Source organism: Pecten maximus, chromosome 2 (genome assembly GCF_902652985.1).
Source record: "Pecten maximus chromosome 2, xPecMax1.1, whole genome shotgun sequence".
In the NCBI taxonomy this organism is placed as follows: domain Eukaryota; kingdom Metazoa; phylum Mollusca; class Bivalvia; order Pectinida; family Pectinidae; genus Pecten; species Pecten maximus.
In genome coordinates, this window is record NC_047016.1 from 32,159,007 (window position 1) to 32,231,095 (window position 72,089).

The 72,089-nt window shown below is 36.7% G+C and overlaps 2 protein-coding genes across 3 annotated transcripts in view; both read left to right on the forward strand.

Moving 5' to 3' along the window:
- The first annotated feature begins 3,082 nt into the window (after positions 1–3,082).
- LOC117321801 (ATP-binding cassette sub-family F member 1-like) lies at positions 3,083–49,611 on the forward strand. The gene is made up of 19 exons (XM_033876377.1): positions 3,083–3,366; positions 3,867–3,950; positions 4,449–4,569; positions 4,778–4,851; positions 6,436–6,552; positions 7,042–7,142; positions 7,414–7,499; positions 9,275–9,414; positions 10,161–10,393; positions 11,030–11,154; positions 13,742–13,854; positions 43,750–43,924; positions 44,735–44,809; positions 45,917–45,987; positions 46,517–46,549; positions 46,895–46,966; positions 47,768–47,929; positions 48,616–48,688; positions 49,274–49,611. The coding sequence occupies exons 1-19, from the start codon at positions 3,211–3,213 to the stop codon at positions 49,450–49,452; spliced, it is 2,190 nt and encodes a 729-aa protein (XP_033732268.1). The 5' UTR covers positions 3,083–3,210; the 3' UTR covers positions 49,453–49,611.
- An 11,846-nt stretch (positions 49,612–61,457) lies between these two features.
- The window catches only part of LOC117321802, a 15,746-nt gene continuing 5,114 nt past the window's right edge, over positions 61,458–72,089 (forward strand). The window contains exons 1-6 of one of the 2 annotated variants that reach the window (XR_004531409.1): positions 61,458–61,574; positions 63,250–63,591; positions 64,503–64,844; positions 65,661–65,732; positions 67,670–67,954; positions 69,736–69,866. Coding sequence is in view for 1 of the 2 variants with exons in the window: in XM_033876378.1 (XP_033732269.1) it covers positions 61,490–61,574; positions 63,250–63,591; positions 64,503–64,844; positions 65,661–65,732; positions 67,670–67,954; positions 69,736–69,866 (1,257 nt within the window). In the remaining variant the exon portion in view is untranslated. The remainder of the gene's footprint in view (positions 61,575–63,249; positions 63,592–64,502; positions 64,845–65,660; positions 65,733–67,669; positions 67,955–69,735; positions 69,867–72,089) is intronic. The other variant, XM_033876378.1, reaches the window with a different exon arrangement.

Consider the following 72,089-nt stretch of genomic DNA (forward strand, 5'->3'; position numbering starts at 1 on the left):
GACATAATAGGGTCAGCTGCTATACACAAAGCTTCATTAAATTTTTCCACTGCCTTACCTATACAGTCCACTTCATCATCAACATGTTCAATTAGATCATTCATTTGAAGCAATAACGACTGACATTCATCTTTACCTAGATTGTGTATGTACATATTAGACATCTCAGGTTTCCACCTGTAATATTTAGTGTTCGAATCATTTGATGGAGTATAATTTACTGGTGTAGCCTTTGTAAATAGCGAAAAAGAGATAGACATATGGTCGCTGTACACATTTGGCAGACCAACTTCAAAATTTGAAAACAATGGAAATATCCGTGGTGACGTCAGAACATAATCAATTAAACTTTTACCACGTTCGTTCATACAGGTATAATTACCAATACCGGCATCCATACCTATCCTACCATTTACAATCCGCAACCCTGACATTTTGCAGAAATCAAGTAATTTATGACCATTTTCATGTACTCGAGCTAAATCTATAGAACTGCGAGGAATAATTTTATCCTCAAAATACTCAGAGTCAACCGGTAAATAACTACTGCTGTCTCCTTCAATGTAGTCTGCATAATCACATGTTTCTTGCATTCATATTACCAACAATTATAAAATCACAAGTATCTGGAGTTGAATTATCAATATCTAAAATCAAATTGCTTAAACGCTCAATTGTATCTGCGTTAACAAACGTCCTTCTACTAGAACCAGAGACCTATATACTAAATATATAGCTAAGTACATTGTATATAGGTCTCTGCTAGAACTAATCGGACGACCATGTCTCAGTAAACAACCCCGTTTTCACGCCGCACCGACCCGCGACTTGTCCGATAGGTGGCACTGATTTATAGAAATCCACATGCCGGTAAGATCTTGGACCGATCATTTGTAAGTCTGTATCAAGCAATAATACTATTTATACAATACGATGTCTATGGCTTGGGTATAATCCATTAATCAGTCTCGACAATTACGATCGACCCACTTTCATTTATTAACTATATACCGTCTATATTTCACCTATCGTATTTCGGAACTCCTCGTGCATGTGACCAATTCTACTGGTATATAGGCCTAAAGAGGGCGCTGATTTATGGATAATTCATTTATGGATATTTAAAATGGATTTATGGATATCCATAATTCAGCTTGAATAATGGATATCCATAATTCATTTTTTGATATTCATAAATCTCTTGCTAATATCCATTTTCATGAATTATGGATATCCATAAATACGTATATTTATTGCTATTAGAAATAATTATGGATATTTAGAATTATTTATGGATATCAATAATTCCTTTATGGATATCCATAAATAGTGACTTTTTCCACTTTGGCTTGCCATATGTAGCTAGCAAATGGAACTGTAAAATCCTTATCATGTAGCTGACAAATGGAACTGTAAAATGATCCTTAACCGCCCATTGAGTATGTACATGTCTCTGGTGTATCATTAACTGCCCCCTGAGTATTTGATACCACAGGGGATTGCAACACATTCGTATTCGACATAATCTGTTATTGGGTCGCATTGTACAGTCGGTTAGAGCGTCGACACTACCCGAGGCTACCCGAGTTGATTTGTGTTTCTTGGGAAGCTGAGAAAACGTGCTGTCGTGGTTGTGTTCTTGGGCAAGACACTCTACCCTATAATTGTTCTGGATTCTAACAAGAGTAAAGACCATTGTATATACATTTATAAAAAGCCAACTTAAGTTGTTTTTTTATTTACCTGTATGATAATAAGACCAGTTTCTCTATTGTTCTGTGTATCACTATAGATATATACATGTACCTGTACCTGTACATCATTATAGAAAGTTAATTATGCGTATTACGTTGACTTTGATTCTAATCTGTACTGTAAGTCAGTGAAATGACACAGTAGATTGATGGAATTTAAAATGTAGTGGGGGATATTTGTAATAATTGTACATTTTGTGTTCTATATGTTAACGTATTAGGCATTGTGTCGAGTCCACCGGGTGATACCGGAAGTTACGAATCCGACGAATGAATTCAATGAATTTTGAAGTAGAGACTTTAATAACGTCAACACTTATTTCCTTTAATTTTCAGGATAATGCCAACACGTAAAAAGATCACGCGCCCAAAGAAAGGGTTAAATCCAATTTCGTTAACTCCAAAACTTAAACGTTTTATTACGCCTACAAAAAATACGCATAAACCTCAACGGTGATCAAATGTAAAACACCAGAATCTTCCGATAACTGGGTAAATCTAGAATTATCTGGAAATAAATGAAATCATGTGTCATATTGATTACTAATATTTGATATCTGAATAAAAATCAAATGAAAGCCTGTGTACTGATATTCCACGTCGGATTCAGATATTGGAGAGAGATTTTCCCCGTCGGAATTTTGGGTGCCATTATAATTTGCCAATTAAGGTACTTTATAGCTGTAATCCAAACAAATTGTTGATTACTAATAGTTTATTGTAGTCAATGTTTAATGCCAAAACTCTGTCCATCGTGTTAAAATGCCATGTATCACTATAAAACATACCCCAGCCATGTCCTTACGCCCTTCGGGTAGATACTCCCCGTCGGATTGTATATACTCCCCGTCGGATTCGTAACTTCCGGTATCACCCGGTGGAGTCCCTGTGTACATGTAATTAGTGTACTGTGTTTGATTGGTCGGTCGTTTGTGCATTGTCACCTTCGTGTAAACGTTGGGCCCAGATTATATGTTATTGTGTAGTTCACTTGTTATTGGAATGTAAATGAATATCAACTGTTTAATTGAGTCGAGTCTCCTTCACCAACACTGACAAGCAAATCCAACGAACCTGGGTTGACGGACGTTACAAGGTAGTGAGCCGGGTGCGGTTTGTACACTACAAACTGGGCCCGTCTCGCTCCTGTTACATCAATCGCCATGAATATTTCATAAAAAGTTATAAGTTATGATTTATTCGTGTGTAAACATATTTTGTATTATCAGTTAATTTATAAACTGTGGTTTATATATATTTTCTTGCATGCAGTCTGATAGCGAAAATGACGTACTTGCAGCTTTAAGGTAATTTAGTCGTACCGGAAGTTGCGTAAGTTATATTCCCCACATGCTTCCGGTTTCACGTCAATTGCGAAAGATCAGCAGCAAACTAGAGTGAGTGACAACATACGTACTACATAATCCATTGAACTGTCTGTAACTTAAGTGACACAATGCCTAAGAAGGGTAAAGCTAAGACGAAACAACAGGAAGAGTGGAACGACGACGACGATGATCAAACTTTAGAAGAGAGAATGGCGGGTTTAGGAACGGAAGAGAATGGCGCTGAAGTTCCAGATAAAAGCAAAAAGAAGAAAAATAAAGAAAAGGTGATACCTCCTATGTGTAGTACATAATGTGAATCACCTTGCTATTTATTAGTTTTGAATAATAAAATGATTTAAATAAAATGTAGGCGAAACCGATCATTGTTACTTAAAATGCAGAACAGCAGCCTCTCTCCCCCCCCCCCCCCCCCCCCCCCCGACCCCCGACGTTAGTTTAAAAAGACGATCTTATATTTTCATACTGAGTACTGAACGTGTAAATATATTTTGATCGAGATCAGTGGTATGTTTGGTTATAATTACTGCTTTAAATATGATTTTCATAAATACGTATTTATGTACATTTTTCATCATTTGCATCGCCTGGTTGAATTGTATGGTATTGCTCTGTGACCTATTAACAGATCATTTATTACCAGTAGTAAAATGACAAACAAAAATGTCTGTTTAGGGTTTTGTGACATGTTTGTTTAGGGTCCGGACCCTGCCATGGTTTTACCCCAAACCAAATATATTAAAACTTTTAATTTGTTTAAATTTAGGGAAAATCTGCCAAACTCAAAAAGTTGGCTGAATTTTTTGCTGCAGAAGATGAGGGAGATGAAGAGACTACAACAGAAAAAGAGGTTAGTTCTAACTTTCTAAATACAGTTGTTCTAAATAAGCTACTGGTGTAAAATATCTGAAGTCGAAACTTTGATTTTAAGAACCATATATAGCAATACATGTACAATACATTTAAGTAATTTTGGGATGCTATTAATTATTTGTTTGACTTAAATTCAAAGATAAAAAGAGGGAGGTAGTACAGTTAAGTATGCAACTTTGGTATTGTATGAAAATATACATCTGTGACAGCCTATTCTTGTTATCAATTAATCATAATTATGATTTATCAGATGTTGTACCTTAAAACATATTACAAAAGATGTTAGCTACAATGTATTACATAGGATACATCCTACAATAAATAATACATCCAACTAACTAGTTTAGTACATAAACAATATACACAAAGTAACACAGTTAATTGAATGTTTAAATATTAATCATTCTTTATTTTTTAGCTGTTTTTAATTTGTTAATTTGGTCGAATTGGTAATCATTCTGCCTTCATTGTTTAGCCTACAGATACAAAACAAGAAACACAAAAACCTCCTACAGTAGATCGAGTGTCACCAGACGATATGTACAATGAGGATGGAGAGGAGGCTGATGGAGACATGAATGGTGATGAGCAGAAAGGTAAATACGTCAAAGTTTTAGGTTTGGGTTATAAATTATCAAACAAAAAATCAAAATATCCAGAGTTTGTGGTATTTATCTAACATACCATGCATTTAATTGTTATAATGCTATTATAGTAGTTTCCTTCATGGAATAAGTTCTTATAGTATCCAGCAGTTGTATGTGCATGCATGATCTGCCTTAACTATTTGCCATGATATTACAGATGATAAAGAAGAAGAAGAAGAGGAAGCTAAACCTAAACTTAGTAAAAAAGAACTCAAGAAATTGAAGAAAAAGGTATGTAGAAAATTAATTTAATATATATATATATATATAGGGTTTGAAATGAGTTTGCAAGCCTTACAGCAAAGATGAAAACTGAAAAAGATGAAAACAAATTTCAGATACTTTTTATCACATTACTCAGAAAACCTACGTTTTGACAGGTTTTTATCAAACAGAGATGGTCATTTTGTTGCGCCATTCACAATTAATGATATCATGTCATTGTCCATGTTATAAGATAAGATAATATAAGTTTTATTACCAGTGCAGGACCTTTTGATGCTCTATACCGGACTCCAAAATATGATTATTACAATAAATAGAATCAATAAAATGTGACATTTACAATTCCTATATAATTTCACACTTATAGTTATATAAAAGTTCCTGCTTTTCCCAATGATTATCTAGTCTGTTTTTGAAAGCATTTACTGTTCGTGCTAAGACAACATGTTCTGGGAGATTGTTCCATATTCTAACATTGCGCAGACCAAAAAAGTTTTCCTTATATCTAGCTGAGAAATGACATCACAATAGAAATTGGTAGAATGGGTAAAAACATCCTCAACTCTCATTGTCAGTCGTAGAAAGATGTCAACAGGAAAATGTTTGGTCATACAAGAATCTAACATTGAAAAGGTTAAGGAGCTTAATATCCTACCTATATCACTTATAGTACAATCTGTTCCAGGAGCTCTCATTTCCTTGATATTGAAGTGAAACATCTTGCTTGAAATCAGAATACAAAATGTAATAAATTGCTCATCCTCCTGATCGAATGAAAATGTTCCCGAGGTTTTCTTAGTAATGTTTCGGGACAGTATTGATAAGGACTTCTCTTGCTAGATAGTTGGTTATAGATTCTTGTAAGGAATACATATATTTGGCATTGCAGAATATATTAAAGAAATGTTGGCTACAGAAATGTTATCAATGTCCTTTCATCTTATGAAAGCTTGAACCATTAATTTAAACAAATGGATCCCCCTCCGATTCTGGGACACTTGGATATGAGATAAAAATAGCTCAGTTTTCTAGAAGTATAGACTAAAAATGCACATGGAAATGAAGAGAAAAAGTACTGGAAAATGAATTCTGGTATGAACAATCTGTATGAACCATGATATTACACTAGTGACATACATGCGTGTATATTACACAGCAAATTCACTGGATAACAGGATGATCATGTGATAATTACAATACATATACAGTGTATGTAGATTATTACTGGCTTGTTATTGAACCAAACTGCCTGTGTATGGCTATATGACCCCTGTCCCTTCTAACCTCATGTGGCAAGAGGTCAAAATCTATTCTCTGAATAGGGAAGTGGTATATATTTCAGATCCTATCTCTGTGATAACATATCTATCTGTTCGATTGGTATTTATAGCTGTTATGAATGACATGCCTTTACAGGCATCTCATGCTTCCCTGTGTACCACTTATTAAACTCAAAGCTATATCAAGTCAGTTTAATAGCTGTATATTTCCTACTTTTCATTGTTATATTATGTGAATATTGAATAATATATGACTTTTACGTAAAAGAACTTACTGTAAAGGTGTAATTGTCTGGTGTTTGGGTTGTAGATGGAGTACCAGAAACAGTTGGAAAGTTTGGGTCCGGACAGTATAGAACAGTTTTCTGTGTCTCAAGCAGAGAGGTCCTCCAAAGCATCACAGCTCGACAACCAACTTGACATCAAGGTATGGTGAAACCTGGGAGACAATAGATTTCCTCTCCCTGTGTCTTGTACATATATGTAAGTCCCCTACTGATGGTGAATCAAGGGGACAATAGGTTTCTTCTCTTATTGATCAAACTTCACACACAAATAAGAGCCATAGTATCTGGGACAAGCATGAGTTTCAGGGTTTTTGGGTCAAGGCCAAGAGTCACTGTTACTATTTTACGGGGGGTAGGTAGTGGACATGTATGGCTTTAACAATACCCGGTATGCTTGTTTTAATGAAAATTGTAACACATATATATGTACGTACTGAACAGTTCACCGAGAATTGTTCACCAGGCATTGTTTGGTGTGTAACTTGGTTACTTAAACTTTACATTTCTTGATTACTACCTCATAATGATATAATAAATAAATGCTTATTTATTCAGTTTCAAAGTAAAGCAGAATTTTCTGTGTTTCCGTGGCAATATATTATGGTGCTATTTTCTCACCCACGTTTTAGGTGGAGAATTTCTCAATATCAGCTGCTGGAAAGGATCTCTTTGTGAATGCCAGTCTACACATTACAGCCGGACGCAGATATGGACTTGTTGGACCTAATGGGTAAACTGAACAATACACTTATAGCTACTGGGCTGGTGATAACTTTATAACAAAGTCTATTTGTTGATATATAATGGAATGATATTGTTTGTCTGGAAAACTGGTTTCTATTTGTGTACTGTTATTACATGTATCTGGTGTGTAATGGAATTGCTGTTGTTAAACTGGCACAAATATTCAGGCCTCAATCAGATGTTCTGTCCATTGCAGACATTTATTGTCCATAAATCTTTTTATTTTTAAGTTCAAGGTGTAATTCTTTTGTTCACAGACACGGAAAGACAACCTTACTGAGACACATACAGAAAAGAGCACTATATATCCCATCCAACATAGATGTTTTGTATTGTGAACAGGGTGAGTTCTGTTGGTGAAATGTTAAGACATTTTCAACATGGCAAACAATTCAGTGTTCATAGGATACCTTATGTGAAACCAACAAAATAAACTAATGAGACTGTCATAAAGGTTATTGTAAACTCTCCTTGTCTCGCATTACTTCAGGGTCCTACTGTATCTCCTCGTCCCCAACCCCGCTGCAGCTCCTCATCCTCTTCCCACTGTACCTCTGCATCCCTCATCCCAGTGCATCTCCTTGTCCCCATCCGACTGCAGTTTTAAGTCACACTTCAGCTCCCTGCCCCTTGTACCACTTCAGCTCCTCATCCCTCATCCCAGTGCATCTACTTGTCCCCATCCGACTGCAGTTTTAAGTAACACTTCAGCTCCCTGCCCCTTGTACCACTTCATCTCCTTGTCCCCATCCGACTGTAGCTCCCTTTCCCCTGTCCCACTACAGCTCCCTTTCCTTTGTCCCACTTTAGCTCCTTGTCCCTCATGCTGCTGCTCATGTTCCCTTGTCCCTCTGCAGCTCCTATCTTCCATTCCCATCCATCCCTTATCTCACTGCAGCTCCGTCCTTTATCTCACTGCAGCTCCATCCTTTATCTCACTGCAGCTCCGTCCTTTATCTCACTGCTGCTCCGTCCTTTATCTCACTGCAGCTCCATCCTTTATCTCACTGCAGCTCCGTCCTTTATCTCACTGCAGCTCCGTCCTTTATCTCACTGCAGCTCCATCCTTTATCTCACTGCAGCTCCGTCCTTTATCTCACTGCAGCTCCGTCCTTTATCTCACTGCAGCTCCGTCCTTTATCTCACTGCAGCTCCGTCCTTTATCTCACTGCAGCTCCGTCCTTTATCTCACTGCAGCTCCGTCCTTTATCTCACTGCAGCTCCGTCCTTTATCTCACTGCAGCTCCATCCTTTATCTCACTGCAGCTCCATCCTTTATCTCACTGCAGCTCCGTCCTTTATCTCACTGCAGCTCCATCCTTTATCTCACTGCAGCTCCGTCCTTTATCTCACTGCAGCTCCATCCTTTATCTCACTGCAGCTCCGTCCTTTATCTCGCTGCAGCTCCATCCTTTATCTCACTGCAGCTCCGTCCTTTATCTCACTGCAGCTCCGTCCTTTATCTCACTTCAGCTCCGTCCTTTATCTCACTGCTGCTATCGATCCGTCCTTTATCTCACTGCTGCTCCTGACCCTTGTTCCTCTGCAAATCCCTATCATCTGTCCCACATCAGCTTTTCATCCCATGCATACAAATTATTTTCACTAGATTATAGCAGGTTAGAAATGATTATATAATTGTTTGGTAAAATTATAGTGTACCTGGTCATTTTAAGGTCCAAAGCTGATTACTTCCCCAACACTGTTTTATCTAGACAGTGCTTTAATCAAGAACTTGTTCCATAATGAGGTTAAACATCGATGGGATATGTTCTGTTTAAGCAATGTGCAGAACTGACCTTCTTCATATTCATGGGCCCCAAATGGGGTTACTGTACAGTTTATTAAGTTGGGTTTGTATATTCATTTTTTACAGATATATATGTATTGTACTGTTATATTAGTTCATTGAGGTTGTTAAAAGTTTATTTAACCACAAATGTTTTAATGTAAAATTGTCTCTCTATCAGTATTCACTTGATAAATTTTGATTTCATAAACTAAAAGACCTAATATAAGATTTTACAAGATACAATGATGCAAAAAGAAACTGTTTCATATTTATAATTTTATTGGTAGTACAGGGATTCTCAAAGGGTATAATCTGTTTTATTATAGAGGTTGTGGCTGATGAAACACCCGCCATTGATGCTGTATTAAAGGCCGATGTTAAGAGAACAGAACTATTAGCTGAGGAGAAAGTATTGTTTGCTGAACAGGAGAAAGGCAATACGAAAAACTCTGAACGTTTAAAAGAGGTTTGTAGGCCAAAGATGAATGATGAGGACATGTCGGAAATAATATATAGTGTTTTGGGAACTCGCTTGTAACATTTATCCATGTCGCAGCACGATCAGGAATCCCCTTAAAAGTGGACAAGATTTCTGGTGGACACAAATAGTTCTAACTAATATTTAGACACAAGTCACACTTAAAATGGTGACCATCGTGACCAGTGTTAACCCTGAAGACATCCCACTCCTGATTATTTGCAGATAATGCCAGTAGAGCACCGTTTTTTTTATTCAAATATTTTCATTTTTACCAGAAGTTTAAACAAAGTAGATGTTTTTTGTTTGCTTTTTTTTTTACTGAAAGATTTGCTAGATATACAGGCAAACCTAAATCTCAAAAAGAGTATTAGAGGTATTTGTAGCATATGTATTTACTGTCGCAACTGAATAAACAGGGTCTTCGAGTTCGAAGTAATGAAGATGGACTGTATATATTTATATCCCTTTATATCTGTGAATTGATTGTAGTTAGTTATCAATTTTATTTGCAGTGTTGATCTTTCATCTTCATAAAATTCATACATACATATATATATATATATGTATGTATGAGACAAGATACTTAAGAACTAGCATTGCTATTAGATTGAATTATATTTGTTAGAATTGTGTTTTTAGGGACTTTTTTTAAAGGTGTGGTGTAATCAGGAGGTCCTTTTGTCTGAACTTTTTCTGAACGATTGTTAAGCTAATATTGGTGGCTTTGCTAGGTTTACGAGGAGCTTATAGCTATCGGAGCTGATGCTGCAGAACCCAAGGCGAGGAGGATTCTGGCTGGTCTGGGATTTACCTTTGAGATGATGAACCGCCCCACAGTAGCCCTTTCTGGAGGCTGGAGAATGAGAGTCTCACTTGCTCGTGCCCTCTTTCTGGAACCAACGCTCCTTATGTTGGATGAACCTACCAATCATCTAGACCTCAATGCCGTTATCTGGCTTGATAAGTAGGTGTATTCTGCTTGATCATGTTTAACTGGTTTGTGTATTCACAAAGGCATTATATAACACATATTGAAATACACTGCCTGACCTGTAGACATATTTATTTTATTAAAACTAATACTATTCAAACCTTTAAATCAATTGGATTGAACAACAGACTAAGGTCTACCTCAGATTTCTCGATTGTTATGACAAAACGATCATTATATAAAATAAACATTACATTCTTTTGAATGGGATAATTGTTCACTGTAACAAGAAATGTTCATGACACTTTCTTTGGTGGTTTTGAGCTCTCAAATTATTTGGTTGATAAAATCTTTCATGGTTAGCTCATGCTACAGTAATGTAACAATAATACATACTAGTATTTGTTGTACAGTAGAAAAAAATTATTACCTCCCTTAGATTGATGATGAACTGTAATCTGTTGATTGTGTTTGTAACATTAACAACCATCATCTTAGTCTCTGTAACTTTACAAATTCACAAATATCTATGTACTTTGTATTTGTGATATTCAAGATTTAGAAATGTTTATAAATAAAAAATTTGTTATCAAAACATAGCTGTCATCATGATTTTAATAGAAATATGTTTTATATGTTAAAATATTCATGTTTTGTGTATCCTACTAGTTACCTACAGACCTGGAAGAAGACATTACTTGTTGTGTCTCACGACCAGAGTTTCCTCGATAACGTGTGCACAGACATCATACATCTCGACCAACAGAAACTTTTCTACTACAGAGGCAATTATGGTAAGCCTATTCTCAGCTTTGATATGGTTTTGCCCAGTACGTAGACTATGACTGGATATCGAATAGAACAGTGGAAACTACCACATGGTCATCATACGATTAACTTTAATGTAACAAAATTTCAGAGGATTGGGGTGTATTAGTGATGAGACTATGATCAGTTAGACTAATTGTCTACCTGGTTACTGATCCGATAATCGATGGTTATTTTTAGCTCACCTGCCCGTAGAGCAAGTGAGTTTATGTCATGGTGCAGCGTCCATCGTACGGCCGATGTACGTCCGTCTGGGGTCAACTTTTCAATTTAAGCAACTTCTTCTCAATAATCAAGAGGCCCAGAGACCAAATATTAGGTTAAAAATCTTTAAACAACTACTTCTTAATAGCCAAGGTCTGTAGCATGCTTGAGTGAAGGGCAAATTTGTTCAAATGAATTACCTTGACCATGATTTAATTAAGAGTTGGAAGTTAAGAATTGGCTAAAATATTTAAAAGACACCTTTTCAAGTAGCTGTGAGACTGGGACCATTGGGTCCTTGTTCATGTTGATGATTCCCATTGTTTTGGAACCAACAAATTTCATACACTAGAGTAGAATAAGACCAGGGCCCAGGAAAAACTTTCAAAAGCACTCGTCCATCGGACGAGTTGCCTGAATAAAAGTACTCGTCCAAACAAAGAATTCACTTGTCCAGAAAATTTCAGAATTATCTGCTATACCACATTCTCATTTTTCACATGGCTGTTTACCAATTGTATTCAATACGTTTACGCTTGATCTTATAATGTTCATTACGTTAGTAAAGTTTTAATCCATCAATAGAAAGACCGATGATTCAACTAATACAGGAATGTAGCGAATGTAAACATCGGGAAATAGGTCACATTACGCGAGAAATTGTGAGAAAGTTTTCAATGAACCAGTATAAAATATAGCTGTGACTTAATCAGTTATTTGTCAGAAATCATAAGAGTTACCGTTTTCATTTGAATCAGTCGTGTCAACACAACTGCCATCCTGTTTTTCAGGTTGACTGACAATAAAAATAACCATCCAATTTTCGTTGAGCCATTTTTATGCAGACATCCTTGGACAACACCCATTATACTATAACATGTCACCCGGAACACTCGGAGGTTATCGGTCATCGTACATGACTTCCGATTTACAGACGTAGATAGTCCTACTTACCTGCTATCATGCAGTAATCTTACTATTTTTCGTAATAATAGCACAAAAAAGAATACATAACTAACAATGCATCAAATTTTAAGCAATTTTATTAACGAATACTGAAATAACATAGAGAAATTCTACTTGTCCGACGGACTAGTTGACAATTAAAACCACACGTCCGTCGGGGGAAATCTACTCGTCAGGACGAGTGCTTTTCCCGGGCCCTGTAAGACATAACAAAAATATTGATTGTTGACACATTTCATTCCTATTAAAATTCCAGATAAGTTAGGCATTTACAAAAAACTGTAATATGGCTAAGAATATACTTTCTCTAGTAATTAACACTTAGACAATTATGTTATTGATTGACTACATCTGAAAGCTTTTCTGAATACAACTATAATCAATTATTGATTTGCAACCAATGTTGATGATTAGGGTGTATACTTTATAGTTCTTTAATTTCATGGATTTACTATTTATAGCTGTCACAATTCAAACTAAATTGCGGGTATTTATGTCCCAGTCCAAACTAAATTATGTGTTATAAATTTGGTACAACACTACATGTAAATATTCCGCGGTAAATAAGTGAACTCTTCTACATTTGTGTGTACATGTATTTATAATATGCAGTGTATATTTATAATACACAGCACAGATATTTCTGTGCTATATTAAATGACCACAAATATATCAAAATTTAATCCCAGGAATTATCAGTTTTACAGTAATCTTGTACTGGGATATCAGGGTCTATCCTACTTTCTGTCAAACATTTTCCAGAGTAAGTACTTTAGATCAATACCTAAGGTACTTGTGTGATTGTAATTTATTTATCATCACAACAGGTGTCTGAAGTCACTTTAATATCTTCCTCATATTTGCATGTGGGAGTGAAGATTACTAAATTAAACTTTGACACACAGTCTTAGTTTTATATATATTTCATACAATAACTTGAAATGTCATAAGAATTCCCTGAAATTGAATGTTTATTTGTCATATAAAGGTTTTTCTCAGGTATTTTTTGCTGTTATTTGCAGCACAAAACATGCCGTTTTCTGAGCTAAAAATGAATTGTTCCAAAAATGAAGAAAAAAGACAGTTACAGTTGTGCTGTATGTTCAGAAAATACATTTTGAATTAATTTCTGATATATTTTCCTAATTTATGCTGATACAAACTCCTGTAAAACTACCCTGGATCGGTAGACAAATATACTGGTCCATATGAGTATCATTATAAAAAACAAATGCTAAGTAAATCTCTATCTTGTGGTTTCTGTGGGTTCCAGATCATTAATTTTAGGGTTGATCATATTGCCAGTAGAAGTACTTAACATTATCCAAATGCTTAAGTCCATGTTAAGATTAATTTCAACCTTTCAATTTTGTGTTATTTCAGGAACATTTAAAAAGATGTTGGTACAAAAACGAAAAGAACAGGCGAAAGCTTATGAAAAACAGGAGAAGATGCTGAGGGAGATGAAATCCTCAGGAAAGTCTTCAAAACAAGCTGTAAGTTATATTATAGTAACCATGCCACATTGTAAATTGAATATGAAATTAATAACCTGCCACAAATTGAAAACAAGGGTATACTGTAGCCTACTGGTCAGACATCTGTAGGGGGTATACTGTAATCTACTGATCAGACATCTGTAGGGGGTATACTGTAATCTACTGATCAGACATCTGTAGGGGGTATACTGTAATCTACTGATCAGACATCTGTAGGGGGTATACTGTAATCTACTGATCAGACATCTGTAGGGGATATACTGTAATCTACTGATCAGACATCTGTAGGGGGTATACTGTAATCTACTGATCAGACATCTGTAGGGGGTATACTGTAATCTACTGATCAGACATCTGTAGGGGATATACTGTAATCTACTGATCAGACATCTGTAGGGGGTATACTGTAATCTACTGATCAGACATCTGTAGGGGATATACTGTAATCTACTGATCAGACATCTGTAGGGGGTATACTGTAATCTATTGATCAGACATCTGTAGGGGGTATACTGTAATCTACTAGTCAGACATCTGTAGGGGTATACTGTAATCTACTGATCAGACATCTGTAGGGGGTATACTGTAATCTATTGATCAGACATCTGTAGGGGGTATACTGTAATCTACTGATCAGACATCTGTAGGGGGTATACTGTAATCTACTGATCAGACATCTGTAGGGGATATACTGTAATCTACTGATCAGACATCTGTAGGGGGTATTCTGTAATCTACTGATCAGACATCTGTAGGGGGTATACTGTAATCTACTGATCAGACATCTGTAGGGGGTATACTGTAATCTACTGATCAGACATCTGTAGGGGGTATACTGTAATCTACTGATCAGACATCTGTAGGGGGTATACTGTAATCTACTGATCAGACATCTGTAGGGGGTATACTGTAATCTATTGATCAGACATCTGTAGGGGATATACTGTAATCTACTGATCAGACATCTGTAGGGGGTATACTGTAATCTACTGATCAGACATCTGTAGGGGGTATACTGTAATCTACTGATCAGACATCTGTAGGAGGTATACTGTAATCTACTGATCAGACATCTGTAGGGGGTATACTGTAATCTACTGATCAGACATCTGTATGGTGTATACTGTAATCTACTGATCAGACATCTGTAGGGGGTATTCTGTAATCTACTGATCAGACATCTGTAGGGGGTATACTGTAATCTACTGATCAGACATCTGTAGGGGGTATACTGTAATCTACTGGTCAGACATCTGTAGGGGGTATACTGTAATCTACTGATCAGACATCTGTAGGGGATATACTGTAATCTACTGATCAGACATCTGTAGGGGGTATTCTGTAATCTACTGATCAGACATCTGTAGGGGGTATACTGTAATCTACTGATCAGACATCTGTAGGGGGTATACTGTAATCTACTGATCAGACATCTGTAGGGGGTATACTGTAATCTACTGATCAGACATCTGTAGGGGGTATACTGTAATCTACTGATCAGACATCTGTAGGGGTAATACTGTAATCTATTGATCAGACATCTGTAGGGGATATACTGTAATCTACTGATCAGACATCTGTAGGGGGTATACTGTAATCTACTGATCAGACATCTGTAGGGGGTATACTGTAATCTACTGATCAGACATCTGTAGGGGGTATACTGTAATCTATTGATCAGACATCTGTAGGGGGTATACTGTAATCTACTGATCAGACATCTGTAGGGGGTATACTGTAATCTACTGATCAGACATCTGTAGGGGATATACTGTAATCTACTGATCAGACATCTGTAGGGGGTATTCTGTAATCTACTGATCAGACATCTGTAGGGGGTATACTGTAATCTACTGATCAGACATCTGTAGGGGGTATACTGTAATCTACTGATCAGACATCTGTAGGGGGTATACTGTAATCTACTGATCAGACATCTGTAGGGGGTATACTGTAATCTACTGATCAGACATCTGTAGGGGGTATACTGTAATCTATTGATCAGACATCTGTAGGGGATATACTGTAATCTACTGATCAGACATCTGTAGGGGGTATACTGTAATCTACTGATCAGACATCTGTAGGGGGTATACTGTAATCTACTGATCAGACATCTGTAGGAGGTATACTGTAATCTACTGATCAGACATCTGTAGGGGGTATACTGTAATCTACTGATCAGACATCTGTATGGTGTATACTGTAATCTACTGATCAGACATCTGTAGGGGGTATTCTGTAATCTACTGATCAGACATCTGTAGGGGGTATACTGTAATCTACTGATTAGACATCTGTAGGGGGTATACTGTAATCTACTGGTCAGACATCTGTAGGGGGTATACTGTAATCTACTGATCAGACATCTGTAGGGGGTATACTGTAATCTACTGATCAGACATCTGTAGGGGATATACTGTAATCTACTGATCAGACATCTGTAGGGGGTATTCTGTAATCTACTGATCAGACATCTGTAGGGGGTATACTGTAATCTACTGATCAGACATCTGTAGGGGGTATACTGTAATCTACTGATCAGACATCTGTAGGGGGTATACTGTAATCTACTGATCAGACATCTGTAGGGGGTATACTGTAATCTACTGATCAGACATCTGTAGGGGTAATACTGTAATCTATTGATCAGACATCTGTAGGGGATATACTGTAATCTACTGATCAGACATCTGTAGGGGGTATACTGTAATCTACTGATCAGACATCTGTAGGGGGTATACTGTAATCTACTAGTCAGACATCTGTAGGGGTTTACTGCAATCTACTGATCAGACATCTGTAGGAGGTATACTGTAGTCTCACTACTGTATGCATAGTTCATTAAAATATAATTAATTTTCCATTCAAATGGCATTAAAAACTCAAAATCTATTAAAACATACAATTAAAATCTGTTTCGTCATTTTTTAATAGTTTTTCAAAAACCTATTAAAATGTTCTACAAAAGCATTACAATTCTTTTAAATCCTTGTTTTAATAGCTAATTTTTAAGCTGAAAATTCAATGAAAATATAAATAGGTATTAATTTACAATTAAATTTTGTTTTTAAATAATTTAATTGTAATTTCATCCCAATTAAATTACAATGACATGTCACGATGATGTCATTTAATTGTAATTATTATTTTTTTCTTGTTTTATCATGAAGTTAATACCTATTAATATTTCTTGTAGTTTAATTATTCACAATCAGTTGTTATTTTTCTTATTTCAATAGTATTTAATTTTAAAACATTTCTTTAAAAAAGTAACAGCAATTAATCTGGGCCTACTGTATTTCTTGAATTATACATGTAACACGATATGCCACTTTTAATTGCTATTATAATCATGTTGAAAATTGATTGATGACTATAGATTTTCCAAATGTTTAAACATCAGTACCAGTTTAGGGCAAATGTAGAATGTACCTTTATAAATATCGAAAGGATTATATGAGGGTGAATATGACAATGGTGACTGAATCACAGAGACATGTTCCTTTTGAATAATTTTTTGTCACTATTCAAAAACCACAAATTCCCATCTTCTTCTGCGGTGACCAAGGGTGGTGATAATCTTTTTGTCAAAATAAATGAAGACTTTTTCAGTGTTCGATCATGATCACGATCACTCTGACGCACAAACCATAAACCTGACTCTTCATCAAAACTAACATTATGGATCCAGTTGACATATGCTAATGATTCCTCAATGTTATTTGTACAATGTAAAATAAAATTTTGGATTCTACCAAACTTCACAAATTTCCCCGAAAGAACTTTTTGTGATTGTGGTCCTCTACTACATTCAACACACACATATGATGAAACTGTAATTGCATGAACAGATTCTTTTTCACATCCTGTGTATGTCACGACACGTTTTGTTACAAGATGAGTTTCCTTGTGATAATGGTATTTATACACAGTACAGTTACTACATACTCCTTGACTGTTTAGGAGCTTATGAATGGTTTTCATTTGCCTTTTCTTCAGTTTGCATAATTTTCTTTTGACCTGTTTCTCCTGGAGGTTATCAGACTGATCCAGAGCACTGTCATTGGGCAGTTCAGGTTCACAATCATCAGATCCATGCTGTGTAAGACAGCCTACTGAAGCTAGAGTTGATGTCATATTTAAGGATACCCGTTTAGATTGAAACATAAAATTACACCAATCATGCAGCAAAAACGTTTCAACTACAGTTGCTTCTGGATATCTCATATTCTGAACTCTTTTGCATATCCACGAGTTGAACCTTTCGAAGACAAACATCCATGAGGAATACACTGGGCCAGTCCTCCTCAAACCATCAGGGATATGATGAAGAAGATGGGTTGTGATGTTTTGGAGATGAGCAGGGAAATACATTTCTAGTAAAGACAATGCCTTGTTCAGCATAACTTCCATTTCATCAATTCCATCAAGTGTTATCTTTTCTTGGCAAAGTTCAGATAAAGAGTCAAATAATAGAAACAATGTGCTCCTACACTTTTCTTCTAGAGTTCCTCTCAGACAGTATTTTAATATGCCTTGACAGGCTAGCTGTTTCCAGTCATGCGACTTTAAACAGCCGGATTTGCTTATAAATGGTGAAGATTTCAATCCAAATCCAACTGGAAAACACACTTTTTCTGCACGCCTGTCTGCCAATTTTAGTTCTTCAGCTGTTAACATATATGGCAAGTTTAAGCCAGAAGTTTTTTGCCGTTTTTTTGCTGATCCTCCTGATATCTCAGACACATCCATCTTATTACAAACTTTGTCATTATTTCTTCGTTTTCTGGATTTCTGGTCTGATTTTCTTGTAGTTATAATTTCTGAATCCTGCTTATCCTCAGAAAAACGGTCAAGCAAATGAAGCCTGTTCCTTTTCTCCTCTGAAGTTATAATCTTCTGAACATTTACCTTGTTCCCAACCACAAGATTCATAACATTCTGCACCACATCCTTGATGGTGTGACATGCATCCGGTTGGCTTTCACACAATCTGTTATGGCCAGGTAAGTTGGAAAGGACATATGTAGATTTACATCCAGTTGCTGATGCAACAATAGCCGCCGATGTTTTGTTTTTCGAGTTAATATAAGCTTTCCGATAGTGACTTTCAGAATCCAAATTTCTTAATTTGGGTTTATCTCGCATTTCCGCTGACTTCTCAACAAAGTGCATTGCATCCTTTCTCAGGGGGTCACTTTTGCCTAAATATCGTCGATTTGCCAAATAAATTACTTTATCTAAATGTTCACATCTTTTACCTAAAATATGGCACCAGTGACATCCAGATAAACTACCACTTCCTGTCTGGTGGAATACTTTACACAGTCCAGGATAATCCAAAACATACATCAGCAACTTTATTTTAACATGAACTGGTGCATTATCATATGTATGCATAGTGCACTTGGACAGAAACAGTAGTTCATCAACAAGAACTTCCAGGTATGGGTCTACGTTAGTTGATTCAGTCTTTCCATGACCAGGAATGATTCCGACCAAATTGATATTTCCAAAACTGTTACGGATATGTCGTGGGAAGTTCAGCAGTGTCAGCATTATAGGGATCATAGAATACTGTATTCCAATATTATGAAACGGATTGACACCATCCAATTCTAAAGCAAATGAAATGCCTCGCTTGTCTCCTTGAAAAAATCCCTCTTCTGAGTAAATTTCCTTCCACGATGGTGAATGTTGAACATCCCACATATCTTCTCCATCAAATTCACAACCTGAATGTGATTGCACTAAATGGCATAAATTTACATCTCCATATAATCTGGCAAGTCTAGCTCCAATTGGAATATAAAAAAATTTCTTCCTTGGAATTTGTCTCTTGGAGGCAGTTACAGTGTACCTGTCCTCATTACAAATCGGGCATTTTTCAAGATGAGCATAAGTATACTTTGAACTGTCTCTGAAAATTACGCACTCGTTGGGACAAACATGGAATACCTTTTTCTTGATCAGAAAAGGATCGATTAGTTTTCTCACCTCACTGTAAGATGCTGGCAGTATATTGTCAGTGTCACTATGGATAAGTTTTTGAACCTGCAGACTATGACTGAATGCACTTTTACTCATAGTTGGATGCGATACCAACAAATGAATTTGTAAGCACAACCAAGTCAGTAAAGTGATATTTGTGTTTGGTACTTTAGTTTTTGACATGTCAGAGTCATAAACATCTAAATCATATGAGTATGTCCAAAAAGAATTTTCATTTCTATTGATGTCTTCATTATCATCACTTAATTCAAACTCTCCAGACTCTGATTCTTCCATACTATCACTGAAACTTGATTCTTCAGTATGATCACTGAAATTTGAAGTCTGATCCGACAAAGGTACATCCAAAGGCTTGAGATGATCATTTGGGGTACCATCTTGGATTGTAGATAAAAGTTCAAACCTGACAATGAAAACAGAAATTATCTGTAGTAGATTTTAGAATATTAAACAAAATCAACTTGACAATTTTAAGACTTGTTCAGTAATTTCAAACATGATCCGGCCTCATTCCTTAACTCCAGCCCTCTGGAGCCAGACTCGCCTTTTATTCTATCAAATTAAGCAATTGTTCAAGATCAAATTTCTGGACTAGCTAGTAGAGATTTAAATGAAATGTTGAATTTTGATAGGTAAGGACGACTCGTGGATAGCTAGCTATACGACAGATACTGCGCCTTGGGAACAGTGTTTTACAAGGATTTTCAAGTTATCAGAGTTTGAAAAACAGAGTACTACTTAAAGTAATATTAAACATGAGGTTTATTTTCAATGTATTACCGAAGATGCTCCTCAGGTTGCTCCTCAGGATCTGGCGCTTGCTCACTCCCATCAGTATATAAATCAAACCTGTAAATATAAGGAATTACATTTTGACATGAGACATGAAATGAACCTGACTCTCAACCTTGAGCTCTGTTTCACATGGCAAAATGACGTACTTTCAAATTCGTTATATGTTATGTAATTAACTTGTTACCGAAACGACTAGCAAAAAGTAACGTTATATTTATATAATTAGCATTCATCTAAATCAATAGCCCCGAGCTAGTGGGTTTCACGCTTCATGCATAAAACAGATTAAAAAGCAGTCAGTAGTGATAAGATATTGACATACAACGGATGAGCATCATTGTTTATGATATCCTACCTTGAATTCGAGTCGGTGTCAAAATTAATCGTCTCGGGTCTAGATCTGTGACCGTGTGGTGATGACGGCGGAGAAGAAAGTTCCGATAAGTCATTCTCATACTTTCCATATGTCTTTATGTGTCTTACAATTACACGGTATTGTATTGGCTCGAGCAAACGTTTACATATATTGCAATCACATGGTCGCTGCCTCGACTCCGTCGACATTCAGGAACGTTCCTTTCGCTCCATCCTCACCGTTTCGTAGCCATGCATGTAAGTCTCGGTCAACCAGACGCTTCACATTCTCATTGGCGAAAGAGCGCAGTCAACAAGTGTCTGGTTGAACGAGACTACCATGCCGTGCTACCGTAAATTTACGCCCAAACAACCGTGATCTACAATTATTCGTCCAATTCGAATTATCGAGGTTGCGAAAATAATATAAAAAAATCCTGTGTAAATAAATTTGCACGGTTGTGATTTTAAAATTTACAAAGCAAATTTCTAAATTTGATGTTCCCTGGTCAATATATACTAATAGGCATCACGCCGCATGTCATTGTAATGGTGGTAAATAATACACCCTACACCGGTTGACACGTGACCGTTTAGAGATAGAAAAAGCCCGCGTTCTATGATATATAAGCTAGCCTACGTACGCTACGGTTTACATTGGCGTTCCATGATGGAGGAAATTGGCCTGTCTGGAAAAGGAATTGCTATTCTAAAAGGTAAGACTTAATTACATTCTGTTTATGTAAAAATATATACAGCCGTAACTTGCCTAGTCTTAAGCTATACAACCCTACTAGGGTGCAATTTAATAGAAGTAGCTTGATAAAATTTTGACATTTATCATGTCAAACTGTTGGCCTTGCTGTTGACATTTAATTTGTTCAGTAGTTCGTAAATATCAACAAAACATGAGAAAAATGCATGTTTCAGGGGGACATAATTAACTCATTTGTATCGCATTTATTGTGCAAAACAGTCACGTCGTTTTGCTCACGGGTCTAAAGCACAAAATAGGTTTGACTTTTTTTCTTGTCCCTCCCGGCACGTCGATTTACCCCATACTATCGTCGTGTAAATATATATAGTTTTGGTTCGTTGTCCGGTCCATTCCTGAATATACTAGTATCCGTTTTGTATAAGAAATTTATTAATTTATAACATAAAAATTAATCGTCTTTCTAGAGCATATCATTCGATATTATATCGTATTTCATGTGGTAGCTGTATAAATCGACGCGCCCGTCCCTCCTCCCTACAAAATTTAAATTTTTAAAAAATCTTGGAAAGTAGAAAAATAGAAATAGAAAAAATATATAATATGGCGCAGAAAAGGGAGATAGACTATAGGTATATTGCACATTCATAACAATTGCATTTTTTTATTTCAGAAAATGGAATTACAATGGAAATATTGAACAAATTTACAGAAAATGATATTGGGGACATATTCAAATCTGCAGATTTTTCTGATCGGTTCCACCTGCGACAATACCTATTCCGAAACAATGGTTCATCGATTACTACACCTGCAAAGAGTAAACAGAGTGACTTGCGACAATTCTGCCGACCAGAGCTTGCAAGTGGCAGCTGTGGTTCACCAGCACAGAGCGACCGCCAGCTTGGAACAGCAGCTACTCCTACACCAAGTACACCCAATAGGCCAGTTTCACAATCGCAAAATGAAAAGAGTTATTTCCCCTGAATTTCGCGAAAACGAGGCTCAGCCTGCTGACAAGTTGACAGTCACAAGGGGTGTGCCTAATGAGTGTCCTGTGAGGGTTTTTGCACGCCCTGCAATTCGTTAAGTGATCTAATTAAAAAAAAATTCTGTATCATACAGATGAATATCTAACCTATGAAGATGTCAAATTTGACTTTGATATAACGAGTGCATATTATACAAATGTACCGGCGAACACGAAGTTACGGTGCCATAAACATACAACATAAACAAGAGTGTCCTGTGAGGAATGAGTGTCCTGTGATTGTTTTTGCACGCCCCGTAACTCATTAAATGATATTTTAAAATTATTTTTTTTCTGTATCATACAGATAATAAACATTGAGCCTATTACCATGCAAAAGTTTACTTTGATTGCATATTATTTAAATGTACTGTCGAAGTTACATTGCAGGGTGTCCCGCGAGGTGTTCGCACGCCCCGTGATTTTGTTCACAGGTACTTGTGGATATGATTATGATGTTTTTAATTTAAACGTGTTATTATAGACGATTAAATTATTATATTACAATCGCATGCTTAATTTGTAAAAAAAAAATATAGCGTACCTCGGCCTTATAAATTTAGTATTGATAAGGCCGAGGTACGATAAATTTTTTTTTTTACAAATTAAGCATGCGATTGTAATACAATAATTTAATCGTCTATAATAAAACATTTAAGTTAAAAACATCATAATCATGTCCACAAGTACCTGTGGTGTACTAACTAGTGAGTGTCCTGTGGCGTGCCAACCTCGGGTACTTTGCCGCAGGCATGGTCATGATCACTGGTGATCGAACTGCTCAAACTTTAAAACTGTGTCCGTTATATAAGAATTACAAATACACGTAGATCTATACGTATCTTCTCCCAAAGTCCGTTTATAAGAATTATACCGTATAAATAACTTTATTACGTCTGAAATATACGTATTTTTCTCCCAAAGTCCGTTTATAAGAATTATACAAGAGATAACTTTATTACGCCTGAAATATACGTATTTTTCTCCCAAAGTCCGTTTATCAAAGTTATACAAGAAATAACTTGTAATATGCATTACCTTCCCATGTATAGAAAATATTGTTGTTATTACTATATGACCAACACACACATATGTACATTTATGCACATGTATATAAAACATACATATAATATATAGGATATCTGTGATGCTTATTAGAGTATATATATATACACCTCTTTTATTTAATCACTCGAAAATACACATCACATAAAATAAAAAGCAAACAGAAAATTAACAAAAGGTATAATAATTGTCCTGTTACACTTGCATTCGTTACTGCCTTTTGTTGCGATAATAATGTCCATGACCCGTACATTGACATCGACACAGCATGGGGCTGAATTGAATAGTCGCGACACAAAACTGGTCATTGACAAGTCATCAATCACTTCACATAACTGAGGCAATAATTTACAGTGAGTTAGTTGGCATCACTAATCAATTCATATACTGTTAATCACCTTTTGAAAAAGGAACGATGTCTACAAATAATTATGGTTAATAAAATATAATGAAAAGTAAAATCCTTCAATATTTAACTAACGCTCACGATCGACATGTACACCAAGAAAATGCACAGTTTTAACTTTTAATGTAATTTCTAATTACACGTATTTATTAAAAGTGCAAATACACTGTCTACATAGTTAACGCACTTATAAAGTTTAAATACATTTAAATATATAATTGACGGCAGTACTTCTTTTTCGTACATTACCGATAACAGTTGTTTTTAACATTTAAAATGTATGGCCTTTATTTCTTAGAGTAGTGCAAAAATCTTAACCTATTTACCATTTACTCAGTAATGACTTTTATACTATTAGTTAATATTCATATCTATTACACGCCTATCAATTTAACAAAATGTGCAAAAAACTGACAGGACACTCATCTTACACTTACTGTAAATTCGTCGTAGCATTTGCTAAAATGTACTTGTTCTATCAAAGTGAAATTTTGCACATTGATAGTAATAGACATCGAGTATATGTACGAATTGTGGGGTGTGCAAAACCGCACTGGACACTGCACCGAAAATGAACGAATTATTATGCTTTCTTCGCATCAAACTCGATGTCAATTTTTGCATGTTAATAGGTTCGATGTTCATCCGTATGGTGCAGAAGGAATTAACAGAAAATACTATTTAACGAATTGCGGGGCAAAAACTCTCACAGGACACTCATTCCTGACAGGTCACTCATTCCTTACAGGACCCTCGCATATGTATTGCACCGTAACTTCGCCGGTACATTTGCATATTATGCACTAGTCTAATCAGAGTCAAATTTTGCATATTAATCGATTAGATGTCCATCTATATGATACAGCAACTATAATTTTGAAATATCAAATAATGAATTACAGGGCGTGAAAAAACCGCTCAGGACACGCATTCACTTTAACAAATTTTATTGACGAACCATGACGTTATTCACCTGTCAACCTGCTTGTACAGGACAAGTTTTCAGACATTGACAAATTTTATGTATTAATAACAGATTACCAGCACATTAGCTTATATATAATGTATAAGTTACTTTACCCTATTAATCATTGCTATATATTGTTCAATTATATATTAAAACCTCTAATTCAAGTATCTTATAGCAATTCATTGATTTATCATAAATGTGTCAATTACATGTAAAAGGAGCAGCACAAACCGGCTATTTTCGGAGTCAAACATAAATGAAAAAAGTGTCATGAAGCACTTTGAAAAAAAGGTTTCAGCAGTTTAATTAATTACCAGTGATCCATGCCTACGAGATAATTATGGAGTTGGTGAAAATTAAATTCGACCATTTTCCTCAAGTCTCCACTCCATATGCGATCTTTTGCTGACATTTGCTCGTAGGAAATTTCTTTCTCTACGTCAAGCGCCTTAAATAGGTCAATCCCGGCGGTAGAGTCCGATACATCACTGGCATCTATATTATCCGCGGCATTTAACTTGGTTTTAAGAGAAATACGTCTCGCTATTAAAGCAGATTTGTTTCCTGTTACATTCTCGCTGTATTTTTAAATCTCTTTCAACTCAGCAACCTTCAGTTTGTTTAAATCTTCCGTGTTGTTCAACTTAAAATTCAAAGCCGACATTGTTGACACTGGAGACAAACACGGTAGTGTCTCTCAGCAGGCTGAGCCTCGTTTTCAGAAACATTCAAGGGAAATAACTCTACATTATAGTCGGTTGCGGTGATTGTGAAAGGGGTCTATTCATGCAAATATAACATTATGGACATGTTTAGAACTAAAGAAAGACGAGGGACACCCTCGAAGGCACAAACATTTTTTCAGTCACTTTTAAGGGATGCAGCTAGCTCCTGTGGACTCTGGAAAAGACCCCCCAGAATGTCACAAATCTCGGCAAAGAGGAAAGATCTTTTCTTCAAGACTATACTAGAAGCATGCCCTGAACTCTCCCCATATAAAAAGGAAGTTTGGGCTAAGCTACGAGCTTGCATACAAAACAGAAGAAAATATATCCATGATCGTGATGCGGGAAAACGCAAGTTGAAATCTGACAGGAACATGAACAACACATGTACAAGTGATGGAAGTACTAGTACTAGTACTACAAGTACCAGTAGTTCAAAGGCTGTCAATGAAGAAAAAGATATAAAAGAGGGCAGTACTGTGGTTTTGTATGGAAAAGGTCAGAGAGTATTGGGAAAAGCAATTTATCTTCAGAAACGTGATGACACATACAGCGAAATAATTATTCAAACACTGAGTAAAAATATAGAAAGTGATGATAATGATTGTGAACTTCAAGAAGCGGCCGAAGGTCATACTTCTTTATGCAATGCTCTGATCAAGAAAAAAGTTATTTGGAAAACAATACGACTAAATATGTGTATCAGGAAACAAGTACCTGCTGCAACAAAAACATCAAAACCTCAGGCTTTGCCAAAGGTGAAAGTTAGAGTCAGAAAACGGATCCTGCCAAGTTTTGATGATGATGAAAGTAGTACTAGTACTACAAGTACTTCTAGTGATATTGAAAGTGATGGTACTACAAATAGTATCCTTTCAAGTGCTGCAGATTTAGACATCAAACCCAGCCCTATACAGGTCATGGACGATCACAGTAATAAAAATCCAACAAGGGGTTATAAAAAACTGAAAAAATCTACGGATCGGCCCAACAATGGCAGTGCAAAAAAGTTTGATAGTGATAATATAGAATCTGAAAAACTCTGCATTTATGAGTGGGGTGGGGGGAATTTTTACTTCGGTATCTCGTACTTTGAAAAATGTATTGGAAGTACTAGTAGCAGCACAGCTACAAAACGCCGCTTCAAAATAATTAACTGTGTCAAACCGATTGCATCTGTGGATTCCAATGGATTTGTGCAAGTCTTGAGCCCATGTGCTTCCAGTTTGAAATTAAACTTTGGTGACATTCAGACTGATCCCGATCCATGCTATAAAGTATATGAATTAGCCGATTCTTTGTGCGAAATAGATTTTGAGGGAAAAAATGTTACACTTCTTGGAAACAAAGATGCTACAATGAAAAATATCCGCAGGGCTATCAACTCGTATACAGATGATCAGGGGGATAGATTTATGAAATGAACATGATTCATTTGTGAACTGATTTTATATTTATAGCTACATGCATATAAAGTGTACGTATATATGGCTATTATAGCTAGGCTGTGCATTTTACATGTAGACTATACATACATTTTGTAATGATCAAAAAGACCTGATCCCTAGTAAGCAATAAGCCCAAACTTATTGTGTTGGCTTTATATGCACTGATATTATTTTGAAAAGTGTAAAGTTTCGTTGTTTTTTTGTTTTGAAAATCTTAATGAGTGCTCCATATATATATATATAAATATATGCACAAGTCATGCAATGAACAGTTTGTTTTTTTATGCACAAGTCATGCAATTTAATTAATGGACAGATTGTTTTTTTATTCAACCTTGAAGTTTGTAAAACTAGTTAGTTGATATCCAAGAAAATATTGTGTATAATTATTGCAACATTTAAGCATACAAATTAAATGAACCACACAATATTCGGTTCACAGAAATTTACTTTTAATTTATATAATGTCTGGCAAAAATGATTTTTGGTCAAATAGAAAGAACAAGAAGACAAGCATATATATACAATTCATCAAACGTTTATTCATGTTGATTTACACGATTTTGGGTACAAAATAGTCCATGTAGTATACATATACATATACATGTAAATAATAATCATTGTCATTTTGTTTTTTTGTTTTTTAATACAATGTAAGTAGCTATATACTATCTTGAATAGTTCATTGGACTTAAAATAATGTAATTGCATTTAAAAAAATCATTAAAATTATTTTCATTGCTCTTAATATGTGTCATTGCTATTAATTTGGTTCATTTTAATTGATGTCATTGCAATTAAATATGCATTACTTTTCCCTATTTCATAGCACTTAAGAAATTTTAAATTTTAATAGAAATTTAATTAGTTTTTAACACAAGTTACATTAATCATTTAATACCTATTATTTAATCATTATTTTCATTTATTGGAAAAAGTTTCATTGCTATGAATTTTTAATTGCTACTGAAGCCCCTTGATTGTTTTTTAATTGCAAAGTCATTGCTTTGAAATTGGCTCATTTTGATGGAAAATTAATGCATAATTTCATTGCTTTAAGTTAATTGTCTTTTAAGTGTCATTTTAATTGACAATGTATACAGTAGTGTCTACTGATCAGACATCTGTAGGGGGTATACTGTAATCTACTGGTCAGACATCTGTAGGGGTATACTGTAATCTACTGATCAGACATCTGTAGGGGGTATACTGTAGTCTACTGATCAGACATCTGTAGGGGGTATACTGTAATCTACTGATCAGACATCTGTAGGGGGTATACTGTAGTCTACTGATCAGACATCTGTAGGGGGTATACTGTAGTCTACTGATCAGACATCTGTAGGGGGTATACTGTAATCTACTGGTCAGACATCTGTAGGGGGTATACTGTAATCTACTGATCAGACATCTGTAGGGGGTATACTGTAATCTACTGGTCAGACATCTGTAGGGGGTATACTGTAATCTACTGATCAGACATCTGTAGGGGGTATACTGTAATCTACTGATCAGACATCTGTAGGGGGTATACTGTAATCTACTGATCAGACATCTGTAGGGGGTATACTGTAATCTACTGATCAGATATCTGTAGGGGGTATACTGTAATCTACTGATCAGACATCTGTAGGGGGTATACTGTAATCTACTGGTCAGACATCTGTAGGGGGTATACTGTAATCTACTGGTCAGACATCTGTAGGGGGTATACTGTAATCTACTGATCAGACATCTGTAGGGGGTATACTGTAATCTACTGATCAGACATCTGTAGGGGTATACTGTAATCTACTGATCAGACATCTGTAGGGGGTATACTGTAATCTACTGATCAGACATCTGTATGGGGTATACTGTAATCTACTGATCAGACATCTGTAGGGGGTGTACTGTAGTCTACTGGTCAGACATCTGTAGGGGGTATACTGTAATCTACTGATCAGACATCTGTAGGGGGTATACTGTAATCTACTGATCAGACATCTGTAGGGGGTATACTGTAATCTACTGATCAGACACCTGTAGGGGGTATACTGTAATCTACTGATCAGACACCTGTAGGGGGTATACTGTAATCTACTGATCAGATATCTGTAGGGGATTACTGTAATCTACTGATCAGACATCTGTAGGGGTATACTGTAATCTACTGATCAGATATCTGTAGGGGTATACTGTAATCTACTGATCAGGCATCTGTAGGGGGTATACTGTAATCTACTGGTCAGACATCTGTAGGGGGTATACTGTAATCTACTGATCAGACATCTGTAGGGGGTATACTGTAATCTACTGATCAGACATCTGTAGGGGGTATACTGTAATCTACTGGTCAGATATCTGTAGGGGATTACTGTAATCTACTGATCAGACATCTGTAGGGGGTATACTGTAATCTACTGATCAGACATCTGTAGGGGGTATACTGTAATCTACTGATCAGACATCTGTAGGGGTATACTGTAATCTACTGATCAGATATCTGTAGGGGTATACTGTAATCTACTGATCAGACACCTGTAGGGGGTATACTGTAATCTACTGGTCAGACATCTGTAGGGGGTATACTGTAATCTACTGGTCAGACATCTGTAGGGGGTATACTGTAATCTACTGATCAGACATCTGTAGGGGGTATACTGTAATCTACTGATCAGACATCTGTAGGGTGTATACTGTAATCTACTGGTCAGATATCTGTAGGGGATTACTGTAATCTACTGATCAGACATCTGTAGGGTGTATACTGTAATCTACTGATCAGATATCTGTAGGGGATTACTGTAATCTACTGATCAGACATCTGTAGGGTGTATACTGTAATCTACTGATCAGATATCTGTAGGGGATTACTGTAATCTACTGATCAGACATCTGTAGGGTGTATACTGTAATCTACTGATCAGACACCTGTAGGGGGTATACTGTAATCTACTGATCAGACATCTGTAGGGGGTATACTGTAATCTACTGATCAGACATCTGTAGGGTGTATACTGTAATCTACTGGTCAGATATCTGTAGGGGATTACTGTAATCTACTGATCAGACATCTGTAGGGTGTATACTGTAATCTACTGATCAGATATCTGTAGGGTGTATACTGTAATCTACTGATCAGATATCTGTAGGGGATTACTGTAATCTACTGATCAGACATCTGTAGGGTGTATACTGTAATCTACTGATCAGACACCTGTAGGGGGTATACTGTAATCTACTGATCAGACATCTGTAGGGGGTATACTGTAATCTACTGATCAGACATCTGTAGGGGGTATACTGTAATCTACTGGTCAGAGATCTGTAGGGGGTATACTGTAATCTACTGATCAGACATCTGTAGGGTGTATACTGTAATCTACTGATCAGATATCTGTAGGGGGTATACTGTAATCTACTGGTCAGACATCTGTAGGGGGTATACTGTAATCTACTGGTCAGACATCTGTAGGGGGTATACTGTAATCTACTGATCAGACATCTGTAGGGGGTATACTGTAATCTACTGATCAGACATCTGTAGGGGTATACTGTAATCTACTGATCAGACATCTGTAGGGGGTATACTGTAATCTACTGATCAGACATCTGTATGGGGTATACTGTAATCTACTGATCAGACATCTGTAGGGGGTGTACTGTAGTCTACTGGTCAGACATCTGTAGGGGGTATACTGTAATCTACTGATCAGACATCTGTAGGGGGTATACTGTAATCTACTGATCAGACATCTGTAGGGGGTATACTGTAATCTACTGATCAGACACCTGTAGGGGGTATACTGTAATCTACTGATCAGACACCTGTAGGGGGTATACTGTAATCTACTGATCAGATATCTGTAGGGGATTACTGTAATCTACTGATCAGACATCTGTAGGGGTATACTGTAATCTACTGATCAGATATCTGTAGGGGTATACTGTAATCTACTGATCAGGCATCTGTAGGGGGTATACTGTAATCTACTGGTCAGACATCTGTAGGGGGTATACTGTAATCTACTGATCAGACATCTGTAGGGGGTATACTGTAATCTACTGGTCAGATATCTGTAGGGGATTACTGTAATCTACTGATCAGACATCTGTAGGGGGTATACTGTAATCTACTGATCAGACATCTGTAGGGGGTATACTGTAATCTACTGATCAGACATCTGTAGGGGTATACTGTAATCTACTGATCAGATATCTGTAGGGGTATACTGTAATCTACTGATCAGACACCTGTAGGGGGTATACTGTAATCTACTGGTCAGACATCTGTAGGGGGTATACTGTAATCTACTGATCAGACATCTGTAGGGGGTATACTGTAATCTACTGATCAGACATCTGTAGGGGGTATACTGTAATCTACTGGTCAGATATCTGTAGGGGATTACTGTAATCTACTGATCAGACATCTGTAGGGTGTATACTGTAATCTACTGATCAGATATCTGTAGGGGATTACTGTAATCTACTGATCAGACATCTGTAGGGTGTATACTGTAATCTACTGATCAGATATCTGTAGGGGATTACTGTAATCTACTGATCAGACATCTGTAGGGTGTATACTGTAATCTACTGATCAGACACCTGTAGGGGGTATACTGTAATCTACTGATCAGACATCTGTAGGGGGTATACTGTAATCTACTGATCAGACATCTGTAGGGTGTATACTGTAATCTACTGGTCAGATATCTGTAGGGGATTACTGTAATCTACTGATCAGACATCTGTAGGGTGTATACTGTAATCTACTGATCAGATATCTGTAGGGTGTATACTGTAATCTACTGATCAGATATCTGTAGGGGATTACTGTAATCTACTGATCAGACATCTGTAGGGTGTATACTGTAATCTACTGATCAGACACCTGTAGGGGGTATACTGTAATCTACTGATCAGACATCTGTAGGGGGTATACTGTAATCTACTGATAAGACATCTGTAGGGGGTATACTGTAATCTACTGATCAGACATCTGTAGGGGGTATACTGTAATCTACTGATCAGACATCTGTAGGGGGTATACTGTAATCTACTGATAAGACATCTGTAGGGGGTATACTGTAATCTACTGGTCAGATATCTGTAGGGGATTACTGTAATCTACTGATCAGACATCTGTAAGGGGTATACTGTAATCTACTGATCAGACATATGTAGGGGATATACTGTAATCTACTGATCAGACATCTGTAGGGGGTATACTGTAATCTACTGATAAGACATCTGTAGGGGGTATACTGTAATCTACTGATCAGACATCTGTAGGGTGTATACTGTAATCTACTGATCAGACATCTGTAGGGGGTATACTGTAATCTACTGATCAGACATCTGTAGGGTGTATACTGTAATCTACTGGTCAGATATCTGTAGGGGTTTACTGTAATCTACTGATCAGACATCTGTAGGGGGTATACTGTAATCTATTGATCAGACATCTGTAGGGGGTATACTGTAATCTACTGGTCAGACATCTGTAGGGGGTATACTGTAATCTACTGATCAGACATCTGTAGGGGGTATACTGTAATCTACTGATCAGACATCTGTAGGGGGTATACTGTAATCTACTGATCAGACATCTGTAGGGGGTATACTGTAATCTACTGATCAGACATCTGTAGGGGATATACTGTAATCTACTGATCAAACATCTGTAGGGGGTATACTGTAATCTATTGATCAGACATCTGTAGGGGGTATACTGTAATCTACTGGTCAGACATCTGTAGGGGGTATACTGTAATCTACTGATCAGACATCTGTAGGGGGTATACTGTAATCTACTGATCAGACATCTGTAGGGGGTATACTGTAATCTACTGATCAGACATCTGTAGGGGGTATACTGTAATCTACTGATCAGACATCTGTAGGGGGTATACTGTAATCTACTGATCAGACATCTGTAGGGGGTATACTGTAATCTACTGATCAGACATCTGTAGGGGGTATACTGTAATCTACTAGTCAGACATCTGTAGGGGGTATACTGTAATCTACTGATCAGACATCTGTAGGGGATTACTGTAATCTACTGATCAGACATCTGTAGGGGGGTATACTGTAATCTACTGATCAGACATCTGTAGGGGATTACTGTAATCTACTGGTCAGACATTTGTAGGGGGTATACTGTAATCTACTGATCAGACATCTGTAGGGGATATACTGTAATCTACTGATCAGACATCTGTAGGGGGTATACTGTAATCTACTGATCAGAGATCTGTAGGGGGTATACTGTAATCTACTGATCAGATATCTGTAGGGGGTATACTGTAATCTACTGATCAGACATCTGTAGGGGGTATACTGTAATCTACTGGTCAGACATTTGTAGGGGATTACTGTAATCTACTGGTCAGACATTTGTAGGGGGTATACTGTAATCTACTGATCAGACAGCTGTAGGGTGTATACTGTAATCTACTGATCAGACATCTGTAGGGGGTATACTGTAATCTACTGATCAGACATCTGTAGGGGGTATACTGTAATCTACTGATCAGACATTTGTAGGGGGTATACTGTAATCTACTGATCAGACATCTGTAGGGGGTATACTGTAATCTACTGATCAGACATCTGTAGGGGGTATACTGTAATCTACTGGTCAGACATCTGTAGGGGGTATACTGTAGTCTACTGATCAGACATCTGTAGGGGGTATACTGTAATCTACTGATCAGACATCTGTAGGGGGTATACTGTAGTCTACTGATCAGACATCTGTAGGGGGTATACTGTAGTCTACTGATCAGACATCTGTAGGGGTATACTGTAATCTACTGATCAGACATCTGTAGGGGTATACTGTAGTCTACTGATCAGACATCTGTAGGGGGTATACTGTAATCTACTGGTCAGACATCTGTAGGGGATATACTGTAATCTACTGATCATACATCTGTAGGGGGTATACTGTAATCTACTGATCATACATCTGTAGGGGGTATTCTGTAATCTACTGATCAGACATCTGTAGGGGGTATACTGTAATCTACTGATCAGACATCTGTAGGGGGTATACTGTAATCTACTGGTCAGACATCTGTAGGGGTTTACTGTAATCTACTGGTCAGACATTTGTAGGGGGTATACTGTAATCTACTGGTCAGATATCTGTAGGGGGTATACTGTAGTCTACTGGTCAGACATTTGTAGGGGGTATACTGTAATCTACTGATCAGACATCTGTAGGGGGTATACTGTAATCTACTGGTCAGACATCTGTAGGGGGTATACTGTAATCTACTGGTCAGACATCTGTAGGGGTTTACTGTAATCTACTGATCAGACATCTGTAGGGGGTATACTGTAATCTACTGGTCAGACATCTGTAGGGGGTATACTGTAATCTACTGATCAGATATCTGTAGGGGGTATACTGTAATATACTGGTCAGACATCTGTAGGGGTTTACTGTAATCTACTGGTCAGACATCTGTAGGGGTTTACTGTAATCTACTGATCAGACATCTGTAAGGGGTATACTGTAATCTACTGATCAGACATCTGTAGGGGGTATACTGTAATCTACTGGTCAGACATCTGTAGGAGGTATACTGTAATCTATTGATCAGACATTTGTAGGGGGTATACTGTAATCTACTGATCAGACATTTGTAGGGGGTATACTGTAATCTACTGATCAGACATCTGTAGGGTGTATACTGTAATCTACTGATCAGACATCTGTAGGGGGTATACTGTAATCTACTGATCAGACATCTGTAGGGTGTATGCTGGTCTCTACTTGTCCAACATCTGTAGGGTGTAGACTTTAATTTGCCTGTCTGACATCTATAGTTAGGATTTTATCTGGCTAAATATATATATATGTATTCAGTCCTTTAATTTAGCAGCATTTTATTTGTATACTCTAGTACTTCTACCTATAATGTAGTTGAAACTCTTGATATTAAAAAGTTTCGTCCATCTGCTAACTGAATTGATTTACTGAACAGTATTTAAAGATTCTACACCTCCGACAGAGTGTAATAAATTGTTATTATTTTGACAATAAATGAAATTTAGTCCATGTATATATGCCTATTTAAGACCTACAAATAAAAAAAATAATTTCATAACGTCAAAAATTGTCGTAATGAAGCCAAGAAGCTACAAACTTTTGAACATTATACAGTGAAACCTCTATAAACCGAACATGCATTGGACATGACTATTTGTTCGGTTTACAGAGGGTTCGGTTTGGAGAAGTTGATCGAAAAATGACCTGTCGAATTCCGGATATAATTGGTCAGACGATGTTTTATTAGAATGTACCCGATTACAAACCGGCACGTACATATGCAGACAATTTGGTTTGTCTGAATAATATGCATATTATGAAAGTTAATCAATGTATATAGTGCAGAATATATAAGAAAGGCAAATTACTATAACTATAGTTTTAAACAGTATTTCTACATGTACAACTGCACTTTACGATCAACCTACATTTTGTTACATCCGGTGAAGCTTCTTCATGTGGATGGGGCCGATAGCCCGATACGGAATATTTTACACATCAAATAATATTGAAGGGTGTGAAGATGTTTTGTTTCAATATCAATTACAATTGATCAGTTGATACTGGTCCTTTTTTCGACATTGCTGTTGTCTAAAAAACATCACGGGCTTCATTTACGAAAACAACTCCTTTGGGCCTCATTTAAATTAGATGCGAAACTCAGGCTTCTAGCTCTGCTTGCATTGAGAAGATAAACGAACCAACGCGCTTCAATGAAGTGTGGCATTGTTTCATAATTGTCGTGTTAATTATACACTTGGCCTTCCGTCATAATGTCCACTTGGGGTATATTGGATACCTGAACAAATCGCCTACGTAGGTCCCGAGACAATAAGGCTTCACACAATCCTGTCACAGTTGTTGTTACACGGTTGACTTGCCTGACCTCGTGTCATAATCGCTCGGGTAAGGCCGGTTTTCAGAAGTAATTTTTGGTATATTTTAACAGGAACTGGACATAAAATCGGTCCGGTGTTCGGAATTCAGAGGGATCAGTATTTGGAAGTTTTTTAATACTATAATAAAGAAGGACCAATTCCGTGCAATGACAATTCGTTCGGTATTCAGAGGTGTTTGGTTTTTAGATGGTTCGGTTTTCGGAAGTTACACTGTAATCTACTTGCATACACTTGACCGTGATCGCAGTGCATTCTGAGAGAGATTTACATACAGAAGAAAACACATATGGTGGACTTATTTTTATTCAGCTGGGACAACTATATGTTGCCTGTTGCCTATCATAACTACAAATTTTAATTGCGAGGTTTTAATGCAAGCAGAAGATAATAACTAAATAAACATTTCAATATTATCCATCGCCAAAAATCACGATCCTGTGCATGATGTCGTCCATGAACTGAAACGCTTTCTTAGTGTTATCACCTTTGGCCCCATTTCGCTGGATTGATACAAGTGTGATTTATCAACAGGTTTAAGCAGATAAATAGTGAATCTGCAATCACTACATATCACAAAAGAAGATATCTTAACCATTGATTCAACGCATCATTTGCTTGCAGTTTTCAGTAAAGATGGCAACAGACCAAACGTTACACTACGTACGTGTGTACGTTACACACTGCCTCAAATAAAAATTCAACTGTGTCATTTCCGCATGAGTTCTGATTCCGTTGTCGTTTATAATTCCACCTGTCTGTGCAGTCTCCGATTGAAATCATTCCCTTTCTTCGCTCTCTTTCATAATCTAATTTATGCTTCTTTCTTTCTGGAGATGTAAGGCTAACACATGTTACCTTCCTCGCTTCGGCATGTGGTTCCTACTCGTTTGTTTTTCTGTTTTCGGCGCATGCGCAATCAGTATTTCATTCAATATAGAGGCAGAGCGAAATGGAATTTCTTCGGGACGCAACTAATTATTTTAATTTTTTTAATTTTAAAGATAAATAAAGAATGGAGTGTAGTAAGGGGCGATAACTCAGTTATCGTTCCTTGCGGAGCGAGATGAAAGTATGGGCTAATTCAACCATTTTGCCGGCTATTGTAGCGATTTGAGGGTGGAAAAAATGGCACATACAATCTTTATGGTTTTTTGAACCATTGTAAAACTCGACTCGATCTAGGTCTAGATGTGTGTGGTATCCCTGTAGAAATTGTTATTTATGAGATATTTTGGGTCAAACATGCCAAAATCGTCATTTTGACCGGTTGCTTCTGTTTAACTGGTCCTTAAAAATCAACGCTTTAATGAAAAATTCTGGAACTCCAAACATAACAAGTAGAGAGGATTCTGAAGAGCACAGTATCTTTGGTTTTTCTATGTCTTTCACAGAACGGTCACAATAAGGTTTTGAAAAAGGGTCGTATTTTATCGAGAGGTGACGGATGTTACGTCACGACTGACGTAACAAAGTATGTGTGGAATGTAGTGTATTGCAGGACGGAACGTAATGTACATGCGGCTAATTCAGAACACTTTACCGGAGCTAACTGAAAAGCGACTCTATACATTTTGATAAAACTTTCCACACTTATAAAACTCGGTGTGATCTACATGTATGTCCAGGCATATCCCGTATATCTGGGAATAATCTAGTTATGGAGATATTTTGGGTACAAACACGCCAAAATCGACACTTTGACTGCTGGTTTCTGCACAACTCGGCCTAGAGAATTAACGCATAAAGCCATCTTTTTGAAACTCCACACATCACATGTACATGTAATTCCAAAGAAAACAGTATCTTTAGTTTTTCTATATCTATCACAGAACGGTCACAATAGGGTTTTAAACATAGGTACTATGTACCGCGAGGTCACACATTTCGGAGAGTCTATTCCATGTACGGACGTACGTCACGAGTGACGTTAATACGTCTGTTCTGCTTGTCTGATTGAACTTGTAGCGCTCGGTGAGCTGGTTGTATTTTGCTGTCACTGCCAATATTTCTTACAATTTTACAATATCAGAGAAAATGCAAACAACACAATTCTCGGCACATTTTTTTTTTTTTTTTTTTACATATTTTTCACAAATATCTCCATCCCAAAGACAGGATTAATCTTGTTTTGACATATATGGTACATTAAGTTCATTTTTCTGTCGTGTCCGTGATGCAACAGTTTCTGCTAAGGGCACACGGGTACGTATCGAAAGACAGTAAGCCAGACATTTACACTGCACTGGGGAACTCCCGCCTGGGGATTTCCCGCCTTTTTACACCCAGAATATCCTACGTCATTCTATTTTCAGTAACAGTGTGTATTTGTGATTTTCTAAATCTCAACACACTATTTATCCTAGTATAGTATATAAAGTACCCGTTTCATGTGTTATTTACTCGGGAAAACAGCTACAAACCAGGGAAACATATTCTCCACAGGGACTTGAAATCAGGTGAAACACTGGCTGATTGGCCGATCGAGTTGCACCAGTCATTAACACACTTTTGGATGTAGATATGACCTCTAACCCTGACCCAGATGTAAATAATCTACACTTTGGTTATAGATGCATATTGACAGCTATCTCCATAAAATATATCGAAGTTAATTGTGATCTCTGTCCCAATATCATGTTCAGACCAGAAGTGATGTTTAAGGTTGTGTGTATGTACACTTGTGGAAGTTATTGTCAGTATGAACAACACATTAGAAGCCTTGATTTTGACATCATATATGATATGCATGACATTTTTTTTTTTTGATCTTTGATGGTATATGTCACTATTTATCGATTAGAATACTGCGAGTACATCTGTTACTAAGATGAACTTAGGTTTGTTTGTTTGCTTGTTTTATCACCACGTGTATATATATTGCAATCAGGATCGTTTTGAGGCTGGGTCTCCTTATAGTTGTTGGTGACTACAATGATGTACCTCACTGAACAACACACAAGAGGCCCTGAACGTATGCTTGGATAGATACCAATTGCTGTCTCATAATCAATTAATGTGTCATATTCCATAAAACTGAAGAATTGTGAAAATTATTACAGTGGTAACCCCCAAACCTTCAATTTTTTCGTGCCAGTATTAATATCTAAACGTAATTGAGAGTTTTAAATGTCGCGCAAATACATTAAGTGCAAGTGAGGATACAAATGTATTAAGTGAAAATGAGGAAATTAAGTGCAAGTGAAGGTATTAATGCTAAAGGAAGGGAAATAAAGGTTTTGGGGGTTACCAGTGTTATAAGATAACCAATACTTTATTAAATCCCCCACTTAAAAAAACTTGACACAGGTGTTCTTCAAGATCATGGGGTGTGCAACTGCATAACGCTTTATTTTCCGATCGGTCTACCAAGATGGCCACCACAGACTTACTTGCCTCTGACTGGTGAAAATTAGATATTGTTTGATTTCGATTACAATTGGTATTTGATATATAGGGGTATTAGGGGACTGCAAATTCCATTGCATGGGTATCATTGCTATATCAAGGCTTCTGATTGGTCGAAGTTTAGATATTGGATTTGGATGCAAAATGGTAAATAGGGGAAATCGAATTCAACCACATTTGCCATAGGAACCACATGGAGGAATTCAATTGGTAAAATTTTAGATGCAAATTCAACCTCACGGGTTCTCTTGCCATAGAACCACGCTGAGGCTTCTTATTGGTCGAAATATTGACATTGAATGATTTTAATGTAAACCATGACTCGTGCATGGAACCTCTGAACTCAAGACGGACATATCTATATCATCTTCAGCATTTATTTTTATCTGTCTTTCGTGCTCAACCAGAGTTATCGTCCCTCATCACTACACTTCATTCTTTCTGTGACACTCCTTTAGGTGTCACCCCACTAGTAAGAAGATGAAACTTTCCGAGGGAGGTAATATTGTTAGGTGTGTAACTTTTATTGCTGAAGAAAAATACATACGAGTCTATTCGTGTTTTTAATTGATAAAAAATACTATCTGTCGAAGGTGTAGCTTCTTTAACAGGACTTAGGTAATAAGATTACTATTTCTTAAATTTCACAAGATCATATATTCCACACTGAATTTAAAATCAGTAGAGAGGTTACAAGTTCACCAGGAAACAGAAAGTTCCTTGTTATACGACACACCCATGCTGACAACAGGTAGCACCATAAGTGATTCTTGTCAGGTGCAGTGCCTGTTAACGTCATGGGATTTCCAGCATGTCATGAAATGTGAAAAAGCTTGGTCACTTTTTGAATGGAACAGAAACCGACGTGAATATTTATAGAAGTATAATGCTTGGTTCCTAGAACTTGATTACCATACTAACTATTTAGTGTATGAAAAGATGACCAGTTATTAATCATAATTATACACTGGTTCTAATTACTGTGGTATGTATTCTCTACTGTACTTCTGTCAATCAAGCTCTTACCTCATCAAATATTTTATAATCAATTATACTTAACTTTTTGGAAAAAATTGCTAATGTCAAAATTGATAAAAAAAGTCGGATTGTTGAACATCATATTTTGTATAATTTGATCAAACTTAAATTGCTGAAGGGATATCTACCCTTATGCTAGATAAGAGCCTGTCGTCTACTATTTGGCTGTAGTGTAGATGATGCTATGAACTATTCAAGCATAATTTGCCCAAGGTATAAAATACACTTACCTATAAAAAAGATCATGCATGTACTTAATAATAACTGCCTATACAATCGAAAGTTGCATGCAATTATCAAATATACAGGCGGAGCATGAAAGACCTCCTCAGGTTACAATTAATTATTAATTTGCTTTATATTTATATGAAAGGCGATAATTTTAGATTTTGGCTGCATCCAGATGTGGTAGTACTACCTTGGACGGCTCCTGAAAAGTGTGGTTCAACCGACATTTACCCTAGTGTGTCAGATACCTCTTGATTTGTATCCTAATCTGTCTAATCTCAAGTCTACTGTACATTGTTCTTTTTGACAAAGACAAGAGTACCACTGTCATGGAAAAATGCCCTTCATTTTGATATTTTTCTTGAAAAGAACAAAAAAAAAACAAACAAAAAAAACAATTCAGCTTCAAAGTAAGGCACTTAATTATATATATAGATTTCAGTTTTTATGTCTTTCTTATATAATTATGAGGTGATAGTCCTTAATATAATGATGCTTTTAAAAATCTTCTTTTTTTCACTTCTCAGTATGCCCATGTCAAATATTGACTCACACAAGTGGTATTGTGGCATCAACAATAAATGGCATGATCGCTACTATTTTCTTGGTAGTAAAAAGTATTTGTTTTTATAGAAATTTGTCAGAGAGTTTCTGATTATGTTCTCTTGACAATGAATTGAATCTTGTACTCATGTAGGGTACAACATAGAATTTAATAAAGTTGTTAAGTAATGTGTCATAAACTTATATTCAAACTATGGAATTTGATTAAAAAATTCTATGCATGCTGGGGAAAGTGGAAATGCATTAATCCTTCTGAAACTTGTTAAAGAAGACATATTTTGGTTATGTGTAATGTACTTTACATATCTGTACAACCCACTGTTTCATTTCCTCCTTTTTTGACAACTAATCAATGTAAACATTCCACCCACATATTATCTAACTCGTCAAGTAATGAGTAATGCTTATTTAGTTTACAGCCCAAGACTAACATTGTTTTCATATTTGATATCACCTATTATTTCCGCAATACGTCTTTAATTTAAGACATCTTAAACAGGGACATTGCTCAGCTGGTAAATCCAGTTACGGCTTCCATCTTTATGGAATGTAATATGGAAATGATATCAATAGTTTACTTGTAAAATCCATTTAGAATTTCCTTCGTCTGACCGAGTTAATTTCTGAGACCAGATGCAAGATATACCTCATGACCTTGTGACTTAATAGCCTAGTTCTTACCCTCAGTTTCACTTCCTCCCGATATGTATATCATACAGGTACAGAAACAATATTGATTCATGTGATGAGCGTGCCCTCGGGCGAGGTATTCACTGGTACAACTGTTAATATTTCCTGTCTATTTCTGATCTTCCTTTTACGTTTGTAGGTAACATTTGTAAATACTTTTAAAGTCTGCTGACCTAAAATTGCAGTTATAACTATTCGGGTAATTCCTTCCTTCTCATTGTGGTCTGAAAATGAAAAGGAATATCCTATTAACTAATAAACTGTAGATGTTTCACAATACTCCGATAGTATATCCCCGGTAATAGTAAATACACTATAAAGAACCATGATTTATAGAGCTTAAGGTATCCTTACACTTTATAACATGGCCTCCACCTTTGGGATCCATGTGGGGCAGTTGCTTGGTACTAACTGTAGGCCAGTGATTTTTCTCTGGGTACTCCGGCTTTTCTCCACCTCCAAAACCTGGCATGACCTTAAATGACCTTGGCTGTTATTAAGACGCTAAAGAAAATAAACCTTAACCTAGAGCATAAGGTAGGCAGATAAATTTACTGTTTATCAGTCCTCTAATTAGACCAGTTGTTTTAATGTGGTTCCTCGTGATGTTTTTGTGTCCATTTTCTAAGTGTATCCCTTGACTAGATGTAATATATCCTTGTCTTTATGTTGTTGTGCAAATTCATATATCCTTTGTTTTAGCATATCCATTCTTCTAGTGTATCTATTGTCTAGCATATCCATTGTCCTAGTATATCCATTGTTCAACTTCTAGCATATCCTTTGTCCTAGTATAGCCATTGTCTATTATATCCATATTGTTCTAGTATATCCATTGTCCTAGCCTATCCATTGTCCTAGTATAGCCATTGTCTATTATATCCATTGTCCTAGTATAGCCATTGTCTATTATATCCATTGTCCTAGTAAAGCCATTGTCTATTACATGTATATCCATATTGTTCTAGTATACCCATTATCCTAGCCTATCCATTGTCCTAGTATAGCCATTGTCTATTATATCCATTGTCCTAGCATATCCTTGTCCTAGTGTATCCATTACCGTAGTGTATCTGTTGTATTCAAATACATTGTTCTGTATCTATTTTCTAGTGTAACCATTGTCCTTGTATATGCATTGTCCTTGTATATCCATTGTCCCTGCATATCCTTTGTCCTATCCATTGTCCTTATAAATACATTGTCCTAGCATGATGGTAACCTATAGCCTAACCATTGTCCTTGTATCTATAGCCATTGTCCTTGTATATCCATTGTTCCTGCATATCCATTGTCCAATCCATTGTCCTGGCATGATAGTATCCTATAGCTTATATTACAGTGTATATATTTACATTGTCCTGATGGTGCCAGATAGAACTTATAAATCACAATGTATGTTTTCAGAGATCCTGATCATATCCTCACCACCATCACCTCTACACAATCAGCTGTTAATGTATCCTCAACATAAATATACTATTGTGTTTTATAGGAAGCAAAACAGAAGGAAGCCCTTACTAGGAAACAGCAGAAGAACAAAGACAAACAGAAAGTGTTTGCCGAGGAAGAAAAAAAGACAGAACTGTTACAGCGGCCTAAGGATTATACAGTCAAGTTCCATTTTCCAGATCCCACACCTCTCAACCCTCCAATCCTCGGGGCTATGAGTAAGTGATTTGTTGTTCAGACCCAAACCCCTCAACCTTCCAGTCCTAGGAGCTACGTTGTTCAGACCCACTCCCCTCAACCCTTCAACCCTCCAACCCTCGGGGCTATGAGTAGGTGGTTTGTTGTTCAGTTCCACACACCTCAACCCTCCAACCCTCGGGGCTATGAGTAAGTGGTGCAGTCCTACGCCCCTCAACCCTCCAACCCTCGGGGCTATGAGTAAGTGGTGCAGTCCTATGCCCCTCAACCCTCCAACCCTCGGGGCTATGAGTAAGTGGTGCAGTCCAACGCCCCTCAACCCTCCAACCCTCGGGGCTATGAGTAATTGGTGCAGTCCTACGCCCCTCAACCCTCCAACCCTCGGGGCTATGAGTAAGTGGTGCAGTCCAACGCCCCTCAACCCTCCAACCCTCGGGGCTATGAGTAATTGGTGCAGTCCTACGCCCCTCAACCCTCCAACCCTCGGGGCTATGAGTATTAATTGACTGTTCCCTCTAATGACGGACTAGGCTGTTTAAATAACATTTAGGTAACATCCTTATAAGGTCAAAATACCACCAATGGAAATTGCTATAAAAATCCATTGACATTGCATTACAAGAAGACTTAATCAGCTCCAAAAAACTTAATGGTATTCACTTTTTATATGTTCCTGTGTTGCAAAGTAGCATACAATGTATTTCATTATATTTTGAACTGCACATGGATAACATTTTAAAGTTTAATTATCTCTGTTGCATTAGGATAAAAGAGTGTTTTCTTGTAAAATAGATACCTATAATTAATATTGTTGCGTTTATTTTTTGCAGATGTGAATTTCTGGTACAAGAAAAGTGAAATATTGTTTAAAAACTTGGATTTTGGTATTGATATGAACTCCAGAAGTAAGTAGTCTCACCAGAGAGAATATCTATATCTATCAGAATAACTGCTGAATGTCTGGTTGGCTCACTTGCCCAAAGTTTTACATCCTGCTCAGGTACAATGCAAACCCTCGACAATACTATCAGACCACAGTGCCCTCAAAACAAGGCCATGATATAGTCCAAGTAGCATGCTGGGTTAAATGACTGCCAAATTTATTCAAGAGAATCATGTTGACCTACTTTCAAGGTCACAGGGGTCTTAAATTCTGTAACAACTTCTTCTCAATAATGTGCCCCAAGGTCATGATATTGGGCTGCTAACATGCTGGGATAAAGGGGTACCAAGGGTATCCAAGTGAATGAAGTCCATTGACCTACTTTGAAGGTCACAGGGGTCAAATTGTGATACATTTTAAACATCTTCTCATTAAGTGAGATGCTCAGAGTCATAATAGCATGCTGGGATGATGGGCTACAAAGTTTGTTTAAATGAATAAGTTTGACCGACTTAGAAAGTTAAGGGGTTAAATGTGTTAAATTCTTAGCAACTTATGATTAGATAAAAGAACTTATTTCATGATACTTGTGCAGTAGAATTCTTTGGAAAGTTATGAATGTTGTTAAAATAAATGACCTTGACTGACTTTTAAGGTCATATGGATAAAATAGGTTAAAATCAAATCTAGAAAATGATACCTTACTCTCATATAAGAATGTAGAGGCATTCAGCTTAGCATCCAGCTGGTGAAGTTTGAAGTTGCATTGAAGCAGGTGAGCGATACAGGCTCATTGGAGTTCTTGGGTGTTTTTTTATCACAGAATTTACAGTTGTGATAAAAAAACTGTGATATTCTTGTAATATGTGTCTGTTTTGTTTGTGGGAAACACTCGAAAATAAAAAAAAAAATGAAAAATAAAGAAAGCACATTTAGAAATCTACTATTTAAGGACATCAGCTTAAAAAGATTGTTGAATTTGAGTCTTACACCGGAAGTAAAATGACCTTGACTATTTGAGAGATATGGCAAAAAGAGTCCTTGATTTATGTAAATGATTCCAGGTGCACCAGAACCCTACAACACTGTATGTAGATAATATAATTGTAGAATAACACTTTGTTAACAGTTGCCATTGTTGGACCCAACGGTGTTGGAAAAAGTACATTCCTGAAATTGCTGACACAAGAACTAGACCCAGTAAGTCTTCCCTGATAAATTTTAGAATGTAGAACTGATTGATTATTACATATTACAAACATAGCACCGATTAATCATTATATACAAATATAGGACCGATTAACCATTATATACAATCATAGGACCGATTAATCATTATATACAATCATAGGACCGATTAATAATTAAATACAAATATAGGACCGATTAATCATTAAATACAAATATAGGACCGATTAATATAGGACCGATTAATCATTATATACAATCATAGGACCGATTGATTATTTCATGCAAACATAGGAACGATTAATCAGACATTACTTTTAACATACAGCATAAGAACTGGGATACTGAGTACTTAAGTCTTGGAAAACTTGCATTGAAAACAAAAATTATTGCACCTTCCACTTTCTTTTGCTCAAAGTAAAAGTTAATGTGATGATATTTGATTTGTTCATTAAAATTCTACCCTTTTCAATACAGAACTACAAGAACAATTTTTTAACTGCATACTTCAATATATTTCCACTTGATTTTGTCATCCTAGGTAAATGGAGAAGTCAGGAAAAATCATAGAGTGGTAAGTAGTTTCTCTACATCTCAATTTAACCAGAGGAGACTTATACAATAGCAGGGGTCATCCTTACAGTTTTAACGGGTGGTAATTATGTTAGCTAACCATTGTATAGCCAGCTGCAGCTGATTAGTCGAGAATTTATTTTGACTTTAGCTGGGATTTTTTTACCAACTGTTCCCAAATAGAATTGATGTCAGGGAGAAATTGTTGGAAACATTTCAAACTAATTATTTTGAATTGATATAGTATTCTATTGGTGATTGTAACAACAAAACCAGTAGCCTTCAGAGTCATTAATCTAATGGTGAGTATCACTTGATTCTAATGATATTGTTTTACTGTTAACAGAGGATTGGTAAATATGATCAGCACTCTGGAGACCAGCTCAACTCAGATGAATCTGCTGTGGAATACCTTCAGGTCAGTACTAGGGAACATTGTTATAATTACCCTTTAGTTACTAATTAATGGTAAATCAAGATCAGCTCGAATCTAATTAAAGGTAGACCAAGGTCAGATTAAAACTAACTTATTAAAGATAGACCAAGGTCAGTTCGAAACTTGACCTTGCCAAGGCTTGTAAAAAAGAAAAATTGACTCATTTCATAAAACCTCATGAAATGAAAACACATTGAAGATCCCATAAGAAAAGCATAGTTAAAATCAGATCTGGAATTGACACAAATTTCAAGTGAAATTAAAGTGATAATTAAGTGGATAACCATTTTATGTGAGAGCACATTATTAAATTACCATATCCATCAATAGAAATGCAGAACCTTGAACCAGCAATGGATGTGAGATAGGTCCCTCCTGTAATCATTCTTCTCTCAATACTCATTTGGTATACACTGTAACAAGGGCTGTGATAGCTCAGTCAGTTAGTGTGCCGACCACGTAACCTCAGGTGAAGGTTTGGGGTGCATGGTTCAATTTCTCGGGAAGCTGTGAAACAGGTCTTTCTGTGCTGTCATGGTTGTGTCCTTGGGGAAGATACTTTACCCTAATTGCTCTGGAAGGCACGTGACTTGCTTCCCATATCCTGTTCAGTGAGGTAGTCACCAACTACTACAAGTAGACCTCGTCTCAAAATTACCCTAGCTGTTCAGGGGGCAATAAACCAAACAAACAAACAATCATTTGATGTACATAATAACAACAAGGCCAAAACATATTACAGTTGTTTAATCCATTAACATTTATATCCATATTTTCTTACAGAGACTGTTTAATCTTCCGGTCCAGGAATCGAGAAAGATGTTGGGAAAATTTGGACTTGCTAGTCATGCCCACACAATCAAAATTTCCAATCTTTCTGGAGGTCAGAAGTCAAGGGTTGCACTGGCTGACCTTTCATGCCGGGCTCCAGACGTACTTATTTTGGTAGGTGAAGTGAATGTTTTACATGTATGGTGAAGTGAATGTTTTACATGTAGGGTGAAGCGAATGATTAACATGTAGGGTGAAGTGAATGTTTTACATGTAGGGTGAAGTGAATGATTAACATGTAGGGTGAAGTGAATGATTAACATGTAGGGTGAAGCGAATGTTTTACATGTAGGGTGAAGCGAATGTTTTACATGTAGGGTGAAGTGAATGTTTTACATGTAGGGTGAAGTGAATGTTTTACATGTAGGGTGAAGTGAATGATTAACATGTAGGGTGAAGCGAATGTTTTACATGTAGGGTGAAGTGAATGATTAACATGTAGGGTGAAGCGAATGATTAACATGTAGGGTGAAATGAAGGTTTTGTAGGATAAAGTGAAGAGAATGTTCAGGGTGAATTTCTGTAATTGCCAAGTGTACTTATTTTGGTAGGTGAAGTGAATGATTTACATGTAGGATAAAGTGAAGAGAATGTTCAGGGTGGATTTCTGTACTTGCCAAGTGCTTTGATTTGTATGAAGAAGGATCACTTGTTAAATTGATAGTTTTTCTCCTCCTGTGTAACCATTTTTAATGTCCTGTGATATCTGTGTTTTTGGTAATCTTAAAAAAAACTCTGTAAAACCTATTTTGGTCAACTTCTCATCAGATATACATCTATACCTCTGTTAATTATTTCAGGATGAACCTACAAATAACTTAGATATTGAGTCTATTGATGCCCTGGCAGATGCCATCAACGCATATAAAGGAGGTAAGGAGGACATTAAAACATACTTTTTACGATAAGATTCATGGGGTTTAATCTTTCCTCCCAGTTTAACTTCTGATTAACCTCTGTGATATTCAAGGTCACAGGAGATAAATGAATTCTAATTACATCATCTTCTGATGAATCATATAGCCAATCGTCAATAAATAATAATTGACCAATATCATTCAGCAATAAGGAAATAGATTTACTTTAGATTTGATTTAGCCTTTCAGCATTAAAGGTGTTTATTTAGTATCAATATTAGGGCTATTTCTGAATAATCTAAGTATAGTTGTGAGGCACTTGTATTAAAATTTGATGGGTGGTGGATGTGAAACCCCTTTTTTTTCTAGTATTCCATATGCTTGATATGCTTTAAAATTGGATGGATGGTGGAATTTCAGATAAAATGCCTCCCTATCCTCCCACACGGCTAATTTTGGAATGGCCCATGCATAACCTTTATATAAAACGATAGGAAAGTGCTGTCAAATTTTTTTCAAATTAAATAAAAGTTAGAGAAATTTTGTGAACATCAATAACAATGGAACATTTACCTATTTGAAATATACCTTTCTATTTTAGGTGTGATCATCGTCAGCCACGACGAGCGACTGATTCGGGAGACTGACTGTCAGTTGTGGGTGGTTGAGGATCAGTCAGTAAATGAAATTGATGGTGGATTTGATGACTACAGACGTGAATTGCTAGAATCTTTAGGAGAGGAAGTAATGCTACCTCAGCCTGATATACTTGCTGAATGAGATAGATTATTGTCATTGACTTTCAAAGACAACAGAAAGTGTTTCCTAGAGACAAGTGTAATTTATATAAAGACTCTTCTAGAAAATGAAAACTGTTCCAGACAGCAAAAGATATCATTGTTGTTTCAAATTAATTAAAAAGCAACCTTTGGAAAATATTGTCTTTTTCACTTCTTTTTGTTACAATTTTTTAGCCCACCGTCATCAGGTGGTGGGCTGTTCAAATCACCTTGGATTTTTACAGTAAGTGTTTGTTATCACTACTTCTTGAGAAAGTACTAGAAGGATGTCTGAAACTCGATATGTAGGTTCCTTTTGGCCCCTAGTTTTGCCCATTCAATTGTGAGTCTGATTGGGAACACAAGATGGCCAACATGCAGCTATCTTGGATTTTGACAGTTGAAGTTTGTCATACCTATTTCTTGAGAAGTTCTGAAAGGATATGTCTCGCACATCATATGTTGGCTCCCCTTGGTCCCTTGTGCCAATTCTATTTCTAGTTTGGTCTAGAAAAAAAATGATTGACAGGGTGATAATGTTTTGACACTGGGGCCTGTATTGGAGATATTGGTGCCCTATTGTAATCACTCTGTCAGTCTATCTGCATCTGTCCATCTATCCAAAATTTTTACTCTTGTCAATAACGTAGGTATTTATTGACCATTTTACATGAAACTAGTTGAGACGTTCAGTTCACAAAAATGCATCCTCAGGTAAAAATCGAGGTCAAAGGTCATCAGGTTCAAAGGACAAGGTCAATTTTTGTATCTTTTCACTGATGAGCATTTTATGGTCATCTGACCCAAAAGGCAGGATGACCTATAGCCATTGTGCTCTGTCCTTCGTTGTGCGCTTTCAAAATGCCTCTCCTTAACCCAAAGTAGATTACTACCAAATTTGGTGTGAAACATCATTAGGGAAGGGCAATCATAATTTGTATAAATGAGGCTGGTCCGACCGTTGGGGACAGAGTGGCGGGGCCCAAAAGGAGACCAAATTTGGTGTGAAACATAAGGCTGATCTGACCCCTGGCGCCGAAGTGGTGGGGCCTCGAATGGGAACTTTGGTGAATGTTTGCTACAAAATCCTACTCTTCCTTGACCTTTTGGTGGATTAAATCCAAATTTGGTTTGAAACATCATTTGGGGAGGGCGGTCATATTATATGTAAATGCGGCTGATGGGGCCCAAGTGGCAGGGTCCCAAATGGGGATATTTGGTGAATTTTTGCTTTAAAATCCTACTCCTCCTTAACCTTTGATTTGAGTACAACCAAATCTGGTGTGAAACATCATTCGGGGAGGGCGATCATATTTTATATAATTGAGGCTGGTCTGACCCCTGGAATTTAAACCAAACATCCTTTGGGGAAGGAGAATAGATTCTGGTATCAGGGCCAGAGGAAACTAGACATTGATCAGTTAGAATGCCCAAGTCCGGTGTCGGTGCTAGAGGAAACTAGACATCTATCCGTCAGAAAGGCCAAGTGAAATAAACTAGACATCTATCCGTCAGAATGTCAAAGTCTGATGCCAGGGCCAGAGGAAACTAGCCATCTATGTATCGGAATATCCAAGTCTGATGTCAGGGCCAGAGGAAACTAGATATCTATCAGTCATAATGTCCAAGTCTGGTGTCAGGGCCAGAGAAAACTAGATATCTATCTATCGGAATAGCCAAGTCTGGTGTCAGGGCCAGAGGAAACTAGACATCTATCCGTCAGAATATCCAAGTCTGGTGTCGGGGCCAGAGGAAACTAGATATCTATCTATCGGAATGTCCAAGTCTGGTGTCGGGGCCAGAGGAAACTAGATATCTATCTTTCGGAATGTCCAAGTCTGGTGTCGGGGCCAGAGGAAACTAGATATCTATCTTTCGGAATGTCCAAGTCTGGTGTCGGGGCCAGAGGAAACTAGATATCTATCTTTCGGAATGTCCAAGTCTGGTGTCGGGGCCAGAGGAAACTAGACATTGATCAGTTAGAATGCCCAAGTCCGGTGTCGGTGCTAGAGGAAACTAGACATCTATCCGTCAAAAAGGCCAAGTGAAATAAACTAGACATCTATCCGTCAGAATGTCAAAGTCTGATGCCAGGGCCAGAGGAAACTAGCCATCTATGTATCGGAATATCCAAGTCTGATGTCAGGGCCAGAGGAAACTAGATATCTATCAGTCATAATATCCAAGTCTGGTGTCGGGGCCAGAGAAAACTAGATATCTATCTATCGGAATATCCAAGCCTGGTGTCGGGGCCAGAGAAAACTAGATATCTATCTATCGGAATAGCCAAGTCTTGTGTCAGGGCCAGAGGAAACTAGATATCTATCTTTCGGAATGTCCAAGTCTGGTGTCGGGGCCAGAGGAAACTAGACATTGATCAGTTAGAATGCCCAAGTCCGGTGTCGGTGCTAGAGGAAACTAGACATCTATCCGTCAGAAAGGCCAAGTGAAATAAACTAGACATCTATCCGTCAGAATGTCAAAGTCTGATGCCAGGGCCAGAGGAAACTAGCCATCTATGTATCGGAATATCCAAGTCTGATGTCAGGGCCAGAGGAAACTAGATATCTATCAGTCATAATGTCCAAGTCTGGTGTCGGGGCCAGAGAAAACTAGATATCTATCTATCGGAATATCCAAGTCTGGTGTCAGGGCCAGAGAAAACTAGACATCTATCCGTCAGAATATCCAAGTCTGGTGTCGGGGCCAGAGGAAACTAGATATCTATCTTTCGGAATGTCCAAGTCTGGTGTCGGGGGCCAGAGGAAACTAGATATCTATCTTTCGGAATGTCCAAGTCTGGTGTCGGGGCCAGAGGAAACTAGACATTGATCAGTTAGAATGCCCAAGTCCGGTGTCGGTGCTAGAGGAAACTAGACATCTATCCGTCAAAAAGGCCAAGTGAAATAAACTAGACATCTATCCGTCAGAATGTCAAAGTCTGATGCCAGGGCCAGAGGAAACTAGCCATCTATGTATCGGAATATCCAAGTCTGATGTCAGGGCCAGAGGAAACTAGATATCTATCAGTCATAATATCCAAGTCTGGTGTCGGGGCCAGAGAAAACTAGATATCTATCTATCGGAATAGCCAAGTCTGGTGTCAGGGCCAGAGGAAACTAGATATCTATCCGTCAGAATATCCAAGTCTGGTGTCGGGGCCAGAGGAAACTAGATATCTATCTATCGGAATAGCCAAGTCTGGTGTCAGGGCCAGAGAAAACTAGATATCTATCTATCGGAATAGCCAAGTCTGGTGTCAGGGCCAGAGGAAACTAGATATCTATCTATCGGAATAGCCAAGTCTGGTGTCAGGGCCAGAGGAAACTAGATATCTTTCTGTCTGAATATCAAAGTCTGGTGTCGGTCCCAGAGGAATCTAGTCACCTATCTGTTAGAATGACGAAGTATGGTGTCAGAGCCAGAGGAAACTTGAAATAGACATATCCGTTAGAATATCCAAGTTTGATGTCAATGTCAGAGGAAACTAGACATACGAGGGCTGATTGATATGTTGTGAGCCTCATATTGAAGGATTTGAATTATACCGGACATATTGTATTATTTTTCAATATATGCCTCTTCAGTATCTATACACTTTTGCCAGCGGTGTTTAATAGCCTCAATGCCACTTTTATAGAACTTCTTTTCTTGACTGTCCAAGGACTTGTGAATAGTAGCATTGTCTTGATGGAATGAAACACCTTTAGTGAGCTTTCCGCGACTCTTAAGTTTAATATTTCCCCGTAACTGCCTCAGAAGTGAAGCATATAGTATGTGCCATTGATTGTTTGTCCCTTTTGGAGATAATCGATCAGCAGAATACCATCTGTATCCCAGGAAACCGAGGCCATTACTTTCTCCGCTGATGGAACAGTATTTGCCTTCTTTGGCGGGGAGAGCCAGGGTGCTTCCATTGTTTGGTTTGTTGTTTGGTCTCTGGGGGAAAATGATGGACCCATCATCCATAGTGACAAATCTCTTTAGAAAGTTGGCAGGGTCTTCCTCAAAAAAGTAATGATTAGCTCCAATAATGTGCGCCTGGTGTGCTTCTGATCAGATATCGGAAGTCTTGGTACCCTTCGGGCCGAAAGCTTTCTCATTGCAAGAACCTCGGTCAGAATGGAATGTACTCTTTGCTGTGAAATACCATCTCTACTGGCTACATATCTTTCTGCGACTCGTCTGCTAGTCATTACAATATCATGAACTTTATTGGCCATTTCTGGGGTTGCAACATTGACAGACCTTCCAGGATGGTGGTCATCCTTAAGGCCGCGCTTAAATTTCGCCACCCAACTTTTCATTATAGCATATAGTGTTCCACAGTGTTGCTACCACATCATTATGGATATCCTTAGGTGTTAAACCTTTTTATGCAAATATTGGATCACCGATTTTGTCCATTTTGCAAAAGCCGCCTGTCTTGTTTACTTTAGAGTACTACCTTGTCGATATAAATAAACCAAATGAGACCAGTCCTTGGGTACACGGCCCTATATAGTCAGAGAATAGTAGGACTTTAAAAAAAAAAAACACCATTGAGTACCTCCTTCAATATGAGGCCCAAAACATATCAATCATCACTCGTATATTCTTCATAATGTCCAAGCCTGGCGTCAGGGCCAGAAGAAATATGCCATTAAACTAACGGTTGTATTTATTAACACTCTGGATGAGACTTTTTTCTTTTTTTTTTTAAGCTTTTACTTTTTATTTTTAGAGACATTTTTAGTACATATATATATACATACGAACCACACACACAAATACGCATCAATTCCAATAGATATGGTTTCCAACTATCATCATAATCATACTATCATCTTTACCATCATCATCATACTAATCATCATCATCATCATCATCATCATCGTCATCATCATACTAATCATCATCATCATCATAATCATCATCATCATCATACTAATCATCATCATCATCATCATCAATCATCTCACACAACGTTTAGCTGCCCAATAGTCACACAGGCGGTGGGAATTGAGTGAGCCTAGTTTTACTTATGCTATCTAAGAATGGATGTTATGGGTAATTGCTGAGCTTTAGTGTGTATTAGCCTAGTTTACTTTTAGATTGATAGTCCGTCAGTGACTATAAGGTTTCCATGTCTATGACACTAAATCCACTACATTTAATTATCTCATATATATTACCTTCAACAACTTCGGATCTATAATTCAAAATGATTTGTAAAAAATACTATGCAGCTTGTAGCATGCCTGAACATAACCACATTTATCTAGATAAATAACATTGGCAAGGATCACTTTGGTCAAATTTAAATTTATACACCGTGTAGTAAGACCCCATCCGGAAAATCTATGAGGCTTGAGCTTACGTTTACCGAGGACGTAAACCCTTGATGCCGATTGTGCAAATGACTAGGCATGTCACGGAGCACAGGGGTTAGTCTCGTTCATATGGCCAAGAATGATCCGATGGTAGCATATTTCATTCAGGTTCAAGGGAACGTGTCAAACCCCTGCGTTATGGACAAAAGGGGGTTAACAAATACATCATGAGATATACAGAGAAAAAGTTGGATGAAAGAGTTCATCAGTGAACTTACACAGTGGAATGAAAGAGTTTATTAGTGAACTTACATACTGGAATGAAAGAGTTCATCAGTGAACTTACACAGTGGAATGAAAGAGTTTATTAGTGAACTTACATACTGGAATGAAAGAGTTTATCGGTGAACTTACAAAGTGGAATGAAAGAGTTTATTAGTGAACTTACACAGTGGAATAAAAGAGTTCATCAGTGAACTTACACAGTGGAATGAAAGAGTTTATTAGTGAACTTACAAAGTGGAATGAACTAGTTCATCAGTGTTAAGAGGTATTAATACATCACTTTATAATTGTACTAGGGTGCTGATAATTGGCAATAGAGTCCCTCTGGGGTTAGACTATCCCCTGCCAGAGTTAAATTAAAAGATTAAAAAAAAAAAAAAAAACCCAGAATTTTCAAATTTTTGGACTTATAATATTTCTGCGTTAAGTTTTTGGTGCAAGTGTTGAAAGGTATTAATACATCACTTTATAATTGTACTAGGGTGCTGATAGTTGGTAATAAACTCCCTCTGGGGTTAAACTATCCCCTGCCGGAGTTAAACTAAAAGATTTTTTTGGGAAATAACCAGAATTTTTCAAATTTTTGGACTTAGAATATTTCTGCGTTAAGTTTTTGGTGCAATTGTTAAGAGGTTTTAATGCATCACTATATAATTGTACAAGGGTGCTTATATTTGGCAATAGAGTCCCTATGGAGTAAGACAATCCCTTCCTGGAGTAAAAATTGGATTTTTTCTTTTTAAATCTGTTTTTTTGTTTTTGTTTTTAAATCTTTGGACTTTGTGTTAACTTTGTATTGTGAGTGTTGAAAGGCATAGTTATACATGGTATTAGGTTCCCTGTGGGGGTTAAACTATCCCTTTCCTGAGTTAAACTGAAATATTTTTTTGAAATTTTCGTGCAAATGTTGAAAGCTTTTTAACACATTACTTTATGATTGTACTAGGGTGCTGATATTTGGTAAAAGAGTCCCTATGGAGTTACACTATCCTTTCTTGGGGTGAAACTGAATATAAAACAATATGAAAACGTCACAATAGACAATTTATACCGGTCACATTTTTCAAGGGAGACAACTCTCATTAGGATATGTTGTCAAAAAATTGAAGAAATATGTCCAAAAGCAATTACATTTGTGTTTAATATCTTCATTTAATCTACAACAGCATAGCTTGTCTCCCAATTAAATGCATGAATTCACAAAACGTAATCTGATCAAGTAAACAATATAAATATTATTAATGCAATTTGCGAAACCATTCCAATTAATATATTTTAATTATTTATTGACAAACATTTGCGAGACGAGCTATGCTGTTCTCCAACAGCTCTTGTTTACAGACGAAATTCCCATTGTCGCATAATATTCGAGGTTGAATTACGTTTCATGTGTTTTTATGTCAGGCATTGTAAAGTAATATCAATAAAAATGGACGATGTTTCGATGAAGATTTATCTTAGATCCTATGCGTTTAACGTACAAAGTAATGATTCAGCATCGAGCCCTGCCCGTTCGCCATGATTCCAAAACTCCGTTTCACCCACGTTTCTTGTTATGGGGAAATCATTCTCCCAGGCATTTACAAAGAAGCCGTTGGGATTACTAGAAAACCATTCACAAGTAATTGCGTAGAATGTTTGTAAACCATATTTAATGTACCGAATGGGACGTATTTACATAACCGCAATTTGTCTGGCCTTACGTCTAAATCCACACCTAATTACTGGGGCCTGTTTATCTTCAATGAAGTACAGCGTCAGATTGTCTACTTGTGGGCGATGTTACACGGCAGACTGCTATTACTGCTCTCTCCTCCGCCACTTCACGAGATCGTAGGAGCCGGGGATTTCCATCTGCGTTCTTACGAATATGACGCAGTTTCGAGAAAACCCTCGTCGTTTTTGGCACATTGTCAACAGTCGTTTAAAAGTACTACTTACGGCAGACAAAAGAGTTGAATACTGAAGCATCATTATCATTCAAGCGTAATTTTCACATTTTGGACAGCGAATATAGTTATGTTTTTCCCTCTAATTTTAAGATAATTTTTCATTCGTCAAAAACCATGTGCTAACGTTAATTCATTAAACAATTTCTGCGGTTCATTTTACACATAATTTTTTGCAGGGATACGTTCTGTGGCATTGGGTAACAGCTAAGCTCATGATCATATAAGCCTTGTTTTCTTGACCTATATATCGAATAAAGGGAATAGGAAAATGTCATGGATGACATGGTAAAACGCTGTAAAATTAAAAAAACAAAAAAACAAAAAAACAACCCAACATCTTACCTAATTATATCAGCTGCAGAACAAGTCACGTCAAGACCATTTTTTTCGAAGCCGTAACTACCTAGAATGCTTCGTAGTTCCCTTGTGTAAAGGTCAACATTCATACATGATGTACTCGTTAGTGATGAAGAGCGTCCACTCCAGTATTCCTTTTCCAATCTTTCCAGATTCAACATAAGTAATACAACCTATTCTGTCTGTGTATCATACTCTGTCATGTTAACGATTAATGACCTTAATGTTTTTAATGGATACAATGAACTTCAACCAAAATATGTGTGAACACCGTGTCATTGTTGCAAGCAGCGTTGGTTGTCTAGTTGTTTCAATAAAAAAAAATCTTGATAGTAAAACACAGATTTGTACAGAACCATTTGAAAAAAACAACCCAAACAAAAAAAAAACAAAAAAAACAGGAGAATACTAATGTAAGACTGTATACTGTTCAGTCATGCCAGCAATAACTTTATTTGATGTGTTAACCTTTTATAGATAAGATATATTTTATTTAAGTGTCACACATTTCAAATACATAAAAGTACATCATTTACATACATATGATACATTAAAATGTCCAGCCTTATCAGATTTACAAGACGCTAAAAACATTTACATTTCCAATAGTATGCATAAAACCAACTTGTCTTTCATAGGTTATTATATAATATTTGTACAGAAAAAAGCATTATTAATCTGTTCTTATATGTCACTCTATACAGGGATCTGTTTAGAGTATTATACAAGCTATGTACATGAAAATCCCTATGATCATATAAATCTATACATATTCCATCACTGAAGATACAGTCAAACTTCGATGTTTCGAACTTTCAAGGGACTAACAGAAAAACTTCGAAACAGCGGGACTTCGAATTATTCATGGTTGACAATAGATCGATGTTTTCTTGATAATGACCATATATATATATGTTAAGGTTACATGTCCTCGGTGTCTTCGTGATGATCGTCGCCTGTCAGGCTCAAATGTTAATTTATACCTCAAACACAACAAAATAAAAATACTTTTCATTAATTATACCTAAGCATTTGATTAATTAAACAAACTATGTATCGGTTACAAAACACTTATATCGCGTTGAACAGATAAAGCAAAAGAAGTACAATGCACACTTACGTACATGTAAGTCGTTAGGCTTTTCTGCTAAAGACACGTGCGGTTACGTTATGTGCATATAGAATACGGAATGCCGATCGGTTGGAGAATGCATGATTGAATGACAAATAATCGATTTACTTGGATATTTATGTATAAGTTTGCAATGTGACACTTATGAGTGAAGACATCGCTAATTGTTTGTGTTTAAAATTGGTCCGCTTGTTTTATAGTTCCGTAAAATTTACTCACCGACCGCTGATTTCAACGGCGGCGAAGATTATCAGAGACGACTACCGAAATGTTTTACCGGAGTGATTAAATGTCATGCCTTCTAAACACAGGGGCTTGGCACGATTTTCCAAATGATAGTCCATATATATATGTACATATGTATATAGTATCATGATATACATATATATATAGACTATCATTTGGAAAATCGTGCCAAGCCCCTGTGCTTCTAAATACCCCCTTTATCTATCAGTTTGGTCTGATTATTAATTAGCCCCATGATCGGGAGTGACAACACACGCTATCGTTATCCCTATTGTCAGTCAGGGCATCTAGGGGAGAAGTTCTTCGGGACCAAGCAAAAAGTTCGATACAGCGAGAAATTCGAATCAACGAAGTTCGAATCATCGAGGTTTGACTGTAGATGTAGAAACATTCAAGTTATTTGTGCCAGACACTATGTTCATGTTGTACTGATTTCCTACAATACCCTTATGACACAAACTATCAACATCACTATACCCATATATAGGGGAGGAGGATTCCCCCCAAAAATATTATCTAACAAGGATATTTGAGAGTATAAGACGCTACCAGTTGTTCCAGAGGCGTAAGCGTCCCCTGTCTTGTCGACATTTTACCAGCTGTTTAAATCAAATCCAGGTAGTGTCACTCGTATTCTCAGAATCAGTGTGGCTACATGAACCGTCAAATTTACCAAATTCGTCTAACTTCATATCACTAAAGGGAGATATTTCCCAATGAGATATCGAAACTTTAAAGCTGTAATACCTTCTCTATCGTCATACTCCTACACCAAGTTCCCTCTCTTGACCGAGCCGCTTTCGCTGGCTTTCGTTTGAATTTAAATTACCTTAACAAGCAACAAAGATCTTCTCAAGAACTTTAATTTACGTTTCTTTAAACATCAAGAGGTATATTGGTTATATTAAGAATTGAAGGACACTTAAAGCGTTTCATTAACAATACAAACGTGGTGTTATAATTTCTATGAACTTTCCATTACACAATACTAGCCGACTTTTTATATCAACGTCGTTGTCATTTTTCTCTAATCAAGATCGCCGTGATTGATATAGACTTTTGGTGAGCAAACTCATAACTAATGATTTCAAAAGATGAATGATGAATAAGACTATAGGAAGTCTGTACCGCCAAGACAATATCTATTTATTTTTTATTGTACGAGGCATCCACCATTTTCATGTACTGCCCAGTATACATGTATCTCGTGATTTAGCTGTCCGTGTTCGCACTTGGGAACGTGATATTGTACGTGTTTGATAGAGGATATCGTTGATTAAGCAGAACATGTATACCCTTCCGAGAAACTTGGTCATTTTCTTTTATTTTCTGTTGTTAAGTCTCTTAACTATATAAGGGTTCAGTGGTCTCTCCGTGAATCATTATTTAGTTCACAAATCACTAGTTTTTAATCATTTCAAGTTCGTTTACGCGTTGGAATTCACTGGCTATTGATGCTGTTTATATGACAGATATTGAGAGGGGGACACTTGCATGATTGAAAGTACCAATGAGATAACCTGGTCAGGCAAAATTGAAAGTAGACCATGATTCGCGTTGGCCGAACAAAATTGAAAGTAGACCATGGTTTGCGTTGGCCGAACAAAATTGAAACTAGACCATGGTTTACGTTCGCCGAACAAAATTGAAACTAGATCATGATTTTCGTTGGCCGAACAAAATTGAAACTAGATCATGATTTTCGTTGGCCGAACAAAATTGAAACTAGATCATGATTTGCGTTGGCCGAACAAAATGGAAATTAGCCAGAATCTGAGCTGAATCACATACAGATCACAGTGACTTGGCATGATTTTCCCACCAAGAAACCAGTGCCTTTAGCATCACTGACGAGTAGAAGAAGGATGAGACAGATGTATGGCGTCCTTAACATCACTGACGAATCCTAGAATGATCAAACAGCTATACGGTGTGCCTAGTCCTAGAAGGACGCAACAGCTGTAAATGATATCATTAACATCACTGATGAGTCCTAGAAGGACGAAACAGCTGTATATACATGTATCATTAACATCACTGATGAGTCCTAGAAGGACGAAACAGCTGTATATATCATTAACATCACTGTCGAGTCCTAGTAGGATGAAGCAGATGTATATATCATTAACATCACTGATGAGCCCTAGTCGGATGAAGCAGCTGTATGATGTAGTTTATTGATTTTGGATCAACACTCATTTGGTATTGATAGATATACGTTTGTAGCTTTGTGATGTATTCTTATTTTGATAGACAATTCCAGATTTTTTTATGTGTGTTATCATAAAATCAATTAATTTGCCTTCAATTGGTTTCTGTTCATACTGGTGATTTCATGTAAACTAATGATATATTACACAATTGTATTGGAAATTCAACTCTTGCTACGCAAAGTTTTGTTCTGAATAAATTGTTGCGAATATTATACAAACGAGTATGTTATTACCTAAAACAACAGTTACGTGTAATAACAAGGATGACCTGTCAACAACCCTGATGATAAATTATATATGTTTTATATCACTGGATTGTCTATATGTTGAAGTGATGATAAACAAAACAAAATATCGATTCCAAACAAAACAGTCACTAAGTTCCGTGATTATGATGCTGAAATGTTATGTTGTTATCATAGTAACATCCCACTTTCTAAATCAATTCTAAAACGAATTACAAATAGCATACGTCATTAGGAAATACGCGCAGGATGTATATATAACAAGGATTTACCCACCAAAGGAGGAAGAAGCCCATATGGCCGTGCCAGCTAGTAGGCTGGGGTATTTCATACTCGTCGATTTGGTATTTATAACACATGGATTCGCTGATTGGAATTTACGTAAGTAAACTTATCGTTGGAATATTATATTTAGGTATGTGTCATATCAATGAAATGTTTAAGTACTTTCTGTTTACATACTTCCAATAAGTTATCAATTAATTAAAAAAAAACTTTCATCAAGTCTTTTTGATTTACTTATTAGTAAATTAGTAAAACTAGTATTAAGCCAGAGTTTCGTTGATAATGTTCACCATACACACACTATATATCAATTATGAAACGTATGTGTTATGCATGCATACATACAATGTATATACATATCTACCATACTACATTTCTAATACATGCGTCTGTTAACTGTATATATTTAGACTAGGCTTATATATTTACCTACATAAGTTACCAACTAGGAATATATTTCCCTGATGTTTTATTCGTTAAAGGTGAACTGTTTCAATATTTATTCAACAGACGATACACGTATCGTCTGTTTCATAAGCTTACAATGCTTACATATGTAAGGTTTTATCAAATAAAACTGAGGTAAATCAGCGTGCCATTGATTTATTGATGCTATTTGTAAACATAGGCTACAGCAATTTCACGGTCGACTAAGCAGCACCAGGTAACGATTGTTTACTTACTGTTTACTCCTCGATTGATATGTAAACACCTTAATGAATGATTAAACGTGTCTAAAATCAATACCAGTAATATATTCCTTTGTTATATTCTATTTGGGAACAAAGCGACTGTATAATCTTATTACACCATTTTGATTCGACGCATGTATTAGCTTACCATTGATTGTGTAGTGTTTAATACCAAACATCTTTGATCACCTTAAAATACATTATCAGAAGGCATTATGAATTTTTTAAAGCCATTTGTAAGCCACATTTGTTTCGGTTGGTCTTTGTAGTATGTTTACTACAGTTTAGGTTAACATAGTATATTAATTAAACCTTTAACATCCAGAGTAAATCAAACAAGATAACTCCGTTATATACATGGCCTTATCAGTACCAACCTCTCCACGTTCCACTGGCGCATGTAAAATCTAAGTTACCATGAAATTAATTACAAGATTCCTTCTGTGTAGTCATCGTTACTTAGCTATTTTGGGGTTGGCCACAGACAAATCTGGGACATGGATACTTCTGTGTGTAAGTTGTAACATGTTATACAACACACAAACAAGTTCTTCAGCACTGCCTCTAAAAACATCAAGGGATAAGAAGAGCAGCAAAGTCTATGTACTTATCATTTCAATTAAAATCACGTAACGATTAAAAAAAAGAAAACCAAAGAAGAATAACGTAAGATTTTTTTAAATTATTATTATTTTTTATTAGCATACTAATTATGCAATTTCAATTGATAGACGTATATATTATATACGTCTATCAATTAAAATTCTGACCTCAGATGAAGTTTTGAGTTAAACAGATAAGGGCAATAACGTACAACACTAAAGTAAGACGCCAGAGAGTTCGTTACACTAAAACGAACTGTAGATGTGCCGTCTGGAGCTTTTTAGTGAAGTAGTAACACATTTTAATATACTTGGAGTTGTTGTATTTCCCCAGTGAATTACAGTAAACTAGAGTTACGTCAATCGTACACCATTTTACAGTTAATGACTGTAAAAGACTTGTTTACCAACCTGATTGTGTGCCTGGAGAAAATGTGAAGACCATGTAAAATATTCAGTTACTCTTTATATTTTCAGATGAAATTATGTCCTCTCGTCCGTTCGTGACACGACGACTATCAAACGGCCAAGAACGGATGGACCTGGTCTGTCCAGATAATCACGTGATGTTGACGCCGTACATAGCGTATGGAGCGTCTATTGGACGTCGCGTGTCTAACCTGCGTCTCGAGAGGGACTGCTTGGGCACAGACAGTCAATTAATTAAACAGGCTAATCAATGTGTAAGAAAAAACGCGTGTAGTGTTTCCTTTAGAAAAGGATTGAGACTTCATCAGATTCTCAGCGGACCGCAAAACAAATGCCTCAAGCGTTTCCCAAAATTTATCACGATTTCCTTACCAAAGTGTGTACCAAAAGGTAAATACTTTAATTATCGTTATTGATTATAATCTGACCAAAAGATAAAAAAAAAAAAAAACAGTTGTATAGTTTTTTAAAACCAGAATCCCATTGGATCAGTTTTATTAAATCATCAAATGTAGTACGTGACCTTCGAATTGGGTGAAATTCTGGAAGCAAATGGGTCAAAGCTTAAAAAATCATACTTGTATATACATGTAATGCATTGAGTGTTTTATTCGACTTCAGCCACTGTGTTGAAGGCTATTAAATGCGGTTTACTTAGTGATAATGTGACATGGATTTATTTAGTTTTTTTTCTATCAATTTCCTCATAATTTTGATCATTTGCATGAAGAAATAATGGACTCTCATACTTGTTCGAGTAATGATTGTGATTCATTTTCTGTACTTTCACTTTACTGAGAAAGCGTACAGGTAAGATTTATACTGCAGGGTAAAGGGTTCTGAAGTTTCCTAATATATTACCTCGATTCGCCTTGATTATTGTCAAGTTAGTCGAATGTGCTCTTATCTTTTCTGAAAATAGGTAAAAAAAACCCAAAAAACTTCCCGTCTTAAGAATCTAAAGATCTAGAAAACAAATTGGCTTGGATAACACACTGTCAAGTTTATTCATATACTTATCCAGCATTTAAGATAACGTAGTACATTTGAATCTAACTACAAATCTCTCCCAGAATTAACTCCGGTCACTTTCATACATGTTTTAAAGAGCAACACAAAGCAGTCTGTTAGAAATTTCAAATATTTCAAACACATTAATGGTATTGTTTGTGTACTGGCCAACAAGTTTGTCTTTACATTGAAATGTGTGCATTATATTAACAACTTGTTTATTCTAATTTGATAAAAAATATCTCTGTTTTTAGTGAAAACAATTCATTTTTATTGTCCTTTTCTTACAGAAGAGATTTTTGATATCTGTTCAAATTGGACATTAGGAAAATATTGGAGCGGTATTCTCGGACGTTACTCAGACATTCCCAACACCGACATGGCAGCAAGGTCATGTCATAAAGTAATGACATTTCCTACCAATATGACGATGGCAATAATGCTAGAAAAGTTTGATACTAACATAAGTTATAACGTGACTATACAATGGACAACCCAGCATGGAGAGACCAAACTAAAGACACTGAGATTTAACCATGAATCTTTCATTGGAACTGGGAATAATTTTACTGTGAGCTGGGAAACTCCGGAGCAAGTCGCATCTAAGTCAAACTTTTATCTTATCTATCATGGTACGTGTTGGAACCCATATAGAATATAAACCTAATATTAATCAATTAAACACATGCTATACTAGTATCACGTTGCTCATTTTGATTGACAAAAGCTGTTATCGAAGGTTCGAATTTTTGCTATTTCAATGTTTACACAAAAAGGTTGCATTGAAATTGTTAACAAATTTGTTTATTTTCCAAAATATATATGTATATAATGTTATCAAGATAGCTAGTCCTTTTTATGACATGCCAAGTTGTCATTTATCCATCGAACAAAGTCAGACCAGTTTTCTATATATTGCTAGTATATAAGATATCTTACCTTATACATACGAGGCATATTATATCAGACCGAAATATATACTGTATTAAATGTCATATCTGATAAAATTATCGCATATGTTTAATTAGATATCTGATATAATATACACTGTACAAGGTCTGTGTATCTTTGAAATTGTCCATCAGATAAGGGGCCGCGGTGGCCGAGTGGTTATGGTGTCCGGACACTTTATCACTAGCCCTCCACCTCTGGGTTGCGAATTCGAAACCTACATGGGGCAGTCGCCAGATACTGACCGTTGGCCGGTGGTTTTTCTCCGGGTACTCCGGCTTTCCTCCACCTCCAAAACCTGGCACGTCCTTAAATGACCCTGGCTGTTAATAGGACGTTAAACAAAAACACACCAAACCATCAGATAAAATCATAAGATATAAAACTGTAATAATGGATAAACAAATGACACCTAAGTTTACCATAGTGATCGGTAAGATACTGCATGATTTAGTATTATCTTGTCGATTACCATCAGTCACGTTCTTTTTCTACAGCTCTGCATTATAATGGGTCATCAAACCAGAGCGATACCATGGTACAGAGTTGGATCCCTGAGCTGCCTTCAGGTAAGTGATAATGGTATATGTGACTTGAATTTAACATAATTGATCTATGTTTGATTAGAATAATTATTGGAATTCTAAATGCGGGTTATTTTCTGTATAACACATTTGATTGGTCACTCTCGTTATGACGCGTATTTGTTTCAGCCAATCAAATCAATAATAGCACAAATAACTTCCTGGATACTGCTCAGATCGAATCAACATATATGCCGGTGAACACGAGACGTGAACAAAACATATCACTTCCTGGATACAAGGTTAAATCAACCCCAATGACGGAGATGTATTAGGTCGGAAAAGGAAGTGTATTTACGCGTATTATATCCAAGTATTTGACAATCGTGACGTTGTTATATACAAAAGAGTTCAGATACGATCGTTTTAAATCAGCACAAGGAAGTGCTATAACAATGTATCATAGTATATACATGTACATATAGCTGCGTAATTATTGGATTGACACATTCCAGTACATCTGTACAGGGTTTTAGATATTTTAACAGGTTTAAATAATCATGCAATCTGATTAAAATACAGATAACATCATACACTTCGTCATAGCGATGATCTGTACTTTAATCAGATGGGAGTCGTGTAGGCGTAAACCTAAAACTAACAATGAAATCACAAATTTTACGTACGTGTTTACGTATAGGGGTTATTGCAAATTTGCAATTCGTAACCATTTAAAATGAGTTTCGATATTCATTAATACCGGCACGTCTTTTCAAGCATTAACTCTGTCCAATCAGTATTCTATTCAGTCTTGGCCATAAGGAAGAGCATGTACGATTAACACAAAAGGTAAAATACAACAAGACCTTTAATACATCCCGTAAAACAGACATGTAAACGAAATTATTTCAACAAAAAATAACATATTTATACATTTATAAATGTTTTAACTTTCTTATAATATATCTTCCCTGTTGAAAATAGCTACTATTTTCCTGAGAAAACTCTCCATTTCAATAACCGTATAGGTATATTGACCAATTTATCATTTTTATACATTCTTTAATGCCCCAATATAGGTTACTGTGATACACAGCACATGCATTTCCATTTGCCAGTCCTGTATATCTCAGAAACGATAATATTTATGTCAAAATCAGGCTACATCATGCTTACACACCATGATATCCTACACGAGGAAAAGATCTTATAATACCAATCATATTTAGCGGGGGCGAAATGACGAATGTTGAACATACCACGTGACTCATCCCCCTGCACTTCATAGCACATGGATTCGCACTAAAACAGAATCCGAGACATTGTTACAGTGAAGATGAATTCAAATGAACCATAACATCCTTCTTTGATATATATTTGTACATGTCTAATATTGATATTTCACATCTAAATATTGCGTAAATACTTCTATAGAGACTGTAGCAAATACAAATTCTCCTTCCACTAGACGTATTGGAAACATTATTTTGTCAGAGTTTAATTCCGATCTGAGTTCGGTTACCACCGTAATCAACGATGGACATTCTATACACTTCAGCTTTGTCGGATGAAGTTATTGTGGCTATTTTTTAACACCCACGATAATGACTTTCGCTCTTTGCGTCCCTGGCAAACTTTGCGAATGTATTCCTCTCTCATCAAAATATTCTCAAGGTCACCATACCGATTAATTAACTAACTTTGAACTGTATTGTTTCTTGCTTTTCACAGGATAGCATTGCATTAATGACGGGTCAGGTTCCCCCTGACATTGAACAACTTCAATTTTGCCATGACATGTTTCAGGGGTACGGAGAACGAAAGTGGACGGATCGTCTGGAGTAAATTGAATTACATCTGTGCGATTATATACATTAAAAAAAATCATCGGTAATGTAATGTTTATGATGTATTAAATGTGTCCACATACAAATACAACGTTCTGTATAACTATGGTGATTATAATCCTTTGGTATTTTCAGCATCTCTAAGAAGCGTCATGACGTGGAAAGACCATCAGCTGTCGTTCGCTTGTCCAAAAGGATCACTATTATATTCTCCTCAACTGATGGCGGGTGTGGGTAAAAGGATGGCCTGTTCTGGTATCACCCCAAGTCTCCTAGTGCAGATGAACAACTGTTACTGGGAACGATCCTGTAACATCAACTGGAAGGGTCCGGCGACTGTAACTCTGACCAACTCTCCCGCCTGTCTTGGTAAAACAGCTGCCGTTATGTCCACCACTGGTTACCGATGTATTAGACAAGGTAGTGCCAGCAAGCCACAGAGGTTCTCTATAAATAATTTGTTTCACAAAAAAATGTTTTCTATTAATATTGCTGTTTTAATGTTGAAAATGCTCTAAACTTTAAGTCCAATGATAAAATCACATAAGAATATTGCCCCACCTAAATTCATAGCTTGTTTGCGTCAATCAAATGTCATCCGTGCTTATGATTGTCAAGGTATGGGATGCATATCCGGCTTAAATTTGTTTTTCTCTTTCTATCTGTCACCATTAGAGGTCTAGGGAAGATGTCACAGCATACTATTTACAATTACTGTTGTAACACACCCTTTGCAATGTTCATTATCATTCAGCGCTAGTCCCTCTCGTGCGTGTAGTGGTATGTTGTGTTTACACGTAACCCTAAGCTGGGGGTTGCCGTTGCTATTTTAGATGTAATCAAAGTCACACAGATGAGTAAATGCCACAAACACATAAACAGGGTTCACATACCAAAATCTTAATTCAATAAACCATAGGAAGCATTAAACAAAACAGGATTTGGTCCGCGTGCACTATAAAGCGTCGTTTGCTACATCGGCGTCAACAAACCTTTATGGAATTTAACAATGAGTCTTCCAGAATATTAAGATTATGGTGACAAGATATGTAACTGACGATGAAGATTTGGATCTCGTTTTATTAGTTCCATGCTTTCCTCCGTGGGGGAGTTCAAACGGCGCGTCTGTCGGCGGAATGGCGAATGCTACACACATGGTCCAGTCGCATGCACAATCTGAATGATTCACACACTAACAGAACAATAATATCACACAATCATTTATCTCGAACCCGTCTGTGTTATCATCTATCTAGTTGAGAGTGTTGACGAATCCAAGGCAAAGGTTCAGTGACTATTATTGAATGAAATACATTCCCACGGTTCCTGACCGTGTCACACATAGGATGTCACTGACGCCGCTATATCCGCCTGATAAAGTTCGCCTCAATCTGTTTTTGAAACAAAACCTTTAAACACCCTTGATAGTTGTGTTTTATTATACATCAAACATAAAGAATGCTTGCGTTGCTTATTACGACGAAGACATTGTAATATGCAAACTATTGTAGTTAGTTGCTGGTTTTGTTACTGTGTTATGGTGTCAGCCAGGTTGGAACTACGACGCTGTTCCAATATTTTTTTAATGTCGACAACCATTATTTTTTTCGCCTTGAATCGTAGAAATGAAGCACACGAAACTTATCGTGACAAAGAAGAAAACTATAGATATAAGGGTTAACCTCTAAATACTGTTTAGGTTATCAGGAGATAACTATATATGTATACAGTGAAAGACGGGTGAATTCCACATATCCAACTGGAATTTACCCGTGTTGCATTGCAGTTATCCTGCGAAAACGTAAACAAAATTATAACACAACCTAAAGTAGTAAATAGAAAATCTAGTATTGACTTTGTTTTATTTTTCTGTTTAAAATTCATTAATTGTGCATGGAAGTTCTATATCCTTATAACTTTCTTAGGTTTAAGTATAACCATTTTACTTCACCATCTGTGGTTGTACTTTTACCGTATGATCCGTTACCTTTATGAATACCACACACAACAAAAGTCCTATGTTGACCACTACATTTCACGAAATAATTAAATGCTTACTCACTTTCCATTATAAGGGTTTTCAAAACAGCATCCAAAGTGCAATGTAACTTGAAAGTAAATGGTTCCGATGTCTTGTTTTTTTTTTTCTGATACTATAATGTTTAAGATGTTGATACGATGTTTCTGTTGTCTTTCTTCAGAAAATGTCATAAACATGTGTAGTCGGTATGCTTCTGAGGTAGTGAAAAAAACATCTGGGATCATTCGGAGTCACAATATTTATCCCTGGGACTACGGCGCGGAGGCGGTGGATTGTAGGAAGGTCATCAAGGTAGGTAACAGTGTAGCAAGAAGATACTGGTTGTATTGATACGTCATAGTCTCCCAGCTGGAAATGACGGACGGAGGGCGATTTATTCGCGCTGACTCGCAAGGGCGAGCTTGATAACCCAACTTTGGCGCTGGAGAGAGTGTTGTCCTCCAGGTGCTTTCATTCAATTGCAGTGCACAAAAAATCTAGATGAGACGACTACTGATTTGCTGTTGTTTATTACAGATGATGTAACAATGTTGGATGCTTCACATTTCTTAATATTTTCCTCGATTCTATGCTTTTTAAAAGGCAATCGCATGATCTTGTGGTATTGCTAATATCTTCCCTTCTGCTACTTTGTACAATGCAGAAGAACTGAGGTGTTGTCTTCTAGTTTGGAGGGTTTTGAGTGATGGAAGGTTGGGTTCTTGTAAAACCTTTGTCATGCGTCCTTCGTCTCTGGTTTTGAAGTCTTTGCTTATAAATCTTGTACCACGTCTTTGTATACGTTCAAAATTTTGCTATCTCTGGTTGTGTATGGGCTCCCTATTCCATGATTGATCTACCAAGAGCTATATATGCAGTTCTTCTAAATTCTCTGGCGTTGTTACAGCTATTGTTGCTATGCTCTTTGTAGGCTCTTTCTAAGTTGTAGACATTCAGCATGGACAATCTTAAACTGATGATGTAGCATTTTTGGCATTGAATTGCATTCTCTAGTTTCCTAATCATATATCCAATTTCATTTTGTAGTGTTGTGTGATCTTCTTAATTGTGCATCTCTCTGTATAGTGTAGTCGCCAGCAAAACGTCTTCACTGCTTCTGAGATCGTTTTAATGACACAGAAAGAAACATGATGCCTCGAAGAACTGTTCCCTATCGAACTCCACAATAACTTAATCTGAGTTATTTGTCAGAAATGGCGTAAATCATGCAAGGAATGGTCTCTAATTCCGTATTATTTCATTTTGTAGAGGAGTTTGTCATGGGTGACAGTGTCAAAAGTATTTGAAAAATATAAAGTATCGCAATGCAAACCTGCTTGCCTCTCTGTCAAATGCTTGTAGCGAACCATTGATGGTGACTCCTGTTTCACAGATCTGTATCCATGGTTTTGTTATGTGTTTTGTGCTTTCTGGATGTTTCATTACGTGACTGCATATTGTGTTCGATCAGCTTGGGCACTACTGATGTAGGGGATACCAGTCAGTAGTTCTCTGTTGTCATCTTGATATGTTTGCTCGTAGCGAATCACCAGGTAGATTGCCGGCGTCTAATTGTGGTCTTTAAAATTCGCTTTACCGAGCAAAGGGACCCGATAATTTGTTGCAGTCTACATATATTTGGAATTTCCCTAGTGTGTATAGCAAATTTTGAGATTTTGGAGGGCTGGATGAAGGCTATAATGAACACTGAGGGTGTCATTTTTTTTATTGAATTTTAATATAGCTTCCGAAACGTCTAAAAATGTACAATACACACTATGGAAGGGTAAAATACATGTAGACTGTAGCACATTTTCGGGTCCCTGTGATACCTGTAGAAGTAACCTGGTATAACTACACCAGGTGTTATTACTATGTGTACATCTTTAATTGATTCCTTGAAGTCGGTGTAGACGTCATTGTCAGCGAGGCGGATGCTTCGTAAGCGGACGACATGCGAAGGTCACAAACGAATTGTTTACGTTTATTTATAATCAGAAGGCCCTAACAATTTATTCATGTCTTTAAGTGTTTAGAGAGTAATTTGGCAGTCAAATAGCTCTTCAAGCTTATAAGAAGGGATTCGTTAGACTTTAAGGTTATTTCTACGATGTAAAGTACTCAATACCAGACTAAATAAAAACAAATGTGTACAAAATAAACTCAACGAGCGTGTTGTCAATGTTGGTGCCTGGTATCAGAACACTGATTGAGAGTTCTCTTTGTGGTGTTATCTGGTCCATATGCCTTTGTTGGGTTCGTTTTTTCTAAGTAGCATGGCTCTTCCATCTTCAGCGATTTTGATGCTTGGGATGCAAGCCTTTACGTAGTAAATAAGACGGTTTTTTTTGTTTATTTTCTGTTGAACACTGGTGAAATTTGTTTGATATTTTGTGTCTGAGCTTTACTGTTATGTATTTATAATTCGGCCCTTGTCTTTCAGCGATGCTGCTGCAATGCAGACTGAATGCTCTGTATTTCTCGAAAGGTATATTGTTTGTTCTCCATACCCTTTATGTATTTCACTTTTATTCT

What these genes read in the sequence shown, in the direction of transcription:
- LOC117321801 (XM_033876377.1), top strand. Translation starts at nt 3,211, where the DNA reads ATGCCTAAGAAGGGTAAAGCTAAGACGAAACAACAGGAAGAGTGGAAC. An exon ending in CTACTACAGAGGCAATTATG is followed by an intron (nt 11,155 to 13,741) that starts GTAAGCCTATTC and finishes GTGTTATTTCAG; the next exon opens with GAACATTTAAAAAGATGTTG. An exon ending in TATTGATATGAACTCCAGAA is followed by an intron (nt 44,810 to 45,916) that starts GTAAGTAGTCTC and finishes CTTTGTTAACAG; the next exon opens with TTGCCATTGTTGGACCCAAC.